General features: G+C 44.9%; 2 protein-coding genes, 1 non-coding gene and 1 pseudogene across 22 annotated transcripts; 3 read left to right on the top strand and 1 right to left on the bottom strand.

The window, feature by feature from the left end:
• Window positions 1-4,606: 4,606 nt before the first annotated feature.
• Window positions 4,607-18,680, top strand: HEYL (hes related family bHLH transcription factor with YRPW motif like). Of its 3 annotated transcripts, none has more exons than XM_039876627.1 (5): window positions 4,607-4,741; window positions 10,812-10,878; window positions 11,931-12,014; window positions 13,233-13,314; window positions 15,823-18,680. In XM_039876627.1, the coding sequence occupies exons 1-5, from the start codon at window positions 4,662-4,664 to the stop codon at window positions 16,494-16,496; spliced, it is 987 nt and encodes a 328-aa protein (XP_039732561.1). In that variant the 5' UTR covers window positions 4,607-4,661; the 3' UTR covers window positions 16,497-18,680. The 3 variants fall into 3 exon arrangements, with proteins under 3 accessions (XP_039732561.1, XP_039732562.1, XP_039732563.1); XM_039876628.1 differs by having other exon boundaries at window positions 4,631-4,741; window positions 10,816-10,878; XM_039876629.1 differs by lacking the exon at window positions 4,607-4,741 and adding an exon at window positions 4,825-4,846 and having other exon boundaries at window positions 10,816-10,878.
• A 24,854-nt stretch (window positions 18,681-43,534) lies between these two features.
• On the top strand, window positions 43,535-68,940 carry PABPC4 (poly(A) binding protein cytoplasmic 4). Of its 18 annotated transcripts, none has more exons than XR_005655826.1 (21): window positions 43,535-44,689; window positions 48,019-48,212; window positions 48,967-49,082; window positions 50,316-50,455; window positions 50,813-50,907; window positions 51,580-51,717; window positions 52,352-52,447; window positions 54,390-54,662; window positions 54,990-55,062; window positions 55,220-55,291; window positions 55,852-55,938; window positions 56,033-56,160; window positions 57,308-57,401; window positions 57,516-57,646; window positions 57,833-57,892; window positions 61,262-61,357; window positions 63,405-63,431; window positions 64,282-64,346; window positions 64,673-64,771; window positions 67,083-67,187; window positions 68,759-68,940. XR_005655826.1 is itself a non-coding variant. In XM_039876622.1 (16 exons), the coding sequence occupies exons 1-16, from the start codon at window positions 44,497-44,499 to the stop codon at window positions 59,035-59,037; spliced, it is 1,971 nt and encodes a 656-aa protein (XP_039732556.1). In that variant the 5' UTR covers window positions 43,536-44,496; the 3' UTR covers window positions 59,038-59,329. The 18 variants fall into 18 exon arrangements, 5 of the variants coding, with proteins under 5 accessions (XP_039732556.1, XP_039732559.1, XP_039732558.1 ...); XR_005655823.1 differs by having other exon boundaries at window positions 55,220-55,339; window positions 68,759-68,939; XR_005655825.1 differs by having other exon boundaries at window positions 54,990-55,077; window positions 68,759-68,939.
• On the top strand, window positions 52,704-52,838 carry LOC120614056 (small nucleolar RNA SNORA55). Its single transcript, XR_005655845.1, has one exon. It is a non-coding gene; the product is annotated as a small nucleolar RNA SNORA55 (small nucleolar RNA).
• Window positions 54,046-54,163, bottom strand: LOC120614050 (uncharacterized; annotated as a pseudogene).
• Window positions 68,941-70,462: the final 1,522 nt, after the last annotated feature.

The following is a 70,462-nucleotide window of genomic DNA, read 5'->3' as shown; positions in this document are numbered from 1 at the left end:
GCACAGAGAGCCTGGAGTGGATGGTAAGGGGATGGAGTTGGGGCTGGGGGTATTCCAGGCAGGCCCAGAACAGGCTGGCTTGGTCTCAGCACATAAGTGGATGAACATAAGAGTACGAGAAAGAGTAAAGGTCTGCATTGGAAATATAAATTTGGGAGTCATTGGCTTATAGGAGGTAAAGCCATGGGAATAAATGAGCCTCCTAAGGAGAAAATGCACGGAGATGGTCTTAGCCAAATGCTAACATTACCAAGCTCTCATTTAAACACCAGGCACTATTGTACACATCTTAACTCGTTTAATTCTTACAACGAGCCTTCAGAGTGAGTGGCTTTGTTATCATCTCCTTTTTCAGATGAGAAAACCAAGGCACGGAAACGTTTCTCTAATCCTGGCTCGCCTCCTGCCTCACTGTGAGGCTCTAGGGATGTTGCTGCCCCTCTTTGGATCTGTGTCCCCAGACACAAAGGGAAGGACGAGGCCTCGCAAAAGGAAAACTGAGTGGTGCCCAGGTGTTCCAGCCCTCTCTGCCTCAGCACCTCTGCCCAGGAGGTGCCGGGATTCTGCCTGCTGTGACTCTGCTGTTTTCCCAGGGGCCAGGCACCACCTCCTCCATGGGGAAGGAAGAGGCCTTCAGCACCCTGCCTCCCCAGCCCCGCTTCTTATCACTAGTTACTCAGCCAATATTTATCAAACACCTACTATGTGCCAGACACTGCTAGGCACAAAGGAAATGACAATAAGCAAACGCAATGTGGTTCCTGCCTTTATGTGTCAAAGACAGACATAAATGATTGCATAATAATAACTACAAACTACTGCCCAGAGCACCTCTGTGCTAACCATCTTCTCTTCTGGGACCGCCCCAGGTACCTCCACCACCCAGCAGAGGTCCCTGTTTCAGCATATAGCCCACCTGCAACCCAAACATTTGGAGCCCAGGCCATGTCAGTTCAGTAATCTGAATACCAGCCCTGGGAGAAGACAGGGCTGACCTAATGTGGGAGTCAGGGATTGGGGAAACTCACTGGAGCTGAAAACTGCCCTTGAAAAGTCTCTCTACTCTCAGCTCCAGGTCAGGGCGAGTGGAGAAAGTGGGGCAGGTATAGGACCCCTCTCTGCCTCCCTCCCTTTGGACTGAGGCTGGCTACTACGCCTGGGTTCCTCAGGGCTCCCCTCTGCTTACTCCTAAGCTCCTCTCCATCAATGATCAAATCCCCCCTGAGGCCCTGCTGGCCTCTGGAGCTGCCTGTGTGCCCTCTCACACTGACCCACCCCTTCTCCAAGCCTGCTTCTCCCTCCTCCCCCAGACACTTCCCGACTCATGGATCTGCACCCCCTGCTTCTGCCTCCTCCACTCATGCCAAGGCCTCTGCGACCTTGTAATTGCACATCTTCCTCTTGGAGTCCCTGGACTGGTGACCAATTCCTTGTTCTTGGCCCTCTCTGGCCTTGGCCCCTTGTGTTCCATTCTTGCCCAAGTTTCCTCCTTCTCACAGTTTCTCTGGCTGTACCCCAGGCTTCTATGCTGGGTTCTCCTCCTACCTTGCTCTATACTAGCTCCTTGAAATAGCTCATGTACCCCATGGCCCAAAATCTCTGCTCCTGCTTACTCATTGACATTTTATTCTAAATGTGAGAGGAAGCCTATGGATGGTTCTAAGCAGGAAGTGACATGATCTGACCGATATTTTAAAGGACCATGACCAACTACTTGAAACACTCTTCTGCCTCCTGAAACACTCTCTCTTGCTCTCCTCCACCTCCCTGGCTGTTCCTTCCCAGTCTCTTCTGACAGTTCTCTCTTTTCTGTTCATGTCTAAATCTTGGAGTTTCTCTAAACGAGTGATTTCTCCCCCAGGATATGTTTGGTATTATCTAGAGACATTCTGAATTGTCACAACTTAGGTACCACTGGCATTTAGTGGGTAGAGGCCAGGGATGCTGCTAAACATTCTACAATGCACAAAGCAGCTCCATGTGATAAAGAATTTTTCAGCCCAAAATGTCAATAATGCTGAGGTTAAGAAACCCTGAACTCGATTAGCACTGTCTAATGGGAGCTGCATATACAATTAAATTTTTTCTAGTACCCACATTAAAAGTACTAAAAAGAAAACCAGTAAATTTTAATAATATATTTTATTTAATCCAAGATGTATAAAATATTATCATTTCAACTGGTAATCAATATAAAAATATCAGTGCTTTTACTTTATATATACATATATTTTTTAATTCTCATTTAAAATTATTATACACACCAATTTAGACCAGCCACACTTCAGGAGCTTAGTAGCTATTGTATTGATGGCATAGCTTTAGGCTCAGTACTAGATAGTTTAGCTTAATGGTATTTGTTTTTTGTGAATTAAAAACTAATAGCAGATTTTTTAAATTGTGGTAAATTATATAACAAGAAAATTATTATTTCAACCATATTTTTGTGTACAATTCAGTACTAGTAAGTATATTCACAGTGCATGCAATCATTACTACTGCCCATCTTCCCCAACTGAAATTCTGTACCCATTAGACAATAACTTCCCATTTGCCCCTCCACCTTTCAACGTGAGAACATCCAAACCTGTAGAGAATTTTTACAGGAGTTTATTGAGGCCAAATTGATGACAATTGCTGGAAAGCAACATTTCAAATGTTTCAGTACAGCTTAATGTTTAAGAGCTATTCTATATAAGGTAATAAAGCCTAATGGTTTGGCTCTGGAACCAAATTGCCTTGTTGAATTCCAGCCCTTTCATTTACTACCTGCCCATTTTAACTAGAGTTATTCCACTTCTCTGTCCCTTTGTTTCTCATTTGTAAAGTGGGGATGATAATAATATTACTACTTTATAGAGATGTCAAGAATTAAAGGAGTTAATACTTACAAAAGAGTTTCAGATGTTATAATGCTTACCAGATATTAACTAGTCAGACTCCTCTGTCTCCATCCACACTTTCTCGGTAATCCATCTATTCCCATGGCTTTAAGTCCATCCTATTATCTAGTGACTTCCACATTTAAACACGCAGTGCAGAACTCTTTTCTGAGCTCCAGACCACCTAACTGTGCACCCCATTTTGATGACCTGGAGCATTTCATATGAACACACCCCACAACAGAGCCTTTGTCCGTCCCCTGCAAATTCGCTACACTGCCGGTCCTAGCTCTCAATCACACAGGGCAGATATCTGAGAGACATAGTTGATTTCTGCCTTTCTGGGGAATGCACAGTACATGGATTGTGCAACTTCTGTGTTGCTTGAGGTTTCCACTCCAATGGTATGTGCCCACAGAAGTTATGTGAGTGCTGAGGGCATTTGGAAGAAGAATCCATAGGTGTGTCTGGGGTGACCACTGGGGCCTCCTGGGGAAGCAGAGGCTGAAGGTAGTGACTGCTCATGTCAGCTGTGTGTCAGTGTGTTTGTGTACTTGGCCAAGTGGTTGTGTCTGTGGACATGTGTAGAAGAGGGCACGGGAATATTCTTTCCCACAGCCATAATCAAGTGTCCTCAAGCAGGTCTTGCCGTGGGGGTGAAAGTACAGTCATTCTCAGATGACCAATTCCACTCTTCAAATAAAGGGGTGGTTTCTTCTGGGTCCTGGTGGGTGAGTCAAAGGGAAGGACTTCTCTGACCCACCACATCAAGCCCACCTTCCCATCTCCTCCTCTCTGCCCATGAAGTCTCCTTCCAGGATGCTCCCATCTGCTTCCTTCCGAGCCTTAGGGGTTCCTCTGAGGTACTGGCTCATGAGGATAGCAGGTGAATCTCAGAATCTTCTCTGAGTCCCCCTCCCTAAGGAGCCTCACACTGAGTAAACAGTCGGTCTGTTAGAGAAGCTGGAGGGTGCCTTCCTGACCCACTTTTGAGGCCAGTGCCACAGCTTCAGAATGAACCCTCCAGGCACTCGTGGGTTCCCATGATAGCTCCCCTCTGGTGAACTGGGAACTGATTCCCAGAGGCACCCCCTGCTCCACCATCACGCAGTTAAGTCTCCAGAGACCTTGGCCAGAGCCGGTCCTGCTCAGGCGGTGCAGCCACAACTTCAGCTGACCCTTTTGGGAATGACAGCCACTTCTCACAGTTCTGACTACTTCCTCCCCAACACACACACGCATTCCATTTGCTTTGGACCCCTATAAGATAAACTGCTGGGGGATTCTTGTCGAGGATCAGGCCACAGCCACCCCCACCAACCTCACCAAACCGGACGTGTCTGCCGCCCCCAGAACCCCGGGAGGCAGAAGCTGGAGGGGTAGACCTTTGCAGAAGCTGGGGCAGCGCGGAGCGGCGCCTCTACAGACGGACAGCGCCCCAGGAGAACTAGGGACAGACTGGGACCCCTGGCTTCCCTGGAGGGGAGGGGGTGGCTACAAGGGCACCTGCCCAAGGCCACCCAGCACGAGGCGGCCGAGCTGGACCTCCCAGCCGTCGGTGGGGGCGGTGACCGCCCGGGGCCTTCCCACGCCTCGGCCGGCGCGTCAACGCGGGGGCGAGGGGGCGCCGGGCCGCCCGGGGCTGCGGCTCAGGAAAGGGCCCTGGGAAAGGGCGGTGGCGGCGCCCCCGGGGCGGGGCCGGGGCGGGGCCAGGGCGGGGCCGACTTCCTAGCTAGGAGGCAGCACAGCCCGGCGGAGACCTGGAAGCCTGCGCTCACCATGAAGCGGCCCAGGGAGCCGAGCGGCTCCGAGGGCGAGTCCGACGGACCCATCGACGTGGGCCGCGAGGGCGAGCTTAGGTACGGGCCGAGGTTGGGGACTGGGCGCGCCGACGGGCTCAGCGAGCGTGAGGACTCGTCCTCGATGCGGTCTCGGGAGATGCGGGTGTGGGCGACGGCCCTCAGGTGTGTGTGTTGGGGAGGGGGAGCTGGGCGTGTGCAGCGTGTGCCGTTACACGCACGGGTGCCTGGGGTCCTGTGCGCCCTTGGCCATTTAGGGCTCGGGATGGAGGTAGCTAGCGTTCAGCTCGCGGGTCTGATGTCCAGTTGTGATTTTCTGTTTAGGTGCCCTGATGAGACTATTGGCAAGGAATTTTTCCTGAAGCTCTTAGGAAAAACCCTTAGAGACTGTTGGCACCACACCCCCTGTCTGGAATTCGCTGACTATGCAGAATAACCATACTTTCCCAATTTGACTCGAACTTGAGTGCACTTTTCATATAGTACACAGAGAGCTTCCAGGGGAAGAAAGTCTCCCCTGCCTTGAACAAACTGGACTTTGGAATTAAAGTTTCCGTATTGAAGAAAATAATAGCTGACTTGCCCGTGGTTAGTACAAGGGCCTAGACTCCAATTCCAGTGCTCTTTCTACTGCACCAATGTCTTTCCCTCTCAGGACATATTCCGATCTGCTTCAAACCTGTAGAACAAACTGCACATCTATAGTTTGGCTGCTTCCCGGTTCTGAGAACAACCTAATTCTTCAGGTTCCACATCTGTAATATGGGTATAAATAATAGAACCGACCAAATGGGAATATTGGGAAAATCAAATGAGATAGCCTAAGCCAAGGGCTTAGCACTGGGCCTAGCGCATAGCAAATGTTTAATTAATGTCAGATACTAAACACATGATACGCAGAACCCTGGAAGAGCTGCAGGGGCTGACTGGCAGTATACAGGCCTGGGTCCCAACTCCAAATCTGCTACCAACTCACCACGTGACCTTGAGCTATTGCTTTCCCTTTGTGAGCCTGTTTCCTCAGCAGTAAACTAAAGGAGGACTGGGAATGGGAAAGAGAGGGCTCCCTGAACTCTCCTGACTCATCCGAACTTGACTCCCTGGGATAGAATTGGAAGGGATATTCAGTTCACTCTTAGGGACATTTTTGAGGACATTTCATAATTTCAGTGATCTCCATTTTTCTGAGACCAGGGGATCAATCACAAATCCTAGGAAAATGCCACCAGCTTTTAATTATTTATAGCTTATAATAGGAGGTAAGGCAATAGGTATTCCCCTTGCATCCTGTACATTAGGTTCGGGGGTATACAGTACAATTTCCTATGCAGCTTAGTAGCCTTTATAATTGTTTAGCAGAAACTGCACTTCAGAGAAGAAATTCTCTGAGTCTGTGCCTGCTAGGAGCAGAGGAAGGGCCTAACACCGCATTGTGGTCCTGGAGGAGGGTCTCAAATTCAATGTCATTGGGTCTTCATGACTCAGAGGCACGGAATTGATGCCAGAGAGCTAGGCTGATCAAAACTGGCTTTGGTCTTTCAATAATTTCCAGCCTGGCCAATGACCTACCGGGTCACACAAAGATCACAGACAGCATGGAAGATGGAAGGAGAGACAGACTGTGGGTCGTGAAGACACCCAAGCAGGGAGAGGTCACTTACAACTAGAGGTGACAGGGTGGACTTCTTGAAGGTGGTGGCATTTGGGCTGTAGCCTGAAGGATTAGTGATCTGTTTTTTTTTTTTCATATATAGCATTTTGTCTTTTCAGCCAGAGCCCATTTTTAGAGACTGTCTCAATCCTTAGAGGAGCAGATCCCATCAGAGGAGAGAAAGCAGTGGGCCATCTGGCAGAGCTGACTTATAGACCTCTCTTTGTAGCACTCTCCAAAGGGCCCTCCCCTCCAGCAGACATCAATACTTCGATTCAGGGAGCCTGAACGATGCCTGCTGTGGCCCAGACCCTGGGCTGGGCGTGGGGGGCCCAGATGTATCCTGCTTCAGCCTCTGCCCTCAGGGAACTCTCAGAGAAGAAGAGCTTAATGTACAAAGACAGCCAGATAAACAGTGGCAAGGGCCACGGGACTAGGGCAGCCAGCCTCCTTGGGGTCAGAGGCAGGGCGCAAAGCCCCCACACTCAGATCCGTGAGAGTAAAGAGCATAGTGTGTTCCATGTCACTGTGGGCATCTGCCCGGTGGTGATATCCTGCCCCATCCGTGGGAATTGCCCATAGAACTCCTATCTGAACCCAGCCCCCTGACATGCTGGGGCCCAACTGAGAATATAGCCTCTCCTCTTCCCCTCTGCAAACATTTAATGAGCAGCTTCCACATGTGAGGCACTGGGTCAGGGTCTGTGGGTTGTTCCTATATGATTTAAGGCACATGGTGGCCTTTGAAGTCAGATGGACCTGAGTTTGACTCTTACCACCATTAACTTGGGCATTTTCGAATCTCAGTTTTCTTCCTTACAAAATGGAGAAGCTAATTCCTACCTCACAGGGTAAGCCTTCAATGAAATAATGAACCTAAACTGTATAGCTCCCTGCTTTGGCACAAGGTAACTTCCAATTAATGCTGTTCTCTAAGGGGTCACCATTCAGTTGGAGGGCACGTGTTCACGAGGCATCATAGTCTAATGAAAAGACTGGAAGCCTGAAAACTGGACTTACTGGGCATGATTCTTAACTCTTTGTGTCTCTGTTGCTACATTTATCAAATGATTGTTTTTCCTAAATGTGAAATGGCCCCCATAATACTTAATTCACAAGGCTATTATGCAATAAACGAGACAAGTTAATATGGATGTTCTGTCTAGAACAAAAAGTACTGGCTATGTGATACACAAGATGGGACGATGAATATTTGGGGTACGCTGGGAAGAACACTGGATTAAACGCCAGTAGACTTGGCTCTAGTTCTGGAATTTCCTCTAATTTGCTGTGTGGCCTGGAACAGATCCCTTTCCTTCTCTGAGTTTCCTCATTTTACTAGTGGTCTCAGTGATCTCTGAGATTCCTTCACTGGGGACTTTGGTTGATGTAAAATGAGTAGGATTATCTACAAGGGCTCCAAAGGGGCCTTCCCAAGGGGAATCTGAAGATAAGTGCTGAGGGTGGTCAGGACTGGTAGTCAGACCACCTAGAAAACTGACTCCACCTCAAGAGACCATCCCAGAATACTGGCTAGGGACCACTCGAGGCCTATGGAGCAGATCTTGGTGGTCAACATATCTTCTCTGGGTCCCTGAAAATCTGCCTTATTTTCAGACTCTTGGCCAAGATGTCCTCATACCTCCTCCCAATATTAGGGCCAGATCACGGCCTGGAAGTGAGCTCAGGCTGAGCTCTTGGGAGCTTTAAGGATAAGGGGACTGACTGGAGGGCTATTCAAACAGACAGGAAATAGGAATTAAGAGGGAAAACAATGCTGGATTTGGAGCCAGAAGACATGGATTCCTATGTTGGCTTCTCTCCTTAGCAGCTGCATAAGCTGGGCAACCTGCCTTAGCTCCGCAAGCCTCAGCATCCTCATCTGTAAAATGGGGTTTTTGTTACGCTCACAGGTGGGAAATGTACATAGCGATGCCAAGAAAATGGTGAAGTGAGGTTTGCCTGTGAGATAGGGAGTGGGGTGGGGGTGAGGGGATAATACTGCAAAGAATGAGGGACTAGGAAGCTGGAAAAAGGAATGGCAGAGCCTCCTGCCCTGAAAGGGGTTCATCAGCCTCCAACAGATGGTCCCTGAGGAAGGATCAGGCTGAAAGGCAGTGACGTGCACAGTGATAACCCAATACCCCTAGAGACGCTTTATCCAGCCTGGGGGGACAAAGGCTGGGTTTCTTAGTATACCTTGGCTCTTAGGGCTTGTCCCGAGTGAAGCTCTGTAAACAAGCTGCCCTACAGATCACAGGATCTGGCCATCTGATCCCTGGACCTAGCTTGCTGGTCCATCTCTCCCAGGAGCTTTCGCTTACCAGCCCTTCTTGTCCAGATGTTTGGATGTAGATATCCTCTTCCAGATGTGGCTGGACAAAGCCAGGAGCTTAGCAGCAGAATCTGACAAATGTTCATCTGGTCTCTCCTGCAATCTTTTCTCTTTGAGCAGTTGATGAAAATGATCCAAACTCTGATACCAAACGGGTAGTCACGGGGGCTAGGACCCTCCTGTCCCCATCCCGCAAAGCCGTAGGACATAGATTTTATGGTGCCACTTCTCTGTTCCCAGTAATGCCAAAGATGAGGGCAGGAAGAGGGAGCTCAACCATAAGCTCTGCCACATTCCAAGCACTTGCTGAGTGCAGGGGCTACAACACCAAAATGAGACAGACATGGTTCGTGGCCTCATGGAGCTTACAGACTTGTTGGAGAGAGATAGTCATTAATCAAATAATCGTGTAACTATAAAACAACAAATGTGTATAACTGATGTGAATGCAGGATGCTGGGAGAGTATAGAGTAAGGGATACCTAATGGAAAGGGGGATGTCAGAAAAAACTCCCCCAGGAAGGTGACATTTGAGTTGAGACCTGAAAGGTGGTATAAGTTATTAGGCAAAGGAGCTGGGGCTTGGAGGTGGGAAGATGGGATGGACCAGAGAATTCTAGGCTAGGGGAACAGTATGTGCAACCACAGGAACAAGTTAGTACAATCATAGGCTGGAGCACATAGCGTAAAAGGGAGTTGAGTCTGGGAGGTGACAGGGGCCAGCTGGACCAGCTGAAAGATAGTGGCCTTGATCCTAAAATCATTGGGAAGCCCCTAAAGAGTTTTAAGAGAGTGATGAGATCAGATTTGCATTTAAATGACCACTCTGCCTGCTTGTAGAGAATGACAGGGGCGCAAAGGAACCCCAACAATAGACTCTTGCAGTTGTCCAGAAGAAAGGTGATAGAGGCTTGGTCCTGAGAGCAGCAGTGGAGATGAGGACAGATGTGGGATGTATTTTAGACATGGAACAAGTAGATTTGACAGGGTGGGGTGAAGACTGAATCAGAATCAGAAATGGTGGCCAGGTGTCCATCTTGCAGAACTGGGAGCTGGGTTGGCGTTCCTGAGATGGGAACCCAGGGGGAAGAGGAGAAGCTTGAGGTGGAGGCAAGCTCATGGGCTTCTAAGATGTGTGGCATTTTCCATTTGAAATGGCAGTGGAGTCCCTTTGTCTAAGGTTATCTGTTGATATGGTGCCTCCCCATGGGAGCTGCTCATCTGGAAGGTGGGGCCTAGCTGTCCTATCCAGTCCAACCTGGGCCTGAATGGGACCTCCCCGGTATTGGCCAAATGAATGATCCTCGGTGCAACCTATCGAATTCCCTCCATTCCGAAAGGGCTTCTGAAGCAGGAAACCTTTAAGAGGGCGAGCAGTTGGGCCGGGGAGGATTTGGGTCAGTCTGGGCAGGAAAAGCCCTCGAGAGCTGAGCCTCTTCCCTGTGATGGGAGCTTCTGGGCTGCGAGCAAACATCCATCTTTTAGCCAGGCTTGCGAAGGGAAGGCCGTAGTGAGGCGGGATGGGGGCCTTCTGGGGGAAGCCAGGGCAGTGTCCCGAGAGTCAGAGAGGGGCCTGTGACCCAGATGCCGCTCCCCCTTACCCCCAGCCGTGCTGCGTGGGAGGCGGCGGCAGCTGCAGCCCCAGCGGAGGGCGGGCGGCCGGCGCGCCGGGCCCGTGGGAAGCGGCAGCATCTGCTCTTTCCACGCTCGTTCCCAGCGGCTCCCTCTGAAACCCAACCCGCCGGCCCAGCCCCGCCGCCGCTGGCCCGTGCCCTCGCCCGCCCCGCCTGGGGATCGTTTTGCAGGAGCCAGAGTAGCCGGCTGCGGTTCCCAACACCCGCCCTCTGGCCGCAGTGAAGAGGAGAGTGGGGCAGGGGCAAGAGCCAAGGCCACCCACCCCCCACCCCAGGGGCCCCAGCCGCCCCTGGGGCAGGAAACCAAGTGCAAGGGAGGACTTGGCTCAGGGAGAAATGGGCTCCTGGGAGAAGGGGAGAGAATGTCCCCTCCCACGCCTGCCCTGCACCTCCTCCCTGCTTGGGAGACCACAGCCGCCCAGGAGAGGGCTGTGCCCGCCTACGAGGTCACCCCGGGCCAGGGAGATGATCCCCCATCTCTGAAGAATTTGCTTTTCTCTTCCTCTCCAGCCAGATGGCCAGGCCGCTGTCTACCCCCAGCCCTTCACAGATGCAAGCCAGGAAGAAACGCAGAGGGGTGAGTGTCTCAGCAGAGTTGCCCAACAGAGGTTTACCCTGGGGCCCCAAGGGCCTGGCCTGGAGAACCCTGGTCAGAAACATCACCTCACGCTAGACTGCCTGGGTTCAAGTCCTGGCTCTGCCAGTAGCTAGTGGGGGTGACTCTGAGCAAGACACTTAACCTCGTTTCTTCAACTGTGTGACTGAAATAATGATAGTATGTACCTCAAAATGTTGTTTTGAAGATTAAGTGAATTAATGTGATACACTTAGAACAATACCTAACACACAGTTAGCCATTATTATTTATTCCAGCCTTTCTCCTCTTCTAACAGAGCCCAGAACTTTCATTTTCTATGTGCAGAGGGGTGAGGGAGGGGGACAGAAAAAGGAAGAGCCCCTGCTTGTTGTTTGCTATCTCATCCCAGCCCCGCTTTCCCCCCAAGATGCAGCTGTGCTTCTGCCCTGGGAGCTCAGAGACCTGGGATCTGACGGAGACAAGCGCTGCCACTCACTAACCATAAAACCTTAGGCAAACCACTTCTGTCCAGCCCTCGTTTTCTTTACTGATGAAATGGGGGTCATGATTTCTGCACTGCTAGCAGCATTCTGCTACCAGTACTGTGAGGTGAGAACGAGATGATATGAATGAAAGGCCTTGGCAGCTGGCAAGGGCAATGCCTTTGACTCCTCAGGCCTCATGACCCAGCACCCGAAGGAGTACCAATGGCCCAGCGGGGGCCTCCGGGGCCTGCTCCAGTGCTATGGCAGGTGTCCCTGTTCTGATTGGTTGGTGCCCTGCTGTACCAATAGTTAAACATTTTGAAGATTCTCCCCGCTACAGACCCAGACAAGAGATCCGAATTCTTCTCCCAGTTTTGCACATCCTTGCTGTGTGACCTTAAACAAATCACTGCCCCTCTCTGAGCCTCGGTTTCCTCCTCCATAAAGTAAGAATAGATTTATCTTCCTCACAAAAATATTGTGAGAGAAGTATGAGTCAATGTCCATCAAGGCACGTTGGAAATTCATGAAGTGCCTTTTGTGTAACTTCTCGTCATCGTTTTTTAGATCATAGAGAAACGGCGCCGAGACCGCATCAACAGCAGCCTTTCTGAATTGCGGCGCTTGGTCCCCACTGCCTTTGAGAAGCAGGTATGTGACATTGCTGATTGTGCTAGAGGAAAGGCTGTTTGGATGGCAGATAAGGCTCATGTCTCATGGCATCTCTTATTGACTGGTAGCAGCTGCCCAAAGTGCCATGATGGCATTTACTGTTATCTGTCAGCAGCCCCCTAGGGATAAGGAGAATGGAAATTTATACTTCCTGAGGTGTCTCAGGTGTTATGGCTTTATGTCCATCATCCCGTTGAATTGAACCCTCAAAATGACCCTGAAGGATAGAGATGATTATGCCCATTGCACAGGTAAGGAAACTGAAGCACGGAGAGGTGAAGTAACTTATACTGGGTCACACAACTAATAAATAAAGCGCCTTATTCCTCTGCACAGCTCACATTTTCAGAGCTATTTGAAAGTGGAACAGGCTGCTCAGGGAGTGAGCACTCTGCCATTGATCATGTTGGGGCAGAGGGACAACAGCGAGAAGTCAGACAGTTGAATCAATCAGACAGCCTCGAGGATTCTCACCCTCTGTTCCAAGGCATGGTCATAAGTCATGTGACTTCCCTTATGCTGGTGAAAACGAGTCAGTCATTCCACAGACTCACTAAAGCCTTCATAAAACCAGCCATGAATTAGACTTGCTACCTGTCCTCAAGGGCCTCATGTGGAGTCTGACCCTCAGGTTTCACCTGGGAGACCGGGTGATGCTGGAGGCTTAGAAAGCATTTCCCAAGAGAATAGAGGAAGGGGAAGTGCTTTGGGGGTGAGATGAGCTAGACTTGGAGAGTGGTGAATGTGAAGCTGGATCCTCAGTAGAGCGGGTCTAAGAGGCGGGTGGGTATGCAGGAGTGGCATTCTGGTGATGGTGAATGAAGCCACAGAGATAACAAGACCCTCTGGGGGTGTGCAGAGCGTGAAAGTGAGCCAACACCCACTGGGGACACCATCGTTTTAAGGGACAAGCAGAATAAGAGGCAAGGTGAAAGGAGAACCGAGAAAAAGTGGTGTCATGGAAGTCAAGGGAGCAGGGGTTTCAGGAAAGATGGTCAGCAGTGCAGTGGACAAGTGGACCAACAGGAGACCTGAAGAGAATTTATTGGATTCGGAGACCTTGGCCGAAGCAGAAGCCCAGTGGGGCTGGAGGAAGATGAGAAAATTGAGACAGTGAGTGCTAATGGCACTGTGCAGGGGAGGTGAGTGACACAGTTCAGCTGGGGGACTTCACCCTTCTGTCTCCCATACACACAGGGCTCCTCCAAGCTGGAGAAAGCTGAGGTCCTGCAGATGACGGTAGATCACTTGAAAATGCTCCACGCCACTGGTGGGACAGGTACTGATGCTCTGTTCTCCTGGGAATCATTCATGCAGCCAGCATTTCAGGGCTCGGCCCTGGGGATACACTGGTGAGCAAAGTAGAAGTGGTCCCTGCCCTCACGGAGCTCACAGTCTATAGAGAGACTGAAGCAAATGCAGGTGGAACATTTGTAAAGTTTGTCTGTCTTCTTTTTTCAGCATCCTCTTCTCCACCCTCAGTGTCTCCATTTGTTCCAACCCTTTCCTCAACTCTACTCCTTCCAGCCTAGACCTCGGAGGAGGTTTTCTCCAACAGACTATTACTACTGACCTTACCCGCCAGGACCTCGTTAAGCATTAGCCTGAATGAGCTCATTCTCACTGGGATCCTGGTGGAACGAGCCTGCCTGAGGTTTTTAGGCACAGATGGTTCACTGGCATGCCTATCCACTGGTCTAGCCTTCTGGGCTATAGTGTCATTGGCAGTACTGGGCTGATATGTCATGCCCACAGCTGAAGATCGGTAGTGGGATTGTAGTAAAATACAAATGTAACTCCTTCTGTTATTTGGAGCTAGTCTATTACGATAGACTCATGCAACTGTGGCTTGAACTCTGAACAAATAGAAATTTTGTCTACATGAAGCCTCTCTGTGTATTTTGGCAATTTTGCAGTAGGGAAAACCTTGAAAGCTCCAGAGACTCGGCCACAAAAACCTAAGTCTTAAAACCTTAACCTGCTCCCTTTGGAGAGGACAGTCACATTTTATGTGGCCCAACCTGGTGTTCCTCAGTGTGCAGCACTGTCATCCGTGAGCGGGCAGAGTTGTGGGTCACACCCCAGAGATTCTGAGGCAGTGGGTGTGGATTGGAGATTAGGAATTTGCAAGATTAGCAAACTCCCCTGATGACTCTGATGCAGGTGGTCGCTCTGAGAACTTCTGCCAGAGGAACGCACGGTCAATGGTGCAAACTTCTGTCTCTAAACAAACAGTGGGGGAGATATTTCAAACTACATTTGCGGTCATCCAATTAAAAGGAAAGTCGTGACAAATATCTGGGCAGCATTTGTACTTTCAAAATGCTTTGACTAATGTTATCGCATTTGGTTTTCTCAAGAACCTCGTGAACGGGGCTGCTGTCTTCCCTATCTTCTGGCTAAGGGTTAATGAGAAAACACAATTGTGGTTGAGAGCACTGGCTTTGGCCTTGAATCCTGACTCTACTACAATTCATGACTAATACAAAGAAGAAACTCTGTGATCAAGATGTCATTTAAGTAGACCGTTGCCGGATGTGCAAGGGCTGTGCACAAATGATTTAACTTCTCTATGCCTCAGTTTCCTCATCTCTAAAATAGGAATAATGAAAGGATTTTATGAAAATTAATACAATACAATGAATACAATTAAGACAATATTGTTTTCATAGAATTGTCTCAATAAAATTAAGACAATACAAATTAAGTGCTTAGTAAGAAGTCAACAAATGTTAGTTAAAAAAGAACGGTGAGCACAGAATGTGAAGGGTTTTACTTGAAGTCAGCACAGCTTAGTTTACTACAGAGCCAATATACTTGCTGCCAAGGAGGCCTGACTCCAAACGTCATCTCCTGTCCAGCTGTCCCTCTGTGGAGGCCTCAGCCATGAACCAGATGTTTGCTGCCATAGTCATGAGGCCAGTGCTCACCCAGGCTGTTCTGTCTCTGCCCAGAAGGTGGTCGAGAGAAGGGCAGGTATAAGGAGGCAGTGAGAATGATCAGGTGGGTAGTCCACCTGATCATTCCTCGCTGACATCAGCTAAAGAGAGGGTCCCCAGCCCGATGGCAGCAGCTGAGGACCAAAGAGGGGTCCTGCTTTCCAGACTGCCCTTTGGGCTGGAGGACAAACTGTAATTCCTATAGGGGCCAAGCCAGTAATATAAATGATAGCTAATTTTTAATTTTCTGAGCATTTCTGTGTGCTATTTTATTTCACCTTCACGATTCTCTGTAGCAGGTACTGTTATATGTCCATTTTATAGCTAAAGAAATTGAAGCAAAGAGAGATTAAGAGACTTGTCCACCATCAGGCAGCTAGTGAAATGGCAGAACTGGGATTTGGACCCAGCTCTGCTGGCCTCCAAGGACCTCAGGCTTCACTGCTCTACTATGCTGCCTTCTTCAAGGGGTCCCCCAGCCTCTGCCCGTGTCAGCAGGCAGGACTGTTCTCCACCTCCATGTGCACAGCCCTTGCACATCCGGCAACTGTCTACTTAAATGACATCTCGATCACAGAGTTTCTTCTTTGTATTAGTCATGAATTGTGCTGAAAACAATACTTTACATTTCATAATGCTTCGTGATTTAGTGAACTCGTTTGATCCTCATAACCCACCCCCTCTACCCCAGTAGGATGATGATTCTCACTTTACAGGGAGGTGAGGGGACATGCCCAAGGGCACACAGGGAGTGAGTGGGGGAGGCAGGTCCAGAACTCAGAGAGACTGCTTCCAGGCTCGGTAGGTGTGCCCTGCCAGGCATGCCCTCATCATGCCTCTCTTTGCAGGATTCTTCGATGCCCGAGCCCTGGCAGTTGACTTCCGGAGCATTGGTTTCCGGGAGTGCCTCACTGAAGTCATCAGGTACCTGGGAGTCCTGGAAGGGCCCAGCAGCCGTGCGGACCCCGTCCGGATTCGCCTTCTCTCCCACCTCAACAGCTATGCAGCCGAGATGGAGCCTTCACCCACGCCCACTGGGCACTTGGCCTTTCCTGCCTGGCCCTGGTCCTTCTTCCATAGCTGTCCGGGGCTGTCAGTCCCAAGCAGCCAGCTCGCCATCCTAGGAAGAGTGCCCGGCCCCGTCCTCCCCAGCGCCTCCTCGCTTACGTACCCCATCCCAGCCCTCCGAGCCACTCCTGTGCGCAGAGCCGCTGGCACTGTCCTGCCAGCCCGGAGGAATTTGCTGCCCAGTCGAGGGGTGCCTTCTACCCGGAGCGCCCGCCCTCTGGAGAGGCCAGCTGTCCCCCTGCCCATGGCCTCCAGCAGCAGGGCTGCCAGGAGCAGCCACATGGCACCCCTCCTGCGGTCTTCTTCCTCCACACCCCCTGGAGTTACAGGGTCCCCTGCTTATGCAACTGTTCCTGCCCCCAGGCCCTCTTCCCCGGGGCCAGCTGGGAGGCCCACAGGAGCTGTGCTCTGCCACTCCTGGGTCTCCGAAATCACAGAAGTCGGGGCGTTCTGAGCTGGCTTTCCCCCCAGGAGTGAGGAGAGTTCCTTTTGCTGGAGCTCTTAAAGTGGTGCTGCCTTTTCTGTCCTGCCTCCTGGACTGGCTCATGCATGAAGGTGTCTTCTCCTGACAGAGGCCCCCTCCTCCTTTGGCCCATCTCCCCTCCTCACTGCTCATCCAAGCTTGTCCACCCAGATCTCCTGGTGCTGTTTTGATCTCAGAAGCTGGTCTAGCTTCTTACCTGGACAGATGAGTCCCAGGAGACCCCAAAGCGCCGTGCCCAGACCCCTTTCCTACTCTAGTATGCATGGGGCAGCTGGCATGAATCTCAGCTCTGGGAACAAAGATCTGACCTAAAAGGTACAGTAGCCTGAGGCTAGCTGCTTCCTTAGAGAGATCAAACCCCAACCAGGAACAATGACTGACTAGGTGCAGCCTTCCAAAGCCCAAGGGAACAGAACATGGTGTCTGCCTCACTTCCTGAGACAGTAATAGAGCAGGGGCCACAGAGAGGTCTCCTGAGAACCCTGTCTGCCCCTGCCCACCTGTCTTCGGCCCACCACATCGCAGTGAACCACAGGATGGCCCTGTGTCTACCACGGCCAGAGCCTGGGGGTCGGAGGCCCAGCTGGGCCTGCTCCTGCCCTCTTTCCAGCTTCAGACACCCACCCTCCAGCTGACCAACAGTTCCCTGCACACAGCTGGGAGGTTTCCTGGCAGCAGTTAGGCTCCATGACAGGATATCCTTACCCCCAGGCCTGGGACAGCGCTCACAGACAGAAGCCAGGATCCAGCAGAAAGCCCAGTTCTTTGCCTCTCGCACCATCACCATCCTCTAGGCATGTGGTCCCTATTGGTTGCACAGTGTGGAGAGCTATATTCCCACGTGATGGCGCCCAGAGAGGAATCCTCTTGGGATTCAGCACCAGACACTTGTACTGCCTGGTTTGCATCCGGCTCATGGAGCCCAGACTGCTAGGACAGCCAAGGGCTGTCAGGCTGGACAAAAATAACTGCAAGGAGGGGCAAGAGGAAGGACTGTCAGGCGGCTTGGCCCTGCAAGGTCACATAGTGGGTCGAGGGCCTGAGATCCTGTTCACCCAAGATTCCATGCAGCTGGCTTTGCTCAGAGGCCATTTCATTACCCATCTCCAACTCAGGCCACTTTTCCTCTAACAGAGGGAACGAATATCCCAGCTGCCATTCCGGGTGGAAGATCAGAGGCCGAACAAGACTGGAGCAGACCAAGGACTGACATTCAGCGGGACCGGTGTTGCCAGACCCGCTGTAAAATGTAGAAACACTCCTGTGCTCATTGGCAAACACCTGCTTCCCCTGAGTGCCCCCTTCCACCAAGCGGCTTTGCCCCCAGGACCTCATTATGCCTGGCCGACCTAAGGCCATGGAGTCCTCCAGCTGGCAGTTCGTTCTCTGGTGCTTATTCCGCACTCGTTATGAAATATTTTTTGAAGGTCACTCCTGGGAAGATTCTCCCATCTCCACCCTTTGGTGGAACTACCTTCCCTAGAAGCTGAATTGAGGAGACTCCATGGGCTCAAAAGTAGAGTTTGTAAAAACCCTGGGGAAAAAGGGCCCTTTCAGAGAAGTGGGTCAAAGGGCAAAGATCATTTAAATGACCCAGAAAGCTCTTTTGAAAAGGCACATTCCTCAGGAGGCATAAAGAGCTAAGTAAGTCTTTCACTTCGCAGTGTTAGTTCCATCAGATTGCTGCCCTCCTGGGCCCATCCGTGTTGTGCAGCAGTGAGGAGAGAGGGAGTCACTGGCCTGGGGTGCTCCCTCCCCCTCTTCCTCTTCTCCCTCCCTATCTCAGGTGGTGGCTCACTGCTCCCAAGGATATCAGGTCAGTGCTGCAGTCCTGGCAACTTCCTAGCTTGAGAATCCAGCACTTACGCTCTGGTGCTGTGGGAAGCCTGGTTCCATGTTTCCAGCACCCAATTCCGAAAGAATCTGTTCACATCATTGAATGAGGTGGGATAGCCCAGAACTTTCAGCATCTTAGTTGATCTCAGGTTTATTCTCCTGAGAGATTGTGAGGGGAAAGGTGACTGGACGTGTTTGTTTCCGTGGTTGAGGATTTGTATCTTTTGTTTATATTTCTGAGCCTCACTGATACCTTCGACTCCTACCCCATTGCTGGGGTTGTTGCAGACATCAAATAAAGTTTAGTTCTTCTGGAAACTTCTGAGTGATTCTACTTAAATATCTGGAGTCCGTCCACTTCTCCCTGGACCCACAGCCATCCCCCTGGTCTGGCCACAGTCACCTAACCCCCAGATCAATGCCCTCTATAGGTCACCTTCCTCCTCTCTTGCTTTGTCAATCGGTTCTCAACAGCAACCAGAAAGAGCTTTAAACATGCGAAGTGTATCATATAATCTCTGGTTTAAAAGCTTTACTCTTTTACTCTATTATTCCAAAGATGAAATCCAAGCTTTTCCTCTTCTGGTTTCAACCTCGCTTCCAGCCTCATTTCTTGCCAATCCCAAACTTGCTCCCTGTGCTTCCGCCACCCTGGTCCACCTTCATTCATTTCCTCAACATTCCAACTATGTTGCCACTTCTCAGACTTTGCATATGCTCCTCCCTTGCCCAGAATGCTCTTCCCCTACCCTTTGCATGCCCTCTTCATACCCTCAGGCCTTGGCTTAAAGGTCGCCTCCTCAGAGAGGCCTTCCCTGACTACTATGCTTCAACAGTTAACTTGTCTCGAAGTCCCCTATTCCTTCCCTTCATAAGGAACTTGCCATTGCACATCCACTTATGTGTGTACTTGTTAGTTAACCATCTCTCTCACCAGTATGTAAGCTCTGTGAGGCCGGGACCATGGCTGGTTTGCTCTCTACCCTATATCCGGAGTCAAGCACTGCGCCTGGCTCAAAGTCGGTGTTCAATAAACATTTGTTGAATAAATGAACTGGGGAGGCAAGGAATCTTCCAGACTCAGGCTGCTGGATCATCGCACAGGCCCCTGTAGCTGTGAACCTTTGACTAACTTTGAGGGGAGGCTGGAGAGTGAAGTGAGAGCCAGGGCCAGGGGACTGGAAGTTCCGACCAATGGTGAGGAGGCACTGGCCAAAGAAAAGTGTGAATGTGCTGGCCCTGGAACGCACGTGACAGCTGAGAACAGGCAGGCGTCCCTGCCAGCAGGTATTGTTCTCTACTCTTGGCCTGGTTCTCTCTGATGGATTTGGCTTGCAACAAATCCAACAAACATTCACAGAGATCTGCTCTGAGCCAGGCGAGGCATGGCCGAGCCAGAGGTGACAAGGACACTGTCACCCTGAGGTAGTGTACTCTTTAAGTGACAGTTTGGTGAGGTGAGAGTGGAGAAGTGGTCTGTTGAGAAGGCTGAGGGGACACGGAGGGGGTATCTGACACAGGGTGGTCACGGGGAGGGAGTGCTGGGAGGAAGGCTTCCTGGAGGAAGATGAAGGGAGGCGTTTTAACAGCAGAAGGAACTGTATATGCAAAGACCTGGAGACTGAGCTCTGGAAGCCGGCTCTAAATTGAGCATAGGCCCTCCACCGCAGAGAAAAAGGTAGGCTAGTCTGGGCACCGAAGCCAGACTTCCTGGGTTTAGGCTCCATCTCTGTCACTTATCAGGGTTGTGGCCTTGGGCAAATTACTTAACTCCCTGAATCTCAACTTTTTCATCTTTAAAATGGGAATGATGCAGCAATGGCTACTGTTAACTGAGCGTTAACTATGTACCAGACATCGTACTAAAAGTTTTTCTTGGAATGTCCCCATTTTACAGATGAGGAAACTGAGCCAAGGCACCGTCTCCTCAGCTTAGGTGAGAAGTGAATGGGGTAACACACATAAAGCCCTCGGTACCATACCTGGATCATATGAAACGCTCAGTCAATCATAACTATGAGGCTGGATCCAAACTGTGAAAGTCGTCAGTGCCATGCAGAGTCAGGCTTCCGTCTGTAGATGATGGAATCCATGGAAGGTTTTTGCCAGGCAAATGCCAAGGTCAGACCTTTTTTAGGAAGCACCCGCTCGGAGTGGTGTGCACGGCTGACTGGGAGGAGGAGTATTCAGACTTAAGTCCACTTCTTTGTTGGAAACACCTAGATACTTTTAAAAAAGATCAGTGCCCAGGCCCCAGAGATAATGATTTAACATATGCGGTGGGATTTGGGCACCCCATAAGGAGATGTAAGAAAAAGAGTCAGGATTTCTTTCCTAATTAAGATCAATTTCCATTCAGTAGGTGAATTGAACTTCAGCTTGTGAGGATGAAAAGGGCTGACGCTTTCAGAGAAGTGAAGTAGAACTTAATTTCCACAAGAGCGTCTCTGTCCCCCAGCCCCAGCACTCCCTATTCCCCTTCCACAAAATTTTTCTTATTTTGTTTATTGTTGATCTCCCTCCCTAGAAGCTGCAGAAGGCAGGGATGTCTCTGTGTGGGTGTGGTTGTTCCACTCCCCATACTTACAACAGTGGCATTAGACGACAGCAGTCAATAAATATTGTTCGAGGTAATAACAATAGCTCAAATTTATTAAGTATTTACTAAGTGCCAGATGCTGTTCCAAACACTTTTCATGTATCACCTCATTTCACTTTTTCAATAGTTTTATGAGGTGAATCCTAACATCCCCATAGACAGATGAGAAAACAGGTGTAGGACTCTCATGCTGCTAGTGAGTATGTGATGGAGCCAGAATTTTAATCCAAGTGGTCTGACTTCAGAGACTGAATTCTTAGCCACTTTGCTATGGTGCTCTCAAATGAGTGAATGAATGAATGAATGAATGAAAAGGAATGAAAGAAGAGTAATTGTTTATTGTACTCATACAAGAAATGATGGATTTTAGGGTTAAAATTCCAGATTTTCTATGTATTGAAATACATGATTTGGATAAGTTTCTGAGCGTCTCTAAATCTCAAGGTCCTTATGCGCAGAATAGGAAAAACCCACCTTTTTATCTACCAAATGTTAGCATTATCATATTGTCCCCATTCTTGATCCATTACTGTCCTCTAGTGGTCAGTTAAAATAATGACTTTGTAATGGTTATGCTAAATCCAAAATCCCTAAATAGTGTAGCCCCAAAGCCAGCAGTTTCTTCAGATAAAACAGACTGTGGTTCTTGGTTCCTTTAGTCTCCTGGACCCTATTAGTCTTCAGGGACTAAGGGAAGATCAGGCTTCCTCAAAGGGAAACAGGAAGGACTAGACCCAGGTGGGTCCCTGCAGGGCAGAATGGCTCCAAAGAAATGATCCTCATGAAAAATAAGTTAGCCCAATTCCCCACCTGAACAAACACACAAAAAGGATAATACACTTGATAGATGACACAGTTGAGTTTCCCAGCTCTTAAAACAACATATTCTCCCTATGTGGTAGTTAATTTTATGTGTCTACTTGACTGGGCTATGGGGTGCTCAGATATTTGATCAGACATTATTCTGGGTGTATCTACGAGATTATTTTTGGATAAGATTAACAGTTAAATTGGTTGACTGAGTAAGCAGATTGCACTCCATAAGATGGGTGGGCCTCATTCAATCAGCGGAAGACCTGAACAGAACCAAAGGGTGGGTGAGAGGGAACTTGGCCTGCCTGACGCATAGGGCTGGAACATTAGTCTTTTCTGACCTTCTTACTCAAATTAAAACATCTGATCTTTCTGGGTCTTGAGCTTGCTGGCTTTTGGACTGAAAGTTACACCATCAGTTCTTCTGGTTCTCAGGCCTTCAGACTCAGAGTGGAACTATATATACATCGGCTTTCCTGGGTCTTTAGTTTGCAACTGCAGATTTTGGAACTTCTCAGCTTCCATAATTACGTGAGCCAGTTTCTTGTAATAAGTCATCCTCTCTCTCCTCTGTCTGTCTCTCCCTGCAATACACACAATACAATACACACACACACACACACACACACACACACATCCTATTCGTTCTGTTTCTCTGGAGAACCCTGACTAATATACCCTATTTTATACAAACTGTTTTAGGGGATGGAAAAAAGGGAAAGCTACCTAACTCATTTTCTAGTACTAGTATAACCTTAACATAAAGCCCAGGCAAGGCCCATTAAAGGTGAGAACACTGTAGAACGAGCTTAGTTATGATTATAGATACAAATATTCTAAATAATAAAGCAAAAAACAAATACATTTTATATAAAAATATAGAAATGTTTAGTAGATTTTAACCAAAAATGCAAGAATGGTTTAACACCAGGAAAGTAATTCCTGTATTCTGAAACTTAATACATTAAAAGATTAAAAGCACGTGATCACTTTAATAAATGCATTAAAATCACTCGATGAAATTGAACACTCATTATTTTCCCTTAATCTTGGCAAATTAAGATTAGTTGGGTAATGCATCAACCTGATAAGGGTATTTACCAAATACCTAGACGTCATACTTAAGGATGAAACTCTATCATTCCTGTAAAAATCCAAAACAAGCAAAGAATATTCTCTATTCACAATTTTATTGGCATTTCTAGCTAATGTAATAAAATAATAGAAAAAAATGAGAGATTTAAGAAATAGAAAGGACTACTTCTAAGGGACATGTGCATCCATATTTTCATTTCAGCATTATTTACAATAGCCAAGATATGAAGGCAATCTGGGTATCCATCAGTGGATGAATGGATAAAGAAGAGGTGGTACATATATCCAATGGCATATTACTCAGCCATAAAAAAGAATGAACTCTTGTCATTTGCAACAACATGGATGGACCTAGAGTGCATTATGCTGAGTGAAGTAAGACAAAGAAAGACAAATGTCATATGATTTCACTTATATATGCTATCTAGAAAGCAGGATAAACAGACAAACATCAGAAACAAGCTCATAGATACAGAAAGCATTTTGATGGTTTCTGGATTAGGGGTTGGGGAGATGAGTGAAGGGAGGAGGGGATAAGAGGTACAAATTGGTAGTTACAGAATAGTCATAAGAATGTAGAGTATGGCATGGGGAATGTAGTCGGTAGTATTGTAACAACTGTTCGGTGTCGGATGCTGGATTTATTGGGATGCTCACTTTGTAAATTATATAAATGTCTAATCACTGTGTTGTATAACTGAAACTATATAATATTGTATGTCAACTATAAATGAAAAATATATAAATTACTTTAAAAAGAAAGAAAGAGTTAACACCATCCTTAACATATGTGAGTTATTTTTTTATCTAGAATGTAAAGAAATCTAGATGCAAAGTATTAAAACTAATATGAATATTTAGCAGAATTGCTGGGTACTAAATCATCCTACATAAATGAATAGCATTCTTATTGAATGCTTATTAGAGTAGCAACAAAAAAACAAGAAAATATAATCAAAAGATACCATTTCCAATAGCAACAAAAATTATGACACCTAAGAATATACATAACAAAAAACTGCTAGATCTTTCCTCAAAAAACTATAAAACTTTTTTATGTAAAAGAATACAAAACTAAACACTCTTATATGATTTAGCAATTGTGCTCCTTGGTATTTATCCAAATGAACTGAAAATTTATAATCATTCAAAAACCTGCACACAAATGTTTATAGAAGCTTTATTTATTTTCGCCAAAACTTGGAAACAATCAAGATGTCCTTCAGTTGGTGAATGGAAAACTGGTACATCCAGACAACGGAATATTATTTAGCTCTAAAGAGAAACAAGCTATCAAGCCATGAAAAGACATAGAGAAAACTGAAATGCATATTACTAAGGGAAAGAAGTAAATTTGAAAAGGCTACATACCGTATGATTCTAACTATATGATGTTCTAGAAAAGGTAAAACCAGGAAGACAGTAAAAAAGTCAGTGGTTGCTCGGGGTTTGGGGTGGAGAGGATAGGGGTAGGCAGAACACGAAGAATTTTTATGGCAGTGAAACTATTCTATGATATCATAATGATGGATGCATGTTAATGTACATTTGCCAAAACCCATAAAATGTACATCAAGAGTGAACTCGAATGTAAACTATGGATTTGGACGACAATGATGTGTCAATGTAAGTCCATCAATTTTAACAGTTTTACATTCTGGTGCAGGATATGCAGATGTGTGGACGTTGATAGTGGATGAAGCTGTTCATGTAAGGAGGCTAGGGATATATGAGAAGTCTCCATGCTTTCCACTCAATTTTGCAATAAACCTAAAACTGCTCTAAAAAATAAAGTCTATTTTAAAAAGTAAAGGAAGACCTATATAAATGAAAATATGTCATTTGTTCATGAATGGGAATACTCAATATAGTAATGATTCCAGGGAAACTGCACATAAATCTGTGATTTCAAAGCTATTCCAATAAAAAACCTAACAGGGTTTTTCATGGAACTAGACAAACTGATTTCAAATCCGTATGGAAATATAAAGGTCCAAGAATAGCCAGGAAAATAGCAAAAAGGAAAAGAAGGAAGGAAGAAAGGAAGGAAGGAAAGAAGGAAGGAAGGATGGAAGGACAGAAGGAAGGAAGGAAGGAAAAAAAGAAAGAAAGAAGGGAAAAAAAGAAAGAAAAAATAACTGGAAATAAAGGAAATACTAATGTGAATTAAAACTACACAACCATTGGTAGGTAAAAATCAAAGGCTGATAATAACAACCGTTGATGGTGAGGATTTGTGGAAACTCATAAGCTGCAAATAACACCACGCAGAGAGAAATTTGACATTTTGAAAAGTTGTGTTCCCTACAACTCAGCAATTACTCTAGAGAAAATCTCCCAGATGTGTGCCCCAGGAGACATTGTCAAGGCTGTTCGAGGCAGCACTGCTAGTAGAAAAAAGTGCATCACCTGCAAGGTGCCTACCAGTAGAAAAATTAACTACAGCATGTTCCTCCAATAAAAGACAACTGAACAGTTAAAAGAAATGAACCAGATCTACATGTATCAATATAATGCTAAGTGAGTCAATGAGGTGTGGAAATACAGCTACAGTATGAGGAAACTTAGGAAAATATTTTAAAATCACATTCTGTTTTTTTAAAATTATTATTAAGATAACAATCACACAACAAAATTCACCATTTTAACCATTTTAAAGTATATACTCAGTGGTTTTTATTATGTTTTCAGAGTTATGCAACCATCATTACCATCTAATTTACAGCATTTTTCTCACCCCCAAAAGCAGCCACATATCTACTACAAGTCAGTGGTCATTCCTCAACATTCAGCCCCTGGCAACCACTAATCTCTTTTCTGTCTTTACGGATTTGCCTAATCTGCATATATGAAATCATACATTATGTTGCCTTTTGTGTCTGCCTTCTTTCACTTATGTTTTCAAGGCTGGTCCATGTTAGCATGGAGTAGCACTGAATTTCTTTTTATTGCTTAATAATAGTCTATTATATGGATATACCACACTTCATTCACTCATCAGTTGATGGACATTTGGGTTGTTTCCACTTTTTGGTTGTTATAAATAAGGAGGCTGTTATCAACACACATTCTGTTTTGTGCCCAGAAGTAGATTAGGAGGAACTATCAGATTAATAATAACAACTGCTCCTGGGAATGAAAGGGAGGGAGAGGAATTGGATTGGAGAGAGGAACAAAGGGACTTTCAGCTTTATCTGAGATGTTCTATTTATTTTATGTAAAAAAAAAGTATGTCTGGAGCAAAAATATTAACTGTTGATTACACTGGGTGATGAGCACAGGGTGTTTGTTACATTATTCTCTAGGCTTTTCTAAATAATTTTTAAAAATTTTAATTAAAACATATATTCTGGACCTAAACCTTCCTATAGCAAAGATCTGGCATCAGGGGACCATGATCTCTGAAGAAAGCAAACATTGAGGTGTGTGGAAAGGCCAGAAGGAGGAGGCCAGGCCCAGGGCCTGGGAGGAACAGCTGGGGGCCCTCAGAAATTTGGAGCAGAAGCCCCTGACCTGGCCTGCCTGTCTCTCCAAAGAGCCCCCAGGAAGAGGGCCCAGATCTGGTTTCTATGACCCCTGGTAGCAGAGCCAGGACCAGGTTGAGGGAGAGAAACTGAGACCCCATCTCTCCTTCCTTCTGGGCCATGCTTCTGGAAGGAGTCATCCACTCCCCCTCCTCACCTCCATTGTCCTCACTTCCCAGTTTCCTCAACCCTCTGCTCAGGACCAGCTACATAATTTGTGAGGCCTGATGCAACATGAAAATATGGGCCTCTTGTTCAAGGGCTGGTGCCAAGGTGATTCCTAATTCCACAGGAGGAGCCACAAGCTGGAGGAGCCTCTGGGTCCGGTCACTGAGTTCATTCATTTCCTCATACATGCATTCATTCATTCATTCATTCATTCATTCAAATGAATATCTGGCACTGTGGTAGGTGCCAGGCATACAATGGTAAGACACAGTCCAGCTTCAAGAAGCTTACATTCTAGTGAGGACCACAGATTTAATACCAGACACAAAATAGATCATCACAAAGTACAGGAAGGGCAAGTAGACAGGCCTGTGAGATGATAACACCAAGGATCCTGACCACGATATACCCAGCCCACACCCCAGGAGAGAATAAACCTGGAGCGGCGATCTGAAAAATGAGTGGACATTATCTTAGCAAAAGATGGGGGAGTAGTGGAGGGAGTGAGGCTGGGAAGATGAGCAGGTGGCATTTTCAAGGCCTTGCAAGCCAGTATAGCTAGAGCCAGAGAGAGAGGGACAGCTCATGTGAGGCTGAAGTGGGGCCTGGATCATTTGAGTATCCCCTTCATGGGACTCTGTTTATACTGATATTTCCTTAAAAATTTCCCTTAAATTGGCTTCCTTTATGTCCATATCCTAAGCAAGAATATTCATGAAATCAAAAGATCGACATATCATTCAGATTTTTTCTAATATAGCTAATACATTAAAAAAATACTCTTCCATGTTCCACCTCAAATCATCCCCCTTTACTACCTCAGTTTGGAAAAGACGTAAAGAGTCATAAGAAGCCTGTAACAGGATTTCAGCCGGTGAGGCTGGTGATATGGTCTTATTTACATTTTTGAAAAATTATTCATGCAGGGTGGATGGCAGGGGTGTCGGAAGGAGTGGATGAAGAGGAGCCATGGGGATCTTCAGGGAGGGGAGCTTGCCCTTCCCACCCAGACCCCTATAAGCCCCACCCTCCACCCAAAACAAAATCTTTCTTTTATCTCCCTTTGCTGATTCTAGGCCTTTTCAGATAAATGGATTCTTCTGCGATCCTCCCATGTCAGTATCAGTCCCAGGACTTCAGAAATTCCAGACAGTGTGTCCAGTGTACCTATGAGAGCCCAGCTTCATGGGCCTGTCAAACTGGCCACATTTAAGACTTTCGGGTCATGTCCAATCCAACAAGGCTCCCACAGTTGATCACTCTGTGCACATTCAGGAACTAAGTGGGTTACGTGGTTTTTGTCATCTGAATGACCTGTAAACCTACATGGTCCCAATTCTGCACTCTTTACCACTGGACTGCACAGCTTCATTAACCCTCACGACCCACCCTCCACAGCCTGCGTCACTCCGAAACCTTGGACCTTCGAGAAGACTTGACTCCCTGTGACATTGCTTCAGAGAGGGGCTGTCCATCCCCCACCAGAAGTGGCTTTTCTTCATTGCTGCTGCTAAACCAACACCCCTCCTCTCACCTGCAAAACAAAACCTCTCGACTTTTAAGACCCTTGTAAAACTGCCCTCTACGCCTCCAGTTCATGAGCTATATGATGAAGGAGTTGGGGAAGGAGGATGCTCCAAGTGCCACCCTGTGCTAAATACCAGGAATACAATGGCGACACAACCTAACAACCCCACGTGGTGGGGAAGGAGGCGTTTCCAGCAAATCCACACATCCGCTGAAGGAAGGGAAGGGAGGCTTTCTAGAGCAGATTTCTGAGCTGAAGATTTCCAAAAGGCTGGAGCTATCCCTAAAGGTGGAGGAAGAGGATAGCAGAGGCAAGGCTTTAGGAAGTCTCTGTAGCATATTAAAGTTTATTCTGAAGGCAAAGAAGAGTTGCTGAAGGGATTAAGCAGGAATGTGGCAGGACCAGATTCGGACTTTGCAAAGATAATTCTGGCTATTGTGCTGAGAACAGAAGGGAGTGGGGAGGGGATCCAGGCTGAGTGACCACTTAGAGTGGGAGAGTTGGGGTAGGTCTGGACATACTACTGGGTGGGATCAGGATTTTTGACTTGGTGATTGGCTGGATGTGGTTAGGAAAATGGATGAAAAGAAAAATGGGACGATGCCCATGTTTTTCTGTTTTGGGCAACTGGGCGAGTGGGAAGGATGGTTGAGCACCTGCTCTGTGCTAAGAACTGAAGACGCAAGCATGAGAAAGACCTACTGTGCCCCTGCCCTCATGGAACTCACACTCTAAAATGAGTACATTCTAAATTTTCATGTGTTCTGTGAAGATAATAAGCAGAGTGCCATGACAGGGAATCACAGAGACAACTAACTACCAGGGAAGGTGGCCTCTCAGGGGAGGAGAATTTACTTGAGCTGAGACCTGGAGAATAAGAACGGCGCCATCCAGGGAATGTGGGTCCCAGGAGAGGTCCCAGCTAGTGTGAAAGTCCAAGAGGGTGAAAGGGCCAGTGCTGCGGGAGTGTATGCAGTAAGCCAGGGAGGAGCGCTTCCAGAAGAGCCTGGAGATGTTGACCCTTCGTCTAACCTAGGAGAGGGGCAATGAGGAGATCTCATTCCTTTGTCACAACCTAATCCCTCTACCAGAGCTCCAGATTCCACCCTTTCTCATTCCTTGGGGACTTTGTCTTATGAGTCTTTACTCCATCTGGGACCTTCCACCTCTTCTATTGGCTCATCTCCTTCAGCAAGGAACACCCGTAGTCGCCGCCATCTTAAAAACGCTCCCTGGGTGGATTTATGGTTTGAAATCCCATCCAGCTGGCACCACTGTCACTGTTCCCACCTCGCTGTCTGGATACTCCCCAGTCTTCCTCACTGGCCCTTCAATGTGGGCATTCCCCCGAGTTTCAGTGCTTCTCCCTCCACTGATTTCTTCCATCATGCTTATGCTAATGACTCATGAACCTATATGGTCATTTGTTCATTCAACCAAAATTTATGGAATACCTACTCTATGCCAGATGTTGTGCCAGGTGGGAATATGATGGTGAACAGGACAGACATTGTCCCTTGACTTGGTGCAATTTGCAGTCTAGTAAGATGAACAAACTACAATTGGCAGACAATGATATGGGCTGTGAAGGAAATTGGCAGTGGTGGTGATGCTGCCGTAGATAGGATAGTCATGAAAGGCTTTTGCGGGGAGGTAGTATTTAAGGGTATACCTAAAGAATACTAATGAGCCAGGCAAAGGGGAACTGGGGAATAGCCTTCCAAGCAGAGGGGAGAGAGCAAGTGCAAAGGCCCTGAAATGGGCAGGGCAAGGAACAGAAAGAAGGGCAGTGTGGCTGGAGCCGCATAGACAAGGCATGAAGGAGGACGAGATTGCAGAGAAAGGCATCAATTAGTGCAGGGCCTTGAAAGCCATCGTAAAGAGTCTGGACGATATTTTAAGACCAATGAGGTATCCTAGAGGGTTTTACATAGGGGAAAGGATTGTTTAAAGTCTACTCCTACTGTTTTTCAAGTGCCTACAGCTCAAAAGAACCAATTATGCCAAAGTGGCATACTCTGTTACCCTTCACATTCAATCACCAACTCCTTCTGACTCTACTTCTTAAATTTCTAAGACGCATCTTTTTTTTTTTTTGTCTGTCTGTCTTTGCTGCCACTGTCCTCATTTGGGCTCTATTAAATTGCCTCTTAATGAGTACCCTATTCTCAACCTATCAATAACCAATGTTGTAGTTGTATGGGCTCTTGCGGTTCTTATTGTGTTTGCAAGATGCCCTTTAGCAATAACCATCAGGAAACTTTGAAAAAATAAAGGTTTATTACTTACAAGACCTGGGAATTACACGGCACACCTGGGAACACACAGTGAGTTGAGGGGGGCATGAGCTTGCAAGGGCCTGCGGTTCTGCTTGTATGGGGTTGAGGGTAGAGGCCTAGGGTTTCACAGGCTCGTTCTTCTTTTAAAAATTATTTTTAAAAGTATTTTTTCAATTACATTTGACATACAATATTATATTAGTTTCGGGTGTACAACATAGTTGTTAAACATTTATATAACTTATGAAATGATCACCCTGATAAGTCTAGTAGTACCCATCTGACACTATACATAGTTATTACAATGTTATTGACTACATTCCCCATACTGTGCTTTGCATCCCTGTGACTGTTTTTATAACTAGCAATTTGTATTTCTTAATTCCTTCACTTTTTTTATCCATCCCTCTAACCCCTCTCCCATCTGGCAATAATCAAAATGTTCTCTGTATCTATGAGTTGATTTCTGTTTTGCCTGTTTGTTTATTTTGCTTTTTAGATTCCACATATAAGTGAAATCATATGGTAATTGCCTTTCTCTGTCTGACTTATTTCACTTAACATAATGCCCTCTAGGTCTATCCATGTTGTTGCAAATGGCAAGATTTCATTCTTTTTTATGGCCAAGTAATATTCCATTGTATGCATGTACCATATCTTCTTTATCTTGGCTATTGTAAATAATGCTGCAATGAAGAACATAGGGGTGCATATATCTTTTCCGTGTTAGTGTTTTAGATTTCTTCGGATAAATACCCAAGAGTGGGATTACTAGGTCATATGGTAGCTCTATTTTTAACTTTTTGAGGAAGTTCCGTACTGTTTTCCATAGCGGCTACACCAATTTGTAAAACAATCAACAATGTACAAAGGTTTCTTTCTCTCCACATCGTCATCAACATGTTGTTTTTTGATGTATTGAGGATAGCCATTCCCACAGGTGTGAGGTGATAGCTCATTGTGGTTTTAATTTGCATTTCCCTGACGACTAGTGATATCGAGCATCTTTTCACATGTCTATTGGCCACCTGTATATCCTCTTTAGAGAAATGTCTATTGAAGTCCTCTGCTCATTTTTAGTCGGATCTTTTGTCTTTTGGGCTCACTCTTAATTGGGGAATTTAAAATGTAGGAGTGGGAATTTAAAGAGAAAAAACAAGTGGTGCAAATGTTCAATTAAAGAAACCCACCAAGATCTCTAAAACAAAAGAGACTCAGCTGGGGAAGGCAGCCTGGTTCTTTAGTCATGTGTGTGGCAATGTGTTGATTTGAGACAGCCATCTTCAAAGTGGAAGCCTGGGCAATCAAAGCTTAAACCAGGTACCTGCATTACAAAAAAGAAAAAAGAAAATAACTGTCAGGATTTACACTGTATACCCTCTTTCCCATTCTTATTGGTTGAAATGTGTCCCCTCCCCACCAAAAAGCTCACTCTATTGGTGTTGAAGTCCTAGCCCCCAGTTTTTCAGGATGTGACCTTGTTTAGAAATAGGGTCATTGCAGATGGAATTAGTTAAGATGAGGTCATGATGGAGTAGGCTAGTCCCCTAATCCTATATAATTAGTGTCCTTATATGAAGAGGGAAGATGACGTGAAGACAGAAACACAGGGAAAATGCTATGCGAAGAGAGAAGGTTTGAGTGATGCATCCTCAAGTCAAGGAACATGGAAGACCACCGGCAAGCCACCAGAAGCTAGGAAGAGGCAAAGATGGATTCTCCTGCAGGTTTCAGAGGGAGCACGGTTGCTGGCAACTTGATTTCAGACTACTAGCCTCCAAAACTGTGACAATAAATTTCTGGGTTTTTAAGCCACCCAGTTTGTGGTACTTTGTTATAGCAGCCCCAGGAAACTAATACACTCATTATTTCAAACTCCAGACCAGCCACCTGAGAGAAACTTCAATGGCTCTACCACCCAGGGAATAAAGTCTAACATCTCTAGGTATATGGCATGAAAGACACTTTAAGATCTGATCCTCTATCCGCACCCCCAATTTTATTTCCTACCATTCCGCAAAATTACCAACATTAAACCACTTTTAATTCTCTTAACAGATTTCCTCTTCTGGGTTATTTGCAAGGAATGTCTTCTACTAAGGGTTCCATCTGCTTGGTAAATGTCTGCTCTTTCAAAGACAAGATCAGTCAACTCACAGATAAAGACAGGGAAATGGTTAATAACGTAAACATCCTGTCAACACAATAGACACCATTTTTTAACTATAAAATTGAAGAAAATGTTTAAAATCGATGATATTCAGAAGCTGGCAAAGATGAAGAAAACTGGGCCTTTTCATGCATGTCTCCTGGGAGAGACAACAAACTTTTGGAAAATTCCCAGTAGTGCCTCTTAAAATTTAAAATACATGTACTCATTGACCTACTGTCGAAACTTTATCCAGCCCAAAAGAAAGCCCTGGTAATTAGGGTTAAGATGTTTGTGGCAATATTTTGTTCTGGCCCCCAACCTGGAAACAATGAGTGTCTGTGAGTAGAGAATCGTTGAGTGAATTATGGTTCACCCTATTGACAAGAGCAGGAACAAGTTGGCTTGACCTGAGTGCAAGCCAGGTCACACGTTATACAATGCTAAGCATATGTACTCTGGTATGATCACAGTGATTCCATGGGGAGGGAAGAAATTTGCCTTTATCTTTATTCTTTTCCTTAGAGTTGGCTTATTTCAATAAGCAAGCATTGCTTTTTAGTTCAAAAGAAAAAGTAAGTTATACCAGAAAAAAAACAGAAAGGCTCAGATGTTCCCTTTTGGAGAGCCATTTTCTGGAGTTTTCAGTTAGTTTATTATTTCTCTCTTGCACTTACAGTGTGTCCTCTCCCAGGCATTTACCATGCTGTGATGGAACTTACTTGTTTGCATGTTTTCCTCTCATGCTATTCATCTCTTCTCCCCATATCTAGCACATCATAGTTGTCAGATAACTATTGGATGGATGAATGGATGGATGGATAGATGGATAGATGGATGGATGGGCAAGTTACTTCTCTCATTTACTATCTGCCTAACATGTTATCTGCACCTCATTCAGATATCAGAGTTCATTAATTTTTGGATTCTTTTGTCTCTTATGCCTGGGTCATTTCCTTCACTAGACTGTGAGCTGGTTGGGGGCGGGTCTGTATCTGATCCATGGCAGCTCCTCTGGCAGAGCCAAGGCTTTTACACACATGGTTTTATTGAGTGCTCACAATTCTTTGAGGCAGACACTTTTTTTATATATATACCAGCTTCACTGAGTTATAATTCACAAACCATACAATTCACCCATTTAAAGTGTGCAATTCAATGGTTTTTAGTATACGCACAGAGCTGTACAACCATCATCACAATCAATTTAAAACACTGTTATCACCTCAAAATAAAACACTCTATTAGCTGTTACTCACCCATTTCCTCCCAGTCTCCTCCCACTCTAAGCCCTAAGAATCACTAGTTTACTTTCCATCTTTACGGATTTGCCTCTTTTGAATATTTCATGTAAATGGAATCCTACAATATGCAGTCTTTTGTGACTGGCTTCTTTCACTTAGCATGATGTTTTCAAGGTTTATTGTAGCACATACCAATACTTTTTGTAAAACTGCTGAATAATATTGCCTTGTATGGACATCACAGTTACCTGGGGCCAGCACAGGGCAGAGTAGGCAGTCCACTGGGCACAATAGAATGGAATTTTTCAAACTTTATTGGGGATCTTGATAAAATGCAGATTCTACTTCAGTAGGCAAGGGGTGGGCCTGAGGTACTGCATTGCTAAGATGCTCTCAGATGATATTGGGAGATGCAGAGAATTTCTACCAGAAATTTGGGAATTTGGGTCTCTTTCTCATAAAAGGCATCTACGTGGCTTTAACCCTGTAGGCCACTAAGGTGACTGCCTTCTGGGTGGGTGAGTTCTTTCCAGACATCAGATTTCAAATGAGAAGTTAGTGTGGTGAGTGTGAATTAGAACAAGAGTAGCTAGCTACTTTGAGGAATGATTTCGTCCAGCTCTGAGTGGAGCCTGCTGAATCCTCCCTCTTTTCGCTGGGCCTCTTTCTGTGTCAGAGCCCAACCATGGGTCAGGAAGCCAAATTGCCACACAGAGCCACCCTGGGCAGCATGCACATCTCCGTCCCTCTAAGGTGCCCCTCTCCCTGCTTATGGCCATCAGACTTTTATGACAGCTTTCTCTTCCCAAGTGCTCAGAAACTGAGTGGCTGAACATGCTTCTTGTTAACATGAAATGAATCAGTGGGCGTGAACTGCTTTAACTGCAAAGACTATTTGCAAGAGGCAGGATTGTTAAATTTGTGGCACATGGTCTGTGTGTTAGTTTGGGTTCTCCGAGAAGCAGATAACAAGAGGGGATTAAGTGTGTCTGAGCCTATTGGGAAAATGCATGTGAAGGATAAAGGGTGCGAGACTAGAAGAAGGCAGGGAGAGCCTTTAGATCATGATGTAGGTCTGCTTCCTATGCTAGAAGAATGGGAAGGAAGGATTAGGCAGAAAGAGCTTCAGACTACAGAGAAGTTTTGAGAAAATGTTGGCCAGGTAGATGGCAAGTTTTATTGGGATAGCCATAGAAGAGTTCCATGCCAAGCAGGAATAGGCCAGCACTCGGACCTCCACCATGCTTATCATTAGCTGGAGCAGCCTGGGGAAGTACTGCCCTTGGGTAAACAAGATGGCGGAGACAAAGGGGCAACAGCTGTCAATCAAGCATACTCCCACAGCAGGTCCCCTTGAAGGAGTTAGGAGCAGCATGCTTCCGTGGCTTTCGATTTTCTACCAGCTACCAGTTGTAAGGCCTTAAAGTCACTCAACCTCCCAAGCCTCATTTTCCTCATTTGCAAAGTGATGATAGCACCGACTTTCATGACTGTTGTGAGGATTGAATGAAATGATGTGTGTAAGCCTCAATAAACATTAGTTAAAATTATTTTTAGTATTATTTTAGACAACATGAGAGTTAGAGCAAGAAAAAACTTAAATCTCAACCCACTTGCCAGTTTTGTGATCTTGGCCAGTTACTCTACAGGGCTTAGAATAGCACCTCGCATGTAGGAAACACTTTGCAGAATTAGCTGTTAACATTATTATTTCCAAATGCTAGTATTGGATCAATTGCTCTGAAAAATGCCAGTCTAGAATGGCATTCAAAGATTTCTGCAATATCTCAACTCTGCTTTGCAGTTTCCTTCCTCACTATTACATCATTTTGCTGCAGCTACAAGATGCACGACATACACACGCAGAATAATATCAATAATATCAAACACACACACACACACACACTGCCCTAAGTTCTAGCCTCACTGGGCTGCTCACAGCAACCTTGAAAATATCATGTTGTAATAATACAGTATTATGTTATCCACTGTCTGTCCAATGCTTATTGTATGCCTGGCCCTGTGCAAAGGCTTACATATATCATCTCATATTATTTCTATTCTACCAATGAGGAAACTGAGGCCCAGGAGTGTAAAATGACTTAACCCAAGCTAATAAATGGCTTGTCTATCTCTGGACTTCTGTTTGTAGAACGTTTTCCCAGCCTCCATTCCATTTCTACCTTCCAAAACACTATTTTCTTTTAAAGGTCCAGCTCCATTGCCACTTCCTTCAGGAAGCCTTCCTTGATCCGTACCCTTGGTACAGATAATTGCTACTGTAGTGCCTGGGGCTCCTATCTCTGGCACCTATCTCTGTAGGCACTGTGTTGTAATAATTGATCTGGAAGTCGCTTGTTCCCACCAGATTGTGACCAGTTTCAGGGAGGGGATAATGTCTTGTCCATCCTACAGCCAGCATTCAGCCTGGGGCCGTGAACTGGAAGACACAATTATGAATCTTCTCATTTATGCCCTTGACCTCCACAGATTATGGTTTTTTTAGGTCAGGTCCAGCTTTTAATACCATGGTCTTTGGTCATGTCACACACTTGTTTAGTACTGGTTTGAGGTACTAAATGATGTCTGACACATAGTAGGTACTCATCACAGTAGCTGGTTTATTCTTTGCATTTTCTGACTAACTATAAAGGCCAGTGAGGGGCCAGGCAGATTCACAGCTCTCAATGTCGGAAGGACAGGAAGGGAAGAATGCCTTCTCTCTAGTGGGCAGGTACTGGCCCCTCTTCCACAAAGGGCTTACTGAGCCCATCATACAGATGGGGGAGGCCCAGGTGATTCCTACAAGTCCTAACTCCTACAGCTATCCAAAGTTTGCAGCCTGTCTTGATGCCTCAACCAAACCTCTAAGATCTCAAAGACTCTGTCTGTGGACAAAGAAGGGTCTTCCTTCCTGAGGGGCAGGACAATTTTTGCTTATAGGAAATTGAGCTTTTGTAGGTAGAATTGGCCTCCTGCTGAGAGGATGGGGCTGGGTTTCCTCTGTTTGTACCTTCAAAAAGTCTCTAGATTCAAAGTGCTTTTCACAAATTTTACACACACACATACACATTCGCTTGTTTCTTATCTCTTTCCTCAGTAAGGGCAGGTTGTTTTGTGAATGTTTAGCTCACAGTTCTGTCTCTTGTGCTACCTAAAGCAGGGAGAGCCTGGCTCTTTAGGAATATCACATTGTGTTGAATGACTAATGAATCCAAAAGGCAAAGCTTTTACATTTCTGCTACACTGCAAAATCCTCAGCTGCAGACCTACACCTGCGACTGTCTCCTCCCTTTGAAGGTTTGTCTTCTCCTTCTTCCCAACTCTGGACACAGTCTTTCTCTTGACACATTATATCATCTATCAAGTACAGACCCACAGAGAGTAGGTTCCACCCCTCAGTGAATCAAAAAGTTGCACTCCTTCCATCCCCAGCCAAGGCAGATTTGTGCTGCTGTGCTCAGGCCTCCTCCCAGATCACTGGCCTAGCAATTTGTCCTTCTTCCCACCCTGCTTTTAGCCATGATCAAACTTGTTTGGATTTTGCAGACCTGGAGTCCAGGTGGCTCCTTTGGTGGCTTTGCATACTTTTCCCTTCTAAGATTAAGTAATAACCTTGTGTTTGGATGTGAGGAATCTAATTTTTTTGATTTCCTAAAAATGTGAGAACCAGTTTGACTCCTACTCTCTCAATTCCCACATCTGATCAATCACAAATTATACGAAATTAAAAAAAATTAAGCCACCTTCTCCAACTTAGTGGTCATCACCATGCAGGTCTCCTGGCATCCACCCTCTAATTCTTTTTCATTCTGCAAACAGAGAGGTTTTTTTTAAAAATGTAATTTGAGCCAAGGCACTTCCCTCTTAAAATCCTTCAGCTCTGCCCTTTGATCTCAGGATAAAGTCCAAACTGTTTCAAGTCTCCAGAAGCAGACTGTCTTTTCCTCCCACAGCCCCACAGTTTGTCTTGCAGGCTCCCCTCTCTGCTCCGGTGCCACCCATCCCCCTCAAGACCTTTACACAGGCTGTTCTCCCTGTGTTTACTTAGGTAACTCCTCTCTCCTAGTAAGACGTGGCTTAATAATAACAATTAACATTTACACAAACAACTGATGTGTATTTATGTATATTAGCTAATTCTCACAGTAAGCCTACTAAATGAGTACCTTTATTAGTTTACTTACAGATTGGAAATCTGACAGAGATGTGAACTAGCTTGCTCGAAGTCATACAGATAACAAGCTCTCCCGCAGATAACAGGCTCTCCCGCTAGTAGCTGCATGAGGACAGGGACTGTGTGGGCTCTGCTCATGGGTACCTAGTATTCATTTGTTTTTTTAACAAGTATTTATTGAACATTTAGTATGTGCCGTGTTAGGCACTATTCTAGGTTCCTGCTCTCATGAAGCTTATATACAGTGGAGAAAAGACAGACACCAAATAGGTAAACACATGTATGGACAACATAATTTCAGGTAGTAATAAGAGCCTTGAGGACAAGGAGACAGGATGGTGTTGAAGGGCTTTAGGACAGGCCTCCTGATGATATGCCACTTTGGCGCATGAATTATTTTGAGCTGAAGGCCATCGGGACCCTGTGGACTCACAAGAAGCTTTTCCCTCCTCTCTTAAAGAATTTAAATCGGGGGTCTTGCCCCATAATAAGAGTTATCACCGGAACTAACTCTTTATGAGCTATCTATGGGCTAGGGCAAATTTTTGATGACTGAACATCTGCTCTTCTAATCATCCTGCTAAAGAGCTTGCTCCCTTCTGAAGTCCCAAGGTACATTACTTCATCACCCTTAGCGCAGAATGTCATATATACCTCATTTTCCCTTTCTTTCTCTTAACCTCTCATGTATGAGGTCTGTCACTCTCTCATGTATGTGGGTTTCCATATGTGCATATGTAATTAAATTTATTTTTCTCTTCTTAATCTCTCTCATGTCAATTTAATTATTAGACCAGCTGAAAGGACCTAAAAAAGTAGAGGAAAGTTCCTTTCTCCCCCAGAGTCGGTGCTGTGAGCAGGATACCTCACCACCTGTGCACTGCTCACCCCAAACTGCTACAGTAGAAAGATCCTGGGACATCTAACATGAGCTGGCAAAGAAAGGTAAGAATTCTTGCCAAACCAGACTCCCAGCTCTGTACCTGCAGAGTTCAGTGGAAGCAAAGTGGTAAGAGTCCTTTTATTTTTCCTTTCGTAAATTTAGATTAGCAGGGAAAAATATTTCGGAACTAGTTCCTTTGAGCTTAGTGACTTTTGGTTATCTGCTACGAGTACTCTCAGTTTTTATTGATCCTTTCCTTCCAAAGATGGGCACTGTTGTATCTGTTATGTTGTTTGTCTTGTTCTGTGTTTTGAGAGCTTGGTTTTGACCTTCTCTTTGTTCTCTGCCATCCGGAATGTGCACGTATTAGTGTGCGTTTGGCAGCCAGTCAAATAGACGGGGGAATTCATGTTACAACTTTTGCATAATTTGTCAGCAAGAAAAATAACTCAGTCTGATGAAGTCTTCATAAGTAATCTAAAGATAATTAAGAATAACTAAATTAAATAGATGTAAATAGTTTTTTAGGTGAACTCTTGAGCAACAATTACATTTTATGTGTACTTAAAAATGGTTTCCTTAAAAAAAAAAAATGGTTTCCTAAATCTCTTTGGTAACTTGAAACTTTAAAGTAAAGTAAATTAAATCATATGATGGAAATTCATTGACTATCCAGATCATGTCCAAATAAGATAAAATAGTGAAATATTAACTACTGAACATAGGTTTACCTACTTTTGGCGACCTATTACAGAGAAACTAAAGAAATTTGGGTTTGTTAGTAAGCATGTCTTCTATTTCACTGAAAGATTGTAATATGAAAAAGCATGTATTTCTAGAAGTCATGGAATGTATTTATACATTTATTAATCTAAAGAATACTGCTATAACAAAGTTTACAACTACTTCTTAGTTTTCACTAGAAATTAAGGCTTCTAAGAATTAAAAATTCTGATTAACATGGAGGGAAATAATATATATATATTCAGTAATGGAAGGGTGTGGAAATACATTTTTGAGGGAATTAAAAGAAAATGGTTTGTTCTAAAATACGCTGGTTATTTCTGAATGGGTAAGAGAACCAGAGAAAACCTAAAAAGAGCAAGGAAAGTTGTAGGTTTATGAAAAGAAATCTTGAGGAATTGTATATGTGATCAAGCTGGATAAGATTGCATAAATTTGTTAGAAGTGTTTTTTTAAAGCTTTAATATCAATAGTGTTCTCAAACTTAATATGATTTCATCTGCTAAAAAGAGAAAGTTTTCTTGGATTGTTGGTCTGCTCTTGATAAGATACTGTGAAAAGTTTTCTGCCAGGAAAGCAAAGATTTTGTGTTTTATCAAAATAACTTTCTGTGTTTTACATTGTCTTAATAAGGTCTGAAAACTGAATCTTCTCAATAGTAAGAGCTACCTTTTGTAGTTGAAATTCCCTAGTTGATTTTTACACAAAAGAAGGAGCAACAGAATCTATAAAGATTGTGGCACATGTGAATGAAGTCCATTCTGCTTCTGCAAAAATGACCCCTCAGTGTCTGCAAAAATGACCCCTCAGTGCCAGACTTTTGCTATCTTGATGTCCATTAATGTGACAACAGTCTGCTCCTGGATCACACAAATGAAGGGAGGTAAACAATGGCTATAAGTTAAACAAATAGGGTTTTGGGAGACCCAAGACAGCTGCCTGGTTCTTTCAGTCTCCCTGGCAAACCCCTTTTTTTTTGTTTTTTGTTTTTTTTGCATTACTTCATCCACCATAGTGTATTTAAGCTGAAGTTCACTCAACTGCCACTTAGTGTGTTATTAATATGCTTTTGTTATACATATGTTTTCCAGATGGATTGACACCTTGCCCTGCCACATGGCTGATGCTCTCACGATGGCAAAGAAACTGTTAGAATACACCTTGGGTATACCTTCCACAATCTCTAGTGATGGAGGCACCCACTTCACTGAGTAAATCATACAAGCCTTGACAGGAAGCCTTGCAAACTTCTTGGAATTATCACTGACTCTATCTCCGTTAATCACCAGGCAAAGTCTAGAGGACTAATGGAAAAATTGGATTCAAGCAGAACAAGTCTTAATTACATGGCATTGAATGAACTGATGAGGATGATTATAATTTTTATGACTTTTTGTTTGAAACATTTCCGGCTCTTTTTCTTTTTCCAGATATAAAGAAACCTTTCCTCTTAAACTATGACTTACAGCAATTTGGTAAATTACACTTTTGTAAGCATAATTGAAACATTTCTTTTTCTTCTTACTTGGTTTCAGAAACTCTCAGTGAGTATTCTTATTTCCATGGCAATATTATTATTTGCATAAATTCAATACAAATCTATTTTCCTTGTAGCAGGACACGATTGGAAACTGGGTATATTACCAAGGCTTTGACTGGAATGTCATATTTGAGAGAGACATGCATAGGCTCAGATATTACCAGGCAGCTTTAAGGAATTAAGATTGACTAATGGAAGCCAATAAAACCCCCAGAGATATAGGCCAGCCTGGTACTTTGATTACAGTGTTCCCTGTAGCCTTACCAGGTAAGTAAAGTAGGTCACTTACTGGAAGGTGCAGGAAACTCAAGATATTTTAAGGACCTTGGGAAGAGAGGAATTAACCCAAATCTAAAGGTACTGTAGGCGAAGTCTGATGGCAAATCCTTGGCTTGGCTTTTCTAGCCTCAAGAGACCTTTTAAAATTCAGTCTGTAGATTCCTTATGAGAAATTCCAGCAAAGAAGATTTAAAAGAGCCTATATAATCAACTGCTATTCTTGTATTTATACAAATAACAGGCCAAGTTTATTGAAACTAGACTTATTTTGCTAACAAATTAGTCTTAATCTGGCTATCTGTGGTAAAAATGGGCGTGATTTTAGAGTTTCAGTAATATGCTTTGTGGATATTACATTCTAGTGCTGTTCACTGTCTTTTTGAGGTTTTTGTTTTCTACCTATAAACTAGACTGGATGCTGAATTCTTCTAGTTTACTCCAATAACTGGCTATGACTCTGCAAACTAACATTTCCAATGTTTCTGCCACCCTTGTAACTTGGAATCATTAAGAACTAAAACTGCCCTTTCCCAAAGTCATGCAAGCTAAAGTTAAACAACTTGATATTAACTTCAGAGGAATCACCACAACAGCTCATCTATGCACAATCTTTGTGCCTATTGCAGAAAAATCACTGGAAACATTCAAACTGTAAATCAGGAAAATCTAACAGATTGTCACTGCCTGCCTTCACTCCATAGGAGGATGCTTTGAGCCAGACATCTCAAACTCTTCTTGACTGGCTGCCTTGAGAACTCAGAAACTGTGATTATAGTCTGCTCCAAGCATTAACCATTATTTTGTTTGTTTGTTTGTTTACATAGAGATGCCTCTATGCTTATTTAAATAAACTTGGCCTGTTATTTGTATAACTACAACAAGAATAGCAGTTGATCATAAATACCACAGGCCTAAGTTTAGGAGCCCACCTGCATCACTGCCTCCTGAAATGAGACACAACTGTTTAACTGAACCGACCTATTCTCAAAACTGAAACTGCTTTAGTGAGATATGGAACAATCTATTAAACTCAAGTCCTGGAATGTGAAAATTCTCAGGAATTTCAAAATCAGGACTAAAGTCATTCAAAACAGGATTCTCCAAGATATGCCTTGTGGTGCATGAATTATTTTGAGCTGAAGGCAATGAAGACCCTGTGGGTTCAGGAGAACTTTTATCCACTTTCCTTAAAGAATTTAAATTGGGGGCCTTGCCCGTAATAAGTGTTATTATCAGAAATAACTTTTTACGACCTATCTGAAGGGTAGGCAAACATCTAATCACTGAACATCTACTCTTCTTATCGTCCTGCAAATGACTCTCTTCCCATCGTCCTGCAAATGACTCTCTTCCCTTCTGAAGCCCCAAGGCATCCTATCTCATCCTTAGCTCAGAATGTCATATACACCTCTGTCTCTGAACCTCTCATGTATGTGGGGGTCTCTGACTCTCCCATGTATGTGGGGTTTCTATAAATATACATATAATTAAATTTGTTTTCTTTTTAATGTCTCATGTCAATTTAATTATTAGACCGGCTAAAATAAAATTTCTTTCTCCCCGCAGTCTAGACATTAACTCCTTTTTTATATAGAAACAGAAAATATTTCTGCGCCCTAAATGTCGACTAATTTTCCAGAAATACCACTGCCATGTAAGTAGAGGGATGATTGTATTTTGTTTTAGAAAGCTTTACCGAAATTGTTTATCTTTCCAGAAAATCCCATCACTCATGGATACTATTGCATTTGTAGCTTTCGATGCCTGAGGATTCTACCTCTGCCAATATTCTGAAATTTCAGAATGTCTTCTATATTTGGGCCCAAACATTTACATATTGGAACACCTATTATATAATTATAATTTATTTTGTCATCTTTATCTTACAGTTAAGCCATGCATTGTTTATAAACACTATGCGTGTGAGTGGGTTAAATTATCTGTGGGTTCTATTCCTGGAGTGCGGGTTGGTCTTCAATCCAGTTCTCATGTGGTCCCGACCCTTGGGTCTGGCACAGGTTCCCGCGGAGCGGTCCTCCGCGCGCCAGGGGTCGCTGTGGCGCCCCGAGGCCGCGCCGGGTCGCTCTCGCGTGGCCGCCCCGCCTCGGGCCCCCGGGCCGAGTGGGCGGGCACGACTGCGCCCAGGTCGCGAGGCGCCCTTCGACCAGCAGCGCCCGGGGCGGGCGGGTATAAATGGAGCGGTGGCTCCCCCAGCCGCCTCTCTCCGCCCCGGGTCGCCGCAGCTTCTGCTGCTTTCGGGCTCAGTAGCCTGAAGAAAAAAAAGAGAAAAAGATAAAAAAAACCCGAAAACGCTTTAAAACCTGAAAAAAAAAAAGGAAAAGAGAGAAAGAAAACGCGAATCCTCCTCTGGAGAACCCGCAGGGAAGTCACTTCTGCACGCTTCCGGCCTGCCCGCGCCCGCTGCCCCCGCTGTCGCACCTGGGCGTCTTTCGGTCCCCGTCCGTCGGTCCGGTGGTGAGCCGCCCGCGTCCACGCGCCTCCGCTCCGGCCACCCGTCCGCGCCGCGTGGCAGCCCCGCGCCCCCGCCCCCCGCGCGCCGGCCTCCCCGCGCACCACGTGTCCGCGCTGCCCTTCGCGGCCCGGCGTGGAGGCTGCTGCGCGCTCAGCCCCCGGGGCTCGCCGAGTCGGCACTGACAAATATTTTGTTTCCCTCTTCCCCTGGCTGCTGTAATCTTAAACCGCCAGGAGCCCGAGGCCTATATTTATAAAGAAACGCGTGTCCTGGAGGCCGCGTGGGCACCGTTGGTTGCCGCTTGAAGAATTTTTATAATTTGGAGGGGAGTCTTCATTTTAATTTTTTTTTTTTTTTTTAATTCGGAGCTTCAGACCAGGACAGCTGAAAATTACAGACTCCCAGGGAGGGCCATATTGTTTTTGAGAGCCTTTTGTCTGCGGTCTTGCAGTCTCGAACGAGCTGTCCCTGAACTCCTCTGCCCGCTCCTATCTCTGAGCCTACTCCAGCTTCTCTCAGCTTCACTCTGCCACCTGTGAGCCGCGGCCCGGGCCCGGCTCCGAGAAGAGCCCCTTTTGTCCTGTGTGGTTCCTGTAAGAAGTCCTCCTGGCGGGGCTTGGGGTAGTGGGGGCTGGGGAGATGAACGCTGCAGCCAGCAGCTACCCCATGGCCTCCCTGTACGTGGGTGACCTGCACTCGGACGTCACCGAGGCCATGCTGTATGAAAAGTTCAGTCCTGCTGGGCCTGTGCTGTCCATCCGGGTCTGCCGCGATATGATCACCCGCCGCTCCCTGGGTTATGCCTACGTCAACTTCCAGCAGCCTGCTGATGGTGAGTAGAGCTGTGTCTACAAAATCGCAGGATCCCATGGGCCCTAGGAGTCATCCTCTCTGCAGGTCCCTATCCCCCATGGAGGGCATCATGACAGCACGTTGCCACAGAAGCCATAGTAGGGAACAGGATGCAGGGGTTGAGAACACGGGATCCTGGCATCAGATGACCAGAGTTTCAGTCTTGCTTCCACCACTTGCTAACTGGGTGACCTTGGGCTAATCAGTGGTGGCAGTGGGGTTGGAGCCCATGGAGACGGTAAAACGGTTTCAGAGGGAAGTTACTGTCATTTCATGGTGTATGTGGTCCTGCTTCAGTGGGGCTGGGTTGTTAGAGACACTTGCTGGTCAGTGGGCATGGGCTCGTGCCTCTTACAGGCCTGCCAGAAAGGCAGGACAATTGAAACAATTACTGCAAAAATTTTACATTGCAAAGCTGCTGCCCTGTTCCCTATCTTTACTCTGGACTAAGAGTCTGTTTGACTTGGTGCTGATAAGGGGTCTTTCAGGGCAGGTAGGAAGCAGAGAAACATTTCTGCGCATTAAACGTGAACAGGCACTTAATGTTAACACCACAAAAGCAGCTTTTGCCAGTCCAGCTCCCTGGTCTGTGTGTTTGCCACTGGGATGATTTGTTCTCTGGACGAAACCCTGGGCTGTGGAGAATGGTCTCCAGGTAATCTGGGGAAGCGAGGCTTGGAAATCTGCTGGGCTGGTAGGTATTATTGTCTCACCTGTGAACAGTGCTTTCCACTGGTGAAAACCATCCCATCTGAAGAAAAGACTCCTGAGAAGAAAAAGGAACTGAAAGGTTGGAGGCTAAGCTAGGACTACTAGTGCAGTGTTCTGCGAGCCCAAATTGGGCCTTAGTTTGGAGTGGCGAGGTATGCTGCAGGCCTGGCAGGAGTGAGGCCAGAGGAAACCTAACCAGGAGCTGCACGTGACTCCAGATTAAAAAGGAACAACTGTAGAGATCATTACTGAGAGAAACAAGTCATTCTGTGGCAAAGGATCTCCAGGTCTCTCTTTCTGTCCCCACTTTGTTAACTGTCCGTGCGGCACAGAGAATATCACTTGCCCAGGATGCAACTGAGACCAGAGAATTCGACTTGTCGAGAGACGTGGGACACAAGGCAGTGCTCCCACCAGTTCATTGTACTCTGAGCTGACTTGGCCACAGGTCACAAAGAAGGTAGCTGACTGTGACCTTTTCACGGGGAGTAGTGGGTACATTGGCTGTTGTCTTCTTTCTTGACTCTTCTGAACAAAAGTCTTGTCACTTAGAGATAGTAGCAGAAGCCATTGGTCAGTGCGTGTGCCAACACATACCTCTGCAGGACCTTTCCTTGCTATAAATAAGTGCAACCAGATTTGTCAGACTAAGCCGACTTGCTTTCTGCAGTGCTGTCTGGAAATAGAAGAGGAGCTATGTTGAAATGGGTTCCTTCGCTACTAATTAATGAAACAGTTTGGGGTTCCAGGCTTTAGCTCTCAGCTGGCCGTCAGAAGTGAACTCTTCTGTGCCTGGACTTTTCCTGACCTCCTCCCCTCCCACACTGAGGAGCCCACTTGAGGAAGGTGGGAAAGGTGGTTGGAAATGAGTGAAAAGAAGATAGATACTCCCTTGGCTGGCTGGGCAGCTAAGCTTGTAGAAGGGCAATTAGGGAATTTTGTCCCCGTTTTAGGTGGGATGGTGCCTTGAGGCCGGAAACCCCCCAACCCCATCCCTTGATGGAGCACATTCTGGGAGAAAACATTGCAAAAGGGAAAGTGGCCACCAGCTCTGGGTCCTTGTTACTACCAGTGACTGGAAGTGTTCCGGCCAGCAGGTGATGATACATTTTAGCTGCTTGTCCTTTAAACGGTCTCCATGGTGCACACATGGGAACCTAAAGAACCAAGGCCCTGGATGGAAAACTTGGTTGAGCACAGCATTCAAAGTCTTGGAATTCCATAGAAATCAGATTCAGGGTTCAGAAGACCTGGAAACCAGGTGCAGAGCCTACCTGCACTGTCTACGTAGGCAGAAAGGTGTTGCATTTTTCTTTGATAATACTAAGAACGTTTCCGTGTGTGACCATTACTATTTATCATTTTGGTGAATGAGACTTTTTTGTCTGAGTCAATTTTTGTTCTCAAATTGAAAATATAAAACTGGGTTGAATTCAGGGATTGCACATTTTTCCCGATCAGTTGCTCACATGTTTTGCTTTTGTCATTTGTCTCATAGACAGATGATAGCTAGTTGATAATTTTGATGCAATACCTTACTGAAAAAAAAGAATCAGAAAATCTGGTATTAGTTTTTTAATCACTAGTTAGCTATACCTCTTAGACACCTGAACATGTTTGTTCATTTTATAAAATGGATTTCACCCATTCCACCATGAGATAGTTAGGCTGTAGTGTCTTTTTATAAATGATTAAAAAAAGCTTAGTCAAATATGAGGTACAGTAGTCTCCCCTTGCTTATTGTTTCACTTTTTGCCGTTTCAGTTACCCGCAGTCAACTGTAGTCCGAAAATATTAAATGGAAAATTCTAGAAATAATTCATAGTTTAAAATTGTGTGCCATTCTGAGTAGCGTAATGAAGTCTTGGGCCATCCTTCCTGGGACGAGTCATCCTTTGTCTAGCATATCCATGCTCTATATACTACCTGCCAGTTAGTCACTTAGCTGTCTCAGTTATCAGATTGGATCTACTGGGGGTACGCAGTGCTTGTGTTCAAGTAACCCTTATTTTACTTAATAATGGCCCCAAAGTGCAAGAGTAGCGATGTGGGCAATTCAGATATGCCAAAGAGAAGCCATAAAATACTTTAAGTTCCTTCTTTAAGTACAGTACAATAAGATATTTTAAGACAGACCCCATTCTTAGAACTTTCATTACAGTACATTGCGATTGTCCGTTTTATTGTTAATCACTTACTGTGCCTAAAAAAATTTCATCATGTAGGTATGCATAGGAAAAAGCATAGTATATATAAGGTTTGGTACTATCCTCGGTTTTAGGCATCCACTGGGGGTCTTGGAACATATACTCCACCACTGAATTATCATTTGATCCTGGTGCCGTAAAGCCATAGAGATGATTTAGTCTAATCCCCTTAGGGGAGTTGAGACTTCTGCCATGAAGGAGTATAATTGGCTAGAACTTATTCTACCCTTAGTAGCAACATAGACTAGAGAAATCTGATGCCCTTTAATTATGAGTTGCCTTTTATCAGAGTGATTACCTTGAAAAGTCCTGGAGTTACCTGTTCCTGGGATGGTGGCAGTCATGTGAGGTGACGTTTTAGATCCTTGACTGAAATACGTTTCTCTTGCAGCTGAACGGGCCTTGGATACCATGAACTTTGATGTGATTAAGGGAAAGCCAATCCGCATCATGTGGTCTCAGAGGGATCCCTCTTTGAGAAAATCTGGTGTGGGGAACGTCTTCATCAAAAACTTGGACAAATCTATAGATAACAAGGCACTTTATGATACTTTTTCTGCTTTTGGAAACATTCTGTCCTGCAAGGTAAACACCGATTAAACGATTTCATAAGATCAATTACTGCATCCTAAAAACAAAATAAATGCTAAATAGGAAACAGCATTGGAATTGGGTGGCAGGTTATAGCAATTTTCAAAATTCTAGAAATGGCTCTGAAAACCTAAAAGTTCCCTGTAGGTAATCTCGTGCCACAATTCAGCATAACCAGCAGGTGCTTTTATGTCTTTGTTTGTTCTTCTGCCTGAAATATCCTTCCTGTCTTCTAACTTTGGAAAGCAGTAAAAGGTTTCTCTTTGAGGGCAGGGGTGGGGCAGAGAGGACCAGAACAGGGCCTCAAGTTTCCAGGTAGCTGTACATAGTCATTTTAGAAGCATAAATTCACCCTCTTCTTTCTCCATGTACCAGTTTATGTATAGAATTTTGTATAACTTGTGTGGTGATCGTTCACATGTCTGACTCCACACTAGACTAAAATCTGTTGTGGGCTTAGAAAATGGTTTGTCTTTCTGCAGCAGATCTCTCAATGTTTTTTAATAAAATAAGAAAACATTTGGAATAGAAAGCCCAGTAGCAGGCTACCATTTGTAAATGGAACATTACTGGGTGCCTGTTGCCGTGCCAAGTGTTAGGGAAACCTTACCTGCTGTAGTCTCTTGCTGTTTGACCATGGGTGGGCTAGAGGCCTCAGACACAGGAGACCCAGAGTAGGAGACCACATGGTTCTCCAATCTTTGGAGCTGCCCAGTGACACTAAAGTGTCCTGCCTTGTATTTGACAGGTGGTGTGTGATGAGAACGGCTCTAAGGGTTATGCCTTTGTCCACTTCGAGACCCAAGAGGCTGCCGACAAGGCCATTGAGAAGATGAACGGCATGCTCCTCAATGACCGCAAAGTGTGAGTGTCCCAGTCCGGAGCAACAGCCATCGCATGAGCCAGCCATGGCCCCACCTCGGTATTAACTGGCACACACAAGGCGGCTACTGGTTCTCTCGGCCCAAGTGTGGCCTGCTCCTACCTCTCCACTCCAGGGCTGGTGAGTCTCCCTGCCGAGCTGTGGCAGCCCTTTTGACTCGCCAAGGTGGGCTTCCTGCCCGAGCCGTGGCCTGCCTGCTGCCTCTCCCTTAAAAGCATCCAACTGTGGGTTTTGTGAGCATTGGCAACCGGGGCTGGCTGGAAGACAGCTCTAAGCCCACTCTGAGCAGGGGTCTTGGCCAGCAGCAGAGTGGAGAGGGCCCTGGACTGACCAGGAGCTGTATACTAGCTGTGTGACCTTGGCCTTTCTGTGACTCATGTCTGTCCATGGGGTCACTCGCTAAGGGTTGATGCCAGATTTGTCCTCAGATCTCCATTTAGCTAACTTATGACTCAGTGGCCTTCTGATACAAGGCTGGCTCCCCAGTAATCTGATGACAATGAAAAATCTTGTCCCATTGTAGAAGGTACTGTTCATAATAGACCTTGTTGCTTTAGTGTGAGTATTGCAGAATGGAGGAGGGGATCTTAGCTAAGCCACGTAGGGAGAGAAGGGACAATAAGTCTTGGCTATAACAAGCAAAAATCATTGGTCTTTTGTGTTGTCGAACAGACCAGGGGATGGTTCGCATTGATTATGTGTATGTGCCCAGTGGTCATTTCTTCCAAAGATATCACTAGAAAGAAATCTAAAGATTTTCAATATATGGATAATTTTCCTATTAAGTGTAAACAACACCAAAATGAATAAAGTGAAAAATTAAAGGCATTTCATTCCAACAATTTCACTCCTAGGATTAACCACTGTTAACAGTTTGGTTTGTATCCTTCCAGACCTTTTCTATGCATTTACATAGATGCACAGAAATGAACGTATTAAAAACATGGTCTTCAGGTTGCTTCACGAAGGCAGTGTGATGTGGTAGGAGTAGCCCTGGTCTGAGCCAGGAACCCTGGGGCTGGTCCCTGCAGGACAGTCCTGCCTCTTTCTCTTTCTGCGGGGAGTTGGGCATCTCTGAGCTTGCTATCTTGGTGGTTGGGTGGGGATTCATGTGTTTTAACTTATCCTGTCAGCCCTTAACCTGCATTCTTTTGGGCCCCCGGAAATCATGTTTTATTCCTTAGAGTGATCACTTTTTTATGGTTTCTTTTTAGATTTGTAGGCAGATTCAAGTCTCGGAAAGAGCGGGAAGCTGAGCTTGGAGCCAAAGCCAAGGAATTCACCAATGTATATATCAAAAACTTTGGGGAAGAAGTGGATGATGAGAGTCTGAAGGAGCTGTTCAGCCAGTTTGGTAAGTCAGGTCCTTTGCCCTGTGCGTCCCTTTCACAGTCCACCCGATCTGGAATTCATCTGTTTTTACTTAAGAGATGAGGGCACTTAGACTCATAAGTAAAATACCTTGCACAACAAAGGTCACAGGATAGATAAGAATAGACTCCAAGCCTCTGCTCTTGGCTTCATCCTACCTCGTTCAAGCCCCAAGGCCATCTCAGCAGCTTGGTCAGAATTAGAAGGCCAGGCATGTTGCCTCTTTCTTAAAAGTCTGTCTGGGTTCAGCAAGAGGTTGCTCCTGTGGGCCCCTGGAGAACCTTCTCTCCTTGAGCTGTGGTAGAGATGGTGTTCTAATAGTTCTGTCCTTTGGTAATAGGTAAGACCTTAAGTGTCAAGGTGATGAGAGATCCCAGTGGGAAATCCAAAGGCTTTGGCTTTGTGAGTTACGAAAAACACGAGGATGCCAATAAGGTGAGAGTACAATGAAGGTCGGGAAAAATTTGTAGGAAGTGGTCCCAGAGTGTGGGGATGGCCCTGCTAACACATAGCATGGAACTGGAAATATTTGAGTATCTAGTAGTGATGCACAATTACTATACTCTGGAATTATTTTCTTAAGAGGTTTTACACGTTAATGTATCAGTTTACTGTTTTCAAAACACTTAGCGCATACCTGTCACTTTAACTGTTCAGCCTTATAGGTTGAGCATAAGTCAGGTATTTGTTCCCATTCATGGGTGAGGGAACTAAGGACCAGAGAGTTGTTGATTTGTTAACAGGTCAACAGCTACTTGTGGATGAAGCATTGTGCTAAGCTCTCAATATATATCACTTAATGCCCACAAAAGAACTTGAGAAATCTAGTGACATCCAGATTATCAAGCTAGGCTCTTGCCTACCATGCTTGTATTTATACAACTATTATTTCTCTATATTTGGACCAGTAATCCATTTAAATATTAACCCCATTTTACTGATGAGGAAGTGTGGATTTGCTTAGTTGACTTCAGAGACAGAGTGAAGTTAGTTTTTAGCCCTGTAGGGGAAAATTTCTTTCTTGGACTATTTGGTGGGACATGCAGACCTTCAGAGCAAGGCCCCTGCCACCGCGTTTTGTTTTAAAGATACTTATTTCCTCTTCAGGCTGTGGAAGAGATGAATGGAAAAGAAATCAATGGGAAAGTCATTTTTGTAGGCCGTGCACAAAAAAAAGTGGAACGGCAGGCCGAATTAAAACGGAAATTTGAACAGCTGAAACAAGAGAGAATTAGTCGATATCAGGTGAGAGGTGGTCTTGGCCCAGCCTACTAGTGGGATTTACTGTGAAATATGGCAAAGCACCCCTAATGTTCAGCAGGCTTACTCTTTAGAGATTTGGAGCCAGTGCTTCCTCTCATTTCTCTCAAGATTGTCAGGTTTAAAAGGATATGCCTACCAGGTACAGTAGAAATTCTAGGACGAAAACCAAAGAGATTAATTTTATTCATTTAGAGATTCTGATCTGGAATCCTCAATCTGTTCTTAATTATGTGGGTTTTTTTTTTTACTTAAATGATACCCCTTTGTTTGGTATGGTGGCAAGAACTCTACTGGGCTGAGTGGTCAGCCAGAGCATCTATGAGGAAAATGATAATAGCCTGTGAATGCATTGATGCTCCTATCAGAATCTGAGGGGCAGTAGTTTCTCAACTTCAAGCCTGCATCAGACTTCCCTGCATGGCTTGTTAAAACCCAGATTGCTGGGCTTCAGGGTTTTTGATTCATTAGGTTTGGATTCTGGCCTGAGAATTTACATTTCAATCAAGTACTCAAAGATACTGATGCTGCTGGTCTGGGGACCACATTTTGAGAATCACTGTCTTAGGGAATATATGGGGGTATAGAAGTGCAACTAACAGTGATCCTTCTGCTGCAGGGGGTGAATCTCTACATTAAGAACTTGGATGACACCATTGATGATGAGAAGTTAAGGAAAGAGTTTTCTCCTTTTGGATCCATCACTAGTGCCAAGGTATTTTATATTGAGGTTCTGAGACTGAAAGCAGAAGTTGTATAATCTTTTAGCAATTTATTGGCATTTGTTTCATTGAAGGAATAGGATCTAAGTTGTGTTCATTTTTGAGAGTAGCTACCACATTAGCAAATTCCTCCTGGCATTTAATTACCCATTTGAACGTATGTTCTGCAGAATGAGAATTCATTGGGTCATTACTCTGCTATCTCCCAAGCACTGGAATATGGAGACGAATCTGACCTGGTCCCTCTCTGCACCTGAATCTTTCCCATTCTTTGCTGCTTCGTGCTGGTGTGGGGACAGATGGTGCTACAGTAAGAGCAGAGGAAATCCAGACGGGTTGTTTTCCATTTATCTTGGGGCCCGTCTCTACAACTCTGCCACACTTTATCCTTGAAGAAAAGGTATTTTGAGGATTTTAAAGTCAAGGAATTTTGGTCCTTGAGCAAGAGAATACTGATTACATGAGGATAGTGTACTATGTGTCTTTGGCTCTTTGAGACTGTGATGAGAACTGATGGCATCTGAAAGTTTTGGGTCATAGCTTGATGCAGACACTAGTCTTGCTCAGCAGAGGTGCAATAGATGTCACAAAGTCCTTTAAGTGATGAGGAGGGAGGCCAACTGGGTCAGTAAAAACTATAAGTGACCGCGCCCTGGCCCTTAGCTTAAGTCACTCTCAGCCTGGAAGCAGCAGCATCAGTGTATCAGGGAATTGATCAGAGGTTGCCCTGTGGGATGTTTCTAGTTTCTTGCCCTTTCTTATCACCCCCTCGACTGGCTTCCATCAGTGCAAGGAATGCTAGTTTCTCCTTGCTTATCAGCTTAGTAGTCAAGTTGGCATTTGTAAGAAGAGGGCAAAAGAACCATATCTTGAAATTTCACAGGCACCATTTTCAAGAGCAAGGTGTCACACACATACTTTATTGGCTCACCTCATTGGTAGAGAGTTGTTGGTTTGATACACATCTTTACTTTCATGTCCTCCACTTCAGAAGGCTCTCCAGGCAGTGAGCTAAGACAAACATAATGGTGCCAAGAACATAGTCATATTGTTATCAATGCTTCTGAAGAGATAGGCCAGGGAAAGCAATAAATAACATTTTCAAGTGAGAAAAAGAACTATTTGTGAACAACCAACTATCTAGAAAAAGAGTGCCTGAACCAGTAGACAGGTGGCTTTGTAGCTGTTTACTTTAGTGTATAGCATGACATTGAGGCTCAGAGAAGGCAAGTTAAGTGATTTGTTAAGGTTGTACAGCTTAGAAATTGCGGAGCTGGGTCTAGAATTCAAGTGTCTCCCAGCTGGTCATTTTTCTGCTCTGTTTTTCCCATTGAATTAATGGTGGCAGTCATTGGTTTTAACTCCTGTGGTATTTCAAAAGCATATTCTAATTGTGTTAAGAGCTCATTAAAGTTTTATTCACTAAAGCCTTAGGCAGCTGAATTCTGCAATTAAATGCTTGATAATACTGTTCAGCTCTCTTGTGGGTACCCAGATGTAGCCATACTGCTAGGTATCAGGAAATGTCTTTGGGTTCCTGGTTTAACCATTAGCCATATCATAGTGTTTGGGAACTTTTTTTTTTTTTAAACGCCTACAGCACCTGGTCTTCCTAGGTGGTCTCCCATCCAATGCTAACCAAGCCCGACTCTGCTTAGCTTCTGAGATCAGACAAGATCAGGCACGTTCAGGGTGGCATGGCTGTAGACTTGTGTTTGGGAACTTTAGAATCACCTGGGTATCTAACAAAGAAAATGTGTAGGTCCTACCCTTAGAGAGCTGTGACTTAATTGGCCTGGGGTACATGCCGGGATGGGGCTGAGAACCCCTCTTCTAGAAATGGTGATTCTTGCAGCAGAACCCAGGTTTTCTGGCTCTTAATAGCTGCCCCAACATAGAACACCTTTTTCTTAAGAAGCTGGTCTCTTTTTGTAGGTAATGCTGGAGGATGGGAGAAGCAAAGGGTTTGGCTTTGTCTGCTTCTCATCTCCTGAAGAGGCAACCAAAGCGGTCACTGAGATGAATGGACGCATCGTGGGCTCCAAGCCACTGTATGTTGCCCTGGCCCAGAGGAAGGAAGAGCGAAAGGCTCACCTGACCAACCAATATATGCAGCGGGTGGCCGGAATGAGAGCACTCCCTGCCAATGCCATCTTAAATCAATTCCAGCCTGCAGCTGGCGGCTACTTTGTGCCAGCAGTTCCACAGGTGGGTCTGCTATATGTTCATGGCTCTTTGGAGCCTGCCCACTCACAACAGCTCGTGTAGTCTGTAGTAGTTGGGAGAGGGGTTATGGGATATCAGAATTCTAGAATGTCAGAGTAAGGGTCCTTAAGGTAAAATGAGAAAAGACTTATTCATGGTCACACATACAGGCAAGGGTAAAGAATCTCCACTGACTGACCTTCCCGCCAAGCCTTTGAGTAGAGAGCCTCTAACCAAATAATTAGCCAAGGCCTGGTAGTGAGTTGAAGTATTTCTCTAGTGTGGACTCAGGTCCTTAAAATGAAGAGGCTTGGGTTCTCTTTCTTACAGGCTCAAGGAAGACCTCCATATTATACACCTAACCAGTTAGCACAGATGAGGCCTAATCCACGCTGGCAGCAAGGTGGGAGACCTCAAGGTAGGTGGTGGGGAACAGGGATTTGATCACCCAGGATATATCTACCCTGACCTCTTTTGCCTCTCCTTGCTCCCTCTGAGGTGCAGCCTAGGTTCTGACCCACATCCTTCCTCAACGATGTGCCATTTTTGTCTTTGACCAGGCTTCCAAGGAATGCCAAGTGCTATACGCCAGTCTGGGCCTCGTCCAGCTCTTCGCCATCTGGCTCCAACTGGTAATGCTCCGGCCTCTCGTGGCCTCCCTACTACCGCTCAGAGAGTCGGTGAGCAAACTGGCCTTGAGAAGTGTGGCCTGGGGAGGAGGGAGTCAGGATACCTAGGCTTTGCCCAGGGTTAGTCACTTTGCTGGGCTCATCTTCTAGCCCTGGTTCTGTAATCTTAGCTGTGTGCTTAGGTAGGTACTTAAGGGGCAAAGAAATAACATTCTACGAGTGTTGGTTACTTTTAAGAGTCTTTGCTCATCGGTGACATGTGTGAAAGAGGTGTATTGTAGAACTCTCTTGGCTGTATGACTACAGAGGCAGCCCATTCTTTTGGGTGGACTTGGAAAAGTTAAGGAAATTGTTTGTTTGTTGTTTTTTTTTCCAGACTGTGTTCTGTATTCTGAGAGGTGGAAAGAGTTGTATGTTATCTGTTGGCTGTTTCTTGAAAGTAGCACTAGAGGCCCTATGTGTGATGTGTTGTGTGAACATGCTTTGGAATTTCTTCTTCCGTGGGACGTGGCCAGTTGGACATCTGCTGCCAACACTGATGTGCATTTGCTGGTCTGTTGTAGGGTCTGAGTGCCCGGACCGCTTGGCTATGGACTTTGGTGGGGCTGGTGCCGCCCAGCAAGGGCTGACTGACAGCTGCCAGTCTGGAGGTGGTATTGGATGCACACAGAATGGGGAAAGATGGGATTTGACGGGTCTTTGCCCAGACCGATGGGCTTTAATTTTACTTGTTCTTTTCCTAAGGTGTTCCTACAGCGGTGCAAAACTTAGCACCTCGTACTGCTGTGGCTACCGCTGCTCCTCGGGCTGTTGCACCTTACAAGTATGCCTCCAGTGTCCGCAGCCCTCACCCTGCCATACAGCCACTGCAGGTGAGGTCCACCACACAAAACACTAAAAGGATTTCCCCTACTGCCACACTATTTACAAGATGCCTTGCTTTGATTCCTTCAACAGATATTAAATGCCTGCTCTGTGTGAGGATGCTGTGTCCTATGTGATGACACTGCCCTTGAGGGGCTCTAGTGGGAGAGAACGCTTGAAAGTGTTCTTCCCAGTAACAGGTCACTCAGAAGTGCCCCAGAAGAGATGAGATGTCCAGTGATTCTTGCTCTCCTTTTTACAATATACATGTGCTCAGGCAGCTCTTTGAGCTTTCATTTCACTTTTACCTCCATTGGCCTAGTTGATCCTTAGCTGCTCTTCAAGATGATCAGTACATTAAGGCAGTAAAGAACTTCTAACTTTCAGAAAAGTTCAGCTTTAGAGGTGTCGAGTTGGGGTCAAGGAGTTGGACCTAGATAGCAGATTTTCTAAGCTGGAACCTGCTATCTCTGGAGCTATGCCTCCCAGGCAAGCCAAGGTGCAACTAGTTTGTTGAAAAGCTTAGTTGCACTTTGCTCGGAGTAGCCACACTCAGCCTTGTGATTGATCCATGAGCTGCTTCCTCCTGCTCCGTGCCAAGTTTGATATTTCTCAAAACTTGATGCTATGTGAAATATTTTTTGCCCTACTTTTAGGACCACGACTAGCATTAACATTGCATGTTGAGGGTTCTCAAGCATCTGACATAAAAACATTTGCTACAGTAAAGATGTTGTGGGATATAATGATAAATGGTTTGATAATCACACCCTTTGACCCAATCTCTACTGGGAATTCACCCTAGAGGAAAACTGATTTTCAGGAAAAGGCTACACATACAGATATTCTCTGTACCTTATTTAACAAGGTTTTGAATTCTTGGGTAACTTTGGGTAAATTATAAGCATCATAGGATTTTTGTTTGTTTCTCTTCCCTTCTAATAGCATGCTGTTATTGTAATTGGCTGTTTGACGCCCACACTAGTGTGTCCCTCACCTCACTTTGTCCATCCCTCAAGACTACAGTTAGTTCCTTGATGGCAATGACAGACCTCCATCTCTTTCACACAGTTTCAGATGTCGAATGGTCAGGCTCTTGACCACTGTTAAGTTTCCTTTCCTTCATGCTAACTCACTGCCTCTCCTGGTTCCCAGGCACCTCAGCCTGCAGTCCATGTGCAGGGCCAGGAGCCCCTGACCGCCTCCATGCTGGCTGCAGCACCCCCCCAAGAACAGAAGCAGATGCTGGGTGAGTGACCTATGAGCTTGCGAAAGAGGGGCCAGAGCCTGGTACTGACCTGGACACTAGTGTCCATTCTTTACAGAGATTAGACCTGGTTTTTACTTCAGTATCTTCCCACAGGAGAACGTTTGTTCCCACTCATCCAAACCATGCATTCAAATTTGGCTGGAAAGATTACGGGAATGCTGTTGGAGATCGACAACTCCGAGCTGCTACACATGCTAGAGTCCCCCGAGTCTCTCCGCTCCAAGGTGAGCCAGTTGGTCCTCGGACCCTGTGGCTTAAGCTCAGGGGGAGGATGATAGATAGCCTTGGACCCCTAGGAGTGGCAGAGAGAACGGGCTACTGTAGTGTGGGTATTTGAGAAAGTGATCACCAGGAGAAGGGATGGAGGGGCACTCCTTCGTTGTCGCTGACCACTTAGAGATTTCTCACAGGTGGATGAAGCTGTGGCGGTTCTACAGGCTCATCATGCCAAGAAAGAAGCTGCCCAGAAGGTGGGCGCTGTTGCTGCTGCTACCTCTTAGACAAGGAAAAACCGTATGTCTGGCTATTTTTGTTTTCTGCAATGATTTTGATTTATGGACAGTGTGTAAAGATTAGGGACAATGTGTAAAGCCATGTTTTTGCCATTTAACCTGATAACTTGGGCAGGCTGTCACTTGGGTTTTTTCTGTCATCTGAATGAGTTAATATGAAGAAAAGTACAGATTATGAATTATAAGGAACAAACAACAGTTTTCTCAATAAAGAGCATGTAGTTAGGAGTTCTGTATAGCTTATCTTTTCTTGAGTTATAAGCAGACTTCTCAAGAATCATCTTTTTTTGTTCTGGAATGATGACATATACCAGTGTCGTAAACATCCCACAGCTGCATTTCTATGAGCATCTTCCTGATTTGGCTTGAGATTGGTGAGGTCAGCCACTGCTTAGCTCTGGGAATACAGTGGTCACAGGACTTGGTGTCAGTGGGAGAGACAGACACACACTTGACCACAGTTACAAGGTGTGTTCCAGTTGACTTCTGGGCTTGGGAACCATGGCCCCTATCTGCAGGGGACTGGGTGAGTGAAGCTTAGCTAAGACCTCTGACAAGAACGAGCAGGTGCCTCCAGATGGGGAGAGAACCAAGTGAGCAGAGACAAAGGGGAAAGTACATGTGGTAAGGGCCAAAACTGCCATCGAGTTTTGGGTTGACTTGGCATAGCAATGGCTTCTTGGCCTGTCATTTGGAACTTTAAGCAAGAGAATTGTAAAACTAGATGGATTGAGTACAAGATGGCATAGAAGGGTGCGGGGTGGGCCCTTACAGCCCATAGCTAACCTCAAAGTCTGGTTCTCAACCAGGAGTGCCCCCTCAGGACATGTGCCAATGTCAGGAGACATTTGGGGTTCTCACAACTGGTGATGTGTCACTGGCATCTAGTGAGGAGAGGCCAGGGATGCTGCTAAACATTTTATCTACACTGTACAGGAGACGGCCCCAACAGAATTTTATCTTGGCCAAAATGTCAGCACCGAGGTTGAGAAACCCTTCTCTACAATACCTTCTTTTATCAGCCGGAGATTTCAGTGAATCTCTGAGGTTCTTTTGATTATTTGTATTGGTGCTTTTCTTTTCAGGATTCTAAAGCCAAATAACCCCTCATGGAATTCAGCTCAAGGTTTGAAGACTTCCTAGCTTGTCCTATGGACCTCAACACCAAGAACCACAAATTGCAAATTTAATAGGTCATTTTGTATCAAAAGGTCAATTATGAAGCACCTAGAATTTTTCAATTAAAAAATATATCCTCTGGGTTCTGCTGTGACCCAGACAGTGTTAACTTTTTTTTTCCTATTGTGGGTTTTGATTCCCCCCCGCCGCCAAATTGGTTTTATTTGATGTACCCAAGTCTTAAGTTTCTCAATAAAGAAAAAAATCTCCATAAAACTGCCTCTGTCTTATCTGTTTTACTTTGACCACACAGTTTTATCTTAGAAATCTGTTCTCACTGAAAGTAATTTTAAAATGTAAATAGGATCAAATGAAGTTCTGTATAGCCTAGCATCCTTTCCTGACAGTTATAAGCAAACTATTTTGGGTTAGCTAGGTGTGCAGAACAGTCTCATTGCATTTTATTAGGGAACATTTGTATTGGCCACCATTTAATTTAATGGAACAGGAGCCTGATCAGAGCAGACCTTGGGTCTAATGCAAATTGGCACATTTCTGGGCATATGATGAGATATGCAGAACCTGGCCCACCCCTCCTGGATGTGTTGGTGGGGCGTTGTCAATCCTTTCTTAAGGACAGTTTGTCCCACATACAGATCAGGAGGTCTAATTTCCCAGATTCTACAACTACAGTTTCTTTTGGCAGATTATGGAAGGCTTGGGAGATAGGTCTGAGTGACGAAAGCAAACAAGTGCTGAAGTCCTAAGTGTTTTGTGGTTCCTGTAGTCTTCAAAATGACCATAACCTGGCTAAGGTCAACCAGTCAGTCTACTTGCCTTCCTTGTCCTCCAGGAACACTTCCTTTTCCCCTTCCTTGAGCTTGGCAGGCAGTCCTTCCGCAGGTCCTTACGCAGTCCTTTTCCTGGGAATGTTCTTCCTTTTCGGGGGGCTCCCCTTTTACTTAAGTTCTGACCCCCCACTTAACTATCGTAAAGGCGCAATTTACATTGACCCACCCCATTTCCTGATGACCATGGTTACCGCTGCTATAGCTAGCGCGACCTGGTCTCATGCGGCAGCATCTGCGCTGGCCGGCAAGTGGGCGGGGCTCGGGTGCTGGCTTCCGGCGGAAGAGCTGTGGAGGCAAGATGGCTGCCTCCAAGAGGTTCTCTACGTGGGAGACCCGGTATGGGGACTTCACTGGCGAGGCCTCAATTGAATTGAGTTTGGGGGTGGCCCTAGGTGGTACGCAGCGTCCCAGGCCGGTCTCTTATGGGGCTTTACCCCCTCAGCCTGAGAACGGCGCTCGCGACCTATCAGCTTTGCCGGTCCTAGCGCTGCCGTTTTCTCTCTGACTCCGTACCCAGAAAAGTAGTGATACTTATTGTGACCTCGGACCGCATTCCAAACTTTAATTCCCATGTATTCCATAAATTTCGCAGACCTATCTCCTTAGATGAAGGCATTCCCAGAATAGCCGGGGAATTATGGAAACAGCCTCACTGTGGGGGTTGGTGAACACTACGATGTAATTGTATGACCGATAGTGATAAAATCGAAGAGGGTCGGCTGAAGAGGGTCAAGCCAGGGCTTTCCCTTACATCTGGAAAAGTGAGGGCAAGCATCCTGGAGGCACTGAGTCCAGAGCTGGCTGTGAAATATCAGGAGGTAGGGAGGCATCCAAAATGGGCGCAAGGCTGTTGCCTGAATGGAGAGCAGCAAGAGCAAAAGCCCAGAAGGGTGAAGCGGTCTAGCATTTAAGGCAAATAGTTTGTGCTGGAAAAGTGAGGAGAAAAGAGGTTAGAGAGGTGGTCAGGGCTCAGGTTATGAAGGTCTTACATGCCATGCTAAGGAATTTGTGGACGTTGGTGAGCTTTTGGGAATATTAAGCAGAGTAGTGATGTAATCAGGTTTGCACTTTCTTGGAATCATTCTAATGGCTGTATAGAGGAGCAAGAGAAACTGAAGGTGGTGAGCCCATATTTAAGAAGCTGTAATAGTGATCTGGGGCTAGATGTAGGTCTAAAGAGGGATGGGGAGAAGTAATTTTGTATATCCAAAAGACTGTAGGGACCCTTCCTTTTCTTCCCTGTAGCTGTCTTGCTAAAATTGTTGCAGCAACATTACCAAGAGTGCAGAGGACATTAGTTCAGAATGTCCAAGAGTGCAGAGGACATTTATTCAGAAGTTGCTTGGTGTCTTTGCAGGTTGACTTGCAGAGTTGGATGACAAAGTTCTTCATGCTGCTTTTATTCCTTTTGGAGACATAACAGATATACAGATTCCACTGGATTGTAAAACAGGTCAGTCTTTTCAGTGTCTCATGTTCAGATTCCTAATGCCAGGGAAAGAATTTGAGAAAAAAATGTTAAGTCGTGCACTCTGTGTATGTTTGGTATGTAATGAAATTCAGGATAATGTCTCTGTAGGTCAGCATTACTGGGATCTTGGTCATGGAAAACGACTGTTCTGAGGACAACAAAACCAGGATGGTGGTATGACTGGGCAGAAATTTACAGAGATTGACAGTTTGTTGGATTTGAGGAAAGGCTTTCTCCACATTGGAACTATTTGGGGGTTTTGATTTCTGATCATTTAATATATCAACTCTGTAGTAAGAATCAATAAGAAGATAGTCTTAGGAAAATCTTAAAAAATCTGGGTGTTGTTTCATACCACCTGCTGGGTAGCTGTACCCCCACCGTATCTGCTGACCAGACTTCCCGTCTTGCCAGCTGTAATTTTAAATAGCAGAGGGCAGCAGGAAAGCGCATCCTCAACAATGGAGTCTTGACAGCTGTTCACTTGGGTGAGTTTTCCTTCAGTTGAGATCCCAGATAGAGTACATGTTTCTATTTGATCCTTGGTTGTTATTTTTTAAGATAGGAGTTCTAACCACTTTGTGTGTGACACTTAAACTCTCTGAGCCCTAAGTTCTTCAGTTCTAAAATAAAACGGTAAGACTGGCTTTTGCGGGGGGTGGGGGGGGGCTTCTACCTCTAGTTCTATAAATTAGTAACTCCTATTGCTCTTGTTCTCTCCCAACTAAAATGATTTTTTTTTCTGAAGACAGGCACTGCGCTCCCTTTTTAGTAGTTACCTGAGTTGTGAAGTCAGTGCTTTGTATGGTTAATGCTCAGTTGGAATGAATAATTGATAGATAAACAACTTTTTCTACTTTCTATAAGTCTTGTAAACTAAGGTTATCAGAATGCTTGGAAAGTAACTTAAGGCTTAAATTCTATAGTGGTAGAATTGGATACTACAAAGTTTAAAAATGTAGTTACTATTTAGGTATATGACTTAAACAAAATAACTTTAATATTTCTGGAAGCTTTGTTAACTAAACCAAGAAAAATCTGAAAATTATATTTTTAATTTTTAAATGACATTCAAATATGGCATGTTTCCCCCTATTGCCTACATATGTAGAAAAGCACCAAGGATTTGCTTTTGTTGAATTTGAGTTGGCAGAAGAAATTTTCCCTGTTTAGTATTTGACTAATGAGCGTTGCTGTTGTCTTTGGTTACAAAAGATGCCACTCTCCATTTGGGTGGATTAAAACAACAGAAATTTATTCACACAACTCTGGAGGCTAGAAGTCCAAAATCAAGGTATCGGCAGGGCCATGCTCCCTTTGAAGGCTCTGAGTAGAATCTTTCCTGGTTTCTGGTGGCTCCTGCCAATCCTTGGCATTCCTTGGATTATAACTGCATCACTCCAGTCTCTGCCCCTGTCTTCACATGGCCTTCTTCTCTGCATGTGTGTGTGTCCTCTCTTCTTGTAAAGACACCACTCATTGGATTTATGGCCCACCAATCCAGTATGACCTCATCTTAACTAATTATACCTGCAAAGATCCTGTTTCTAAATAGGATCACATTCTGAGGCTTGGGTAGATGTAAAATTAGGTGGATGTAAAATTAGGGATGTAAAATTAGGGGGACCCTTCAATCCTTTATAGCGACTTGGTGGTAACAGTTGCCAAGGGACAGGAAATTCTAATTGAAGGAAGGCCTACCAGGCCTAGCTCAAAGTTCCCCACATAAAGTCAGCATGTGGAAGACAGGCCCTACAGAGCCTTCTGACCTGACATTGCTAGTTCCTGTTCCCTATGTGTTTCCTCTGTCTCCGTAACCTGGGCACACTCACATACCAGCAGCTCTAACTAGCAGTTAGTACATATTCTTTGTTAAATATGTACATATAGTCTAGGCAGGAAGGAAGAGAAAATGTATCTTTTCCTGTGCTTGTGCTACTGAGTTTTTATTTAAATGCTTAACTACAAGAAGAGTTGAACTGCACATCGAACTGCAAACATGAACCTTTCCCTTGTTTCCTTTTGGCAGGATGCTGCAGCTGCTATCGACGACACGGTATGGCTGATAATCTTTGCTTTTTACTAAAGTTGTTATTTGGTGCTACTTTACAGTACACAGGACCATCATGCACACACTGTGTTTCCAGTGTGCACAGTTTCAAAGTTCTATAAGAAGGAAAAGTTGTCATTATTTGAAAGTATTCACTATCCTCTGGCTGCGTATGAAATTAATTCTTATTCAGACATCCTCCCTATTTAACATTTGTATAATTACCAACCATCTTTGTTAGCTAGTTTCTCCCTAACTGTTTTGTATCTACATCAGGGGTCAGGAAACTACATTCCATGGGCCAAATCCATCCTGCAGCTATTTTTGTGTGGCCTATGAGCTAAATGGTTCTTATATTTTTAAAGAGTTGTGGGGAAAAAAAAAAAACTGCAGCAGAGGCTGTATGTAGCCCACAAAGCTTAAAATATTTACTGTCTAACCCTTTTCAGAAAGTTTGTTGACCTTTAGTCTAGGGCAAATACTGCAAATAGAGTGTAAATTAATTGCAAGGTAAAATTGTAAATCTCACATAAGAGGCAAGGTTTCATGAAGTGCCTGAAAGTGATTATGAAAAACTATTGTCATTGATTGGCTCTAGTCCATTGAAAAGTGATGCTCTTGTAAAGTTAAATCCACTAACTGACAGGTTGGGTGCTTCAAAAGGAAATGATTTGAATTTCTATTGCTGCTGTGGCAAATCAGCACAAGTTCAGTGGATTACGCAATACCAATGTGTTATCTTACAGTTCTAGGCATCAGAAGTCCAAAATAGGTTCTCTCTGAGCTAAAATCAAGGTATCAGTAGGGCTGCGTTCCTTGTGGAGGCTCTAGGGGAGATTCTCTTTGCCTTTTCCAGATTCTAGAGATCGACCACATCACTCGGCTTTCAGCCCCTCCCATCTTCAAGCCAGCAATAGCCAGGCAAGTCTTTCTCACTCTGTCACTCTGAAACTAGGTGCCTCTCTCTTCACGAGGTGCCCTTCCCACCTCGACAAGGCCTGGGACTTACCTTTTGGCTTCACTTAGTCCTCCTTATCTCATCTACCTCTCCTAAGACCTGGACTTGAAGGTTTGACATTTCCCAGTGAGAACTCTCCTTGCCTTGGGAGTTCCTAAGAGCTAACTGCAGCCTGTGAGAGCCATTTAGTGTGTCTGCTTTGCTGACCAAAGCTGCAAAGAACTGGACATAGCTAATTAGCTGGATGATAGCTTGAATCTCTTACATTCTTTTGATTATTTCCCTTCAGTTTAGTCAGATAACTACTGGTTGAAGAATTTTTCTGGGAAGACTAGAAGAGAATAAAGAAGAAAAAAGGTCAGAGCTTCCCAAAGCAGAAACGCAGGAGGTGAGATTGGAGGCTGTGCTTCCAGAGGAGAGGCTGGCACAGCCACCCAGGGCGCTTCTCTTGTGGGTGATGTTAGGCGAATTGAATGGAGAAGCTTTGGGTTTCTCATCTGTGTAGGGCTCTAGGTGTGCTTGGGGATTTGTGATTGCTACTGAATGAGGGGATGTCTGAGATGAGAATGGACAGTGGGTTACCCTTATCAGTGTCATCCGCCATCCTTCTTATCTTTCCTGCTCCCTTACTGAAGACCTTGGCACCAGGCTCACTGTCTTTCTATTGCTGCCCTGATTCCAGGGAGGCCCCTCCCCTCAGTCTGCATCCAGGTACCGGCTCTCCCTGCCTCAGCACTTCTGCTTTTTGATACAGTGACTTTTGCTTCTCGGGATAATTCAGGGACTCCATCTCCTCTCTCCTGAACAGTTGTGTTTCTCTGTTTTCCTTCCTCACCCCTTCTCTCCACACTGTTTTTGTGCAGTTTCAGCCACTTTTGTCCCCTGTCTGTGGTTATCACAATCATTCAATATTCTGATGATTTCCTGATCTCTAGTCCTAACCCTGACATCTCTTTCCTGAGTCACATATTTCTGCCCAAATGTCTCAGTCATAAATAAAGCACATCCCAGATAAATTTTCTCTTTCCTTTCACTCTGGTCTTCCTGTGTGCTTGATCTTAGTTAATTTTTCTGTCTTCCACGTAGTCCCCCAAACTAGAAATCTCAGTGTTGTCTTAGACCCCCTCATATTTCATGCCTAACACATTGCTATAGCCTGCTAATTTTATCTTTTAAGTCTTCTTGAATCTCTACTCTCCTGTTTTGTTCGTGCCACATTTCCTTGGCTTAACTTCTCTCATCTCTCCTGTGAATAATGACAGTAGCTTCCTAACTGGTCTCCCTGCTCCAGGCCTTGCCTTCCTTTCCTGAGCACAGATCTGATGATACTGCTCTCAAGTATTCTAGGGACCCTTCATCTATAGGATTGAGTCCATGCTCCATCATGAAAGAAGGGCTCCCCATGTTCTGACCCTGCTCATCTCTACATTGTATCCCGTTTTATATTCTAGGAAACAAGAATTTGTCATTACCTATAAATCTTCAGATTTTTACATAAGTTAAAATAGTTCCTTTGCCTAACATGCCCTTCCCAGCTCTTTTATCTGGATAATTCCTACTCATCTTTCATAACTGAGCTCAGTTGCTACCTTGTCCAGGAAACTTTTGAGAACCCTCCAGCTGACTGAGATAGGGTCTCTTTTGGGCTTCCATGGCCTCTGAGCTTCTGAGGTACCCTCTATCCTAGCATTTACTGCATTGTTTTGACATTACTTATTTAGTAAATATTGATTGCTCAAATGCCAGGCACCGTTCTAAGTGCTTTGCAAATATTTAATACTATTGAGAATCTTTTGAGATAAGTACTATTATTATTCCCAATTCTAGGGAACAAAACTGGAGCACAGTGAGGTCAAATAACTTGTCGAACCTTACACAGTTTTTAAGTGGTAGAGCTGAGATTTGAAGCAAGGCTGTATCGGTCTAGGATCTGTGTGCCTCTCACAGTTGTGGCTACCCTCCCCCACTGAATAGCGAATTCACCAGGGGTAGGAACCATATCTTCTTGCTTAATAGACCCAGTGCTTGGTCTGATAGTTCAATACCTATATCTTGACCTATCCACACTACAAGAGGTCAGAGTCAATAGAGTTTTCAATATCAAATAAATGGGAGGGTTTGTATTGAATGTGTTATTTACCTACTGGCCTTGTCTACTTGGAGCACAAAGCAAAGCCCAACCTCCTCCATTGTCTTCTGAGCACTTAGGCCCAAACAGGAAGGCCACTTAACAGGAAGGCCACTCTCTTCTCTTCTATTTCAGCCAGTCTATGACTGCGTAGGGTTAGGCACAGAGGAAGAAGGTCCATTTAACTGGACCAAGGTGAGTGGTTTGTGCTGGGGTTTGAAGATGTTGAGAGTTGTGTATTGTGGGCCAGGAAAGCGTCGTTCTCTGACTGCAGAGAAGGATGGAGCAAGCCGAGGTGTCTGAGGGCGAGTGTGATGAGATAACATGCCTGCGGGGCGGGGCTCAAGTTGAGTAGTGCTGAGGTCTCCTTTCTCTAGGTGTCCAGCTGGGTGCTGTGGCCATGGCCTCTCCCTTCTGCAGCCCCATCAGGGCCCAAGGCCTTCCTGGTCAGCACCTCGCTCCAGCCTGCTCACTGCAGTTGGGCTCTGGACGTGTGCTCAGAAGAGTACTCACTGTCCTACTCGGGGAGTCAAGGAGTCCTCTCTAACCTAATGATGTCTTCTGCACCCAGGGAGAGCCCACAGCAAAAAAGGCCCAGTCGAATCCTCAGGTGTACATGGACATCAAGATTGAGGACCAGCCAACCAGCCACATCCAGATGCCCCTATGACAGCAGGTGAGCAGGACTCCAGTCAGGTGGGCCAGCAAGCTGGTGGCTGAGCAAGCTGGGGAGGAAGCTGTGTGGAATCCTGGGCCCTTGACACTCTTTCTACCTGGGTCTATTTGAGGCATCTTGGATCCCAGCATCTAGTAACAAATAGGGCAAAGCAGGAATTTTTGAAGCTCTATAAAGGCTTATTAGGACCATTAGAAAGAATAAGCAGTTGAAAGTTATCGATTGTTTAAATTACCTTCTGGTTTGGTTTTATTGGCTCTTATTTTGTGTTAATTTTGTTTTGATATATTTTCAAACATATATAAAATAAGAATTCTGTAAGACTAGTACAAGGAACTCTCATATGTCCTTTATCCATTTATTAATTTACTTTTTGCCTCCTATACTTTATCATTTTATTTATTTACATATTTTTTTCCAACCTATACCAGTTGAGAGGAAGTTGAAGACATTATATTCCATTCAGTGTATTTCCTGAAAACAAGATTATTCCCTTACATGATCACAGTACAACTGTCAAAATCAGGAAATTTAACATCAGTACAACACTTAACTCATCTTCAGGCCACATTCAGATTTCATCAATTACCGCAATGTTGTCCTTTATAGTAGTTTTATCAATTTTTCTTTCTTGACAGGGATTCACACGTTACATTTAGTGATCCAGTCTATTTAGTCTCTCAGTTTTCCATTGTCTTTCTTGATCTTGACATCTTTGAAGAGGACAAACCAGTTGTTTTAAGATTGTTTTTCAATTTGTCTTTGTCTGGTACTTCCTCATGATTAGATTTAGGTTATGTATTTTGGCAGGAATACCACAGAAGAATGTTGTTTCTTTGTTAGTACATTGTGTAAAGTACTTGATGCCACTTCCAATATTTGTGATGTTAACTTGGATCACTTGGTTAAGGAGATCTCTGCCAGGTTTTTCCTGGAAAGTTATTATTCTTAAGGTTGTAAATTAAAAGCCAAATTTTTTTTCCCCTCACTATCTGCAGCCCATTTCCCAGAGGTAACTACTATTTATTGACAGTTTTTGTGTTTCACATTTTCTTAAATATGTTACTGCTACTTGATTTTATTTTCAGTTTTTGGCTATTTTAGGTTAGTTTTTCTGGGAAACAGACTCATGGGGATTTGCATGAAAGAAGTTTATTGGAAATTGATCTCGATCAACTCTTAGTACTCGTAATTTTTTTTCTTTACATTTAGATATGTGACCCATTTAGAATTTATTCTTGCAATGGGATGAGGTGTGAGTCCAATTTCACCTCTTTCAAATGTTTATTAATTTGTTTCCACACCAGTTTGTAAAATGTCTGTCTTTACCCTGGTGATGTTAAGATGCCAACATCTGTGAGATAACCCAATTTCCACATGTTCCTGGGTCTGCATCTGGACTGTCTGTTCTGTTGTCTGGTCTATTCAGTCTATTTGTGTGCCAGTATCACACTTAAACGTTTAATTCAAATAAACATAACATGTATTTTTTTTAGATTCTGAGAGCTAGAGTGTTAACCATCCAGTTAGATATTTTTTTACTTCAGCACCTTGTCCTTTCTCAACCCCAGAGAATTTCCTTTGCCTGTGCACCCACGGGAAGGGCTTTGGCTTCAAAGGGAAGCAGCTTCCACCGCATCATCCCCCAGTTCATGTGCCAGGGCAGCGATTTCACCAACCACAGTGGCACTGGGGGCAAGTCCATCTACTGGGGGCAAGTTCAATGAAGAGAACTTTATCCTCCAACATACAGGACGAGGTGGGACTCGATCAGTGAGTGGTGACGATTGGGGCCAGGCTGAGGCAGGATGGCTATGCAGGGGGGATGACAGGCTGTGGTTCAGGCTGAGGAGTCGGGGGTCTAGAAGAGACCCAGCTAGTACACAGAAGAGAAGCGTTCAACCTGGCTAGAGCTTTAAGCCTCTCAAGGGTCATTTATTTATTTATTTATTTATTTATTTATTTATTTATTTATTTTGGCCTATTCAAGTTCATGTTTGCCTCTTTTTAAGAGGAAGAGGCATAGTAGCCTGGTTCTGCTGCTATAGTGATGTATTGTCATTGTTTTTGTAACTATTTTATGTAATTTTAAGCTTACAGAATGGTTACAAGAATAGAACAAGCACCGCCCTCCCCCCATAAGCCGTTAGGTACCTTTTACCCTGATTCACCAATCGTTCCCCACTTTTGTCTTATACTGTGTATATTTATAGATAATTTATTTTGGAGAGAGTCATTTGAGAGTCAGCTAGAGACCTCTCGTACCTGTGCCACTAAATACCTCAACATGTTATTGCCACGATATAACTATGAAACTCAGAAAATTAACACTGACAGAATACTATAATCTATAATGCATACTCAGATTTCATTATTGTTACAATATGTTCTTTCTGAGGTTTCTGTAGTTGGATGCATCACATATTTACCACGCCGCAGTCACTATCCACCTACCCCACCCCACGTCTACGCTTTGTCTCACTCACATCCCACAGCCCATCACTGGACGTACTTCCCTCACCCTCATCTCCAGCCCCACTGCCTTTCGCTCTCTCCTCCTCTCCTAGTATAAGACTCTGTTTGCTGGAGAACAGCACACACAGGTGCTAACTGGTCCCCTTCAAGCTGAGGAGCACAGGTCTGAGGGCGCCCTGAGTGCAGCCCAGCAGCCCTCCCAGGTTGCTCATTGATTCTCATCCAAGTGTTTTCTGAGAAGAAAACACTTTTTTTCTTTGCTACCCAGACCTCCAGAGGTGCCCCCATACAGTCTCTCTCTCAGCTGATGATCATGCTTCTTATTTCACTGAGCAGTTGAAACAGCAGAGAACTGCTTTGTCCTTCTGCAGACACTGGTTCCATCCCCTCCCTCTCTTGCATCCTCCCGTTCCCCCTCTGCATACTTTCACTCCCATCAGCATACAAGCATGCGGCAACACTGGAAACCTTTAAAAAATAACTTTGTTTACCCATGTTTCCTCTACAGCTACCGCTCCAAATCATTGATCCCTTTTTAGCAAAACTTCTTAAAAGAAAAGAGTTGTAGACTCATTGCTTCTGTTTCTTTCCTCTTGCCAGCAGTCAAACCTCAGCCCTCTTTTTCCACGCCTCAGCAGCGTTTGATACTGTGCTTCACTGGCGGGCAGGACACATCTGTCTTCCATTCTCTTTGTACCTCATTGGCTGCTCAGCCTCTTTTCCTGTCTCTTCCTTCTGCCAACCTCTAAATTGTTGGAGGGACCCAAAGCTCAACCCTTGATTTTCTTTTCTATCTGTAC

The sequence above is a fragment of the Pteropus medius genome, unplaced genomic scaffold (assembly GCF_902729225.1).
Source record: "Pteropus medius unplaced genomic scaffold, Ma_sr-lr_union100, whole genome shotgun sequence".
Taxonomy (NCBI): domain Eukaryota; kingdom Metazoa; phylum Chordata; class Mammalia; order Chiroptera; family Pteropodidae; genus Pteropus; species Pteropus medius.
This window is presented reverse-complemented; position numbering and strand designations above follow the sequence as displayed.

Coding starts and splice junctions, on each gene's coding strand:
- PABPC4 (XM_039876621.1), top strand. CDS start 44,497: ATGAACGCTGCAGCCAGCAGCTACCCCATGGCCTCCCTGTACGTGGGT. Junction 50,908..51,579: donor AACACGAGGATGCCAATAAG/GTGAGAGTACAA, acceptor TTTCCTCTTCAG/GCTGTGGAAGAGATGAATGG. Junction 54,663..54,989: donor TTGTGCCAGCAGTTCCACAG/GTGGGTCTGCTA, acceptor TCTTTCTTACAG/GCTCAAGGAAGACCTCCATA.
- HEYL (XM_039876627.1), top strand. CDS start 4,662: ATGAAGCGGCCCAGGGAGCCGAGCGGCTCCGAGGGCGAGTCCGACGGA. Junction 12,015..13,232: donor CCACTGCCTTTGAGAAGCAG/GTATGTGACATT, acceptor CCATACACACAG/GGCTCCTCCAAGCTGGAGAA. Junction 13,315..15,822: donor CCACGCCACTGGTGGGACAG/GTACTGATGCTC, acceptor CTCTCTTTGCAG/GATTCTTCGATGCCCGAGCC.